Source organism: Curcuma longa, chromosome 8, assembly GCF_044706935.1.
Source record: "Curcuma longa cultivar G26 ecotype Majalengka, Jawa Barat chromosome 8, ITB_CL_G26_1.1, whole genome shotgun sequence".
Classification (NCBI taxonomy): domain Eukaryota; kingdom Viridiplantae; phylum Streptophyta; class Magnoliopsida; order Zingiberales; family Zingiberaceae; genus Curcuma; species Curcuma longa.
Genome location: NC_133868.1, coordinates 14,394,543 through 14,459,943, shown reverse-complemented (window position 1 = coordinate 14,459,943; position 65,401 = coordinate 14,394,543). Strand labels below are relative to the sequence as shown.

The window sequence follows — 65,401 nt, the reverse complement described above, 5'->3', positions numbered from 1 at the left end:
TAACATCCCCCCCTCTTTCTTATCCTAATAGGGAGACGTTATGTACTTTAACTTAAATAACATAACACAATTTAAAATATCCTTTTCTGTTTAACAAGCGGAAGCAAGGAAATAAATAATAATTCTTAGACATAAAATAAACATTTATTTAATTTCTTGATCCTTAATCTTATTCCGCGGTTCCGTCGACACCACATCAAACACTTTTCCAGCTGCCTCCTTTTTCCTAAAACTTTTTCTTTCCTTTATCTGCAGTATAAGGAAAATAAAACTATAAGCATAAAGCTTAGTAAGTACCATTCTACTCACAAAATGATGCATATTTTAAAATCATGCTTTTGAAAAAGAAAATAATTTCATGCTTGTAATTTATTGCTACTGAAACATATAAGCTAGATAAATATCATGGTATACGCATCATAACAAGCACATGGACAAAAATCATGACTGAACTAAATATGATATTAAAAAAACTACTTTCACTTCAAGTTAGTAATAAACTTTTGAAAACTTATACATATAGTAAGTGAAAATAATAATCATCCTTCTGTGGGCCCGGCATTGTGCTAACTATGCGCGCATCCCTAAATAGAATCCGAGGTAGCTAATCCCGAACCCATTAGGGTACTACTAGGCGATCTGAGCCTAGGGGCGCTAGGAGCCCACCCATGGACGATCTGAGTCCAAGCACATGCCACATAAAAGTAAAATACTTTCTTTAATCATTCTTTTCTCTTTAACCTTGCATATACTAGGCGATCTGAGCCTAGGGGCTGAACCCACCCATGGACGATCCAATAATTACTGCAAGGTAAATTATTTTCATAAACATTTTGTAATAGAAACAATCTCCACATACATACATAAATTTTCGTAAAAACTATGGATTTATGCATACGAACGGAGCTTCTGCAGGTGAGAGGTAATCACTAGGGTTTTAACGCTAAGGTTTGTGAAATCGGAGCTCTTCCTCCGAGGTGCTCTTACCTCGTGACCTAGCAACAATCATAACTATAACTTAACCATAATGATAAAATTATCCTAGCCTCATCACTTAACCGGGTAAAGAGTTAATCCTATCTCAATCTAACTAATCATTTTCAATTTATCTAATTAACTGATGAAACCTTAACCCTAATTAACTAACTACTATCCATTATCTAACTTACCATATACTTGCTATTTAAACCAATTAATTAAGAAATTCATAAAACTACTTATTTCTAATTAATTACTAATCAACCTATTAATTACTACTTAATATGTAATTAAACAGATCAATCATCATTAAACTGAGTTATCAACTATCCATTATAAAATCAAACCGTAATTTAATCAATTGATCATCTAATAATCTTAATTAATCAAACTTATCCAATTAACTCAATTAATCATCTGATTAATATCAATTAATTAATTAATTAAACTAATTAATTATCTAATTACTAATTGCTTGCTAAACTTATTAAGACAATTAGTTACTAACTATTAACTATTTAACTAATTATCAACCTAAAGAACATAGATTAATAATCTAATTAACCTAGATTAATTACCACATAACCTTCAATTAATCACTTACCTTAATTAATTAATCCAATTAATTAATTAATCAATTAATTAATCTGTTCGCGTCTTCTCCACGCGAACAACAGCGGCTGCTCCTTCTCCACGGACGGCGTTGGATTGGCGGTGGCGGCGGGTCTGGCCTTCTCCACGCGGCAGCCGGCTCACGGCGGCGCTGGGCTTCGTCGGTGATCAAAACAGAGGAAGCGGCAGGGCGTCGCTTCGGTGGTGCTGGCGTCGGCAGTCGCAGGGGAGCGGCAGCGCCTTCTCACGCGGCGGCGGCGAAGGGCGGCGGCCCAGCGGCGTCGGCGACTGTCGGCGGCGGAGGAGTTCGGCTAGGGATTTTGGTTCGGCGGCGTCCGGCGTCTCCTCCATTGGGGCTCTGGTCTGCAGGGAACGGTGACGCTGTCGCACAGCTCGAGACGGATTGGATGCCTCGCTCCCCTCCCTTGCACGGCCTTTTAAAGGCTGCTTCCCGACGTTTTCTCCGGCTTCGGTTCCGTCGAACTCGGAGGACGCGGTCGCGCGCAAAGATGTCGCGCGGCGTTTATTTGAGGAGTGCACAGTACCTTTACCCAATTAATTCTAAACTATCGGCTAAATCCCATTATAACGATTGAACCGAACCGGGTTAAATTTTGGTTCACTTGGTTTACTAACCAAACGACCTCCGATTTGATCCAAACAAGTTTTGTGAATTCGTCTTTGCGAGACGAATCTTTTCACCTATTTTATTTCATCAACTCCCCTTCTATCATTTAACTAAAGAATCTTTTATTATAATTTTAAATCTATTTAATATTCCTAAAATAGGAAGAAATAATCGGCACGGCCCTGTCTTGCCTTATCTTCAATGATGCTCCGTTTTGCCTGTTTTCGCTCCAATTTCCACCCTGAAACTTGTAAAAACACGAGCAAATCTCCGAACTAGGAAATGCAAGATATATGCCTAAATGCATGAATATGGGATGCAATGTACACAAGAATTTAGCAATAAACTCAGAAAGATGTGCAAATAAAGCATAAATACATGTATACATCCTACGCACATCAATGCCTCGGTTTAATCAATCATGATATCAAGGATAGAAGGACATTGTCATATATTGTGAAGAGTCACAATTAGTAGTCACAATGGTGATGTTGGATCTCAACATTCTTGTAACTTGGGTAGCAATGATGTGTTGCTAGATACCTCTCATTGCTTATGTCCCTAAATGGGTTTAGGGGCATTGCCAACGTTACAAAAACCTATAGGGTCACACTCAAAGGGCAATTGGGTGGAGATTAGGTTCATATGATGAACCAAGAGGATTAGATTCATGTGATGAATCAAATTGGGTTAAGTGTAATCCAAATTAGACTAGAGAAGTTGATTTGATCAACCTTGGAGATTAGAAGTCAAGTTTGACTTGACTTGAGAAGGAAGACATTATGGTCAAGTTTGACTTGACTTGAGGGTCAAGTTTGACTTGACTTTATGCCATGTCATCCTCCATGTTGACTTGACTTTATGTCATGTCATCATCCATGTTGACTTGACTTATGCCACCTCATGGTCAATGCTTGACTTAACCAATTGACCTTGAGTTGAAGTGGCATAAGTGATGGCCAATAGAGAGGCTCCACATCATCATGAATGCCACCTCATGGGAGGTTACAATTGTGGTTTGTAACTCATGGGGTGTTAAGGCTTTTTAATAGGATTAATTGGTTTTAATATGGTGTGTGGTGGCCCACCACAAGAGGATGAAAAGTGGTTTCTCATTCTCAACGTTGGGTGATTTTATTTTTTCCAACGTGAATGAAAAATTCTCCCTTCTCTCTTGAGTTCTTCTCTTTTCTCCCTCTCCTCTAGTGCTAGCCAAAGCTCTCTAAGGTGCTAGCACACTTTGAGTTTTGGTTCTCCACCTCTTGTCCGAGTGGATACGTGTAGAGGAGCGGCACTTGACGCTCTCGAGATCCGGCACCATTTCGGAAGAGCGGGATACGCGAAGGGCACGCATCGAGGGTAAATGTCTTACACTCTTAGATCTAGAGTAGATCTTGTAGTAGAAAACTTGTATGTGCATATTTTCATTTTTCGCACGGATCCGGTGGCTTGGGGCTTCGTGGTTTCCGCACGCAAAAGCGGTTTTTGCGGCACGAAAAACCCAACACTTTCTACACTCTATCCCTTTAGAAGAACCCTAACTTGAGCATCAGAGTGGCTTGTCAGGACTCCCCGACACCAATCTAACCTCTTTCTGAAGTGTCTTTCAGGTTTCCATCATCTTCCTCATCGAGCTCTTCCAAGAGATCGCACATATCGGGTCATTCGTTGACTGGTGGCTTGACCATATGTGGTATTTGACCATAAACAAATTTGCATCGTCTGTGGTAAACTCTAAGCTAAGACGTCATGATGGTTAACACAAGAAGACCGACTGACAATCACAACTCAATCGGCAAAAGGAACCATGGTGAGCTATTAACCATGACACCTGCGAATCTAGATCAGTTGATCCACAGGGCTATGCATAAGGCCCTGCGGCATCAATAGCCTACACAACCATAAGTCACAAGGATCCTGCACTCGTTGGCCAAAGCTCATCCTGTAAGTCAAGCTCTATCTCTTGTCGTCAGGCTCCCCCTGTGATGGTTTCAATCCATAGGAAAGCAACCCTACCACGGGAGGATTCCCATGAATCTCAGGCTGAGGAAGCGTTGTTGCGTGATCAGAAAGGGAAAGCTCCCACCCCTCCCGAAGAAGCGGTCGAAGAAACTCCCTTCTCCAGAAAAGTTTTGAAGCAAGAACTACCTCCGCATTTCAGACAACTACAAATAGGCGAATACACAGGGGCCACGGATCTGGAAAGACTACTTATGTCATTTTGAGAACGTCTCCTTGTTGCATCGTTACACCAATGGAGTGAAGTGGTAGGTTTTCTTGAACACCCTGTCAAGCTCCGCCCAATGATGGTTTAAATGACTCCATTTTTTCTATTCATTCTTTCAGAGACTTCAAATTCACTTTCTTATATCAATTCGTCAGCAGAAAAAATATTAAAAATGCCTCTTAATTTGTTTACCTTGAAACAAAAATTGCGAGACTTTGCGAGAATATCTTCAGCGATTCGACCAGGTCATCTGGGGCGTTCCGTCCACTCCTTCAGATATCCTCATCAGCACTTTTATCCAAGGGCTGATAGAGGAAGATTTCTTTAGATCCTTGGTGAAGAAGCCATCGGGAAGTTACCAACAGTTGCTGGAGAGAGCCGCCAAATACATCCACTTGGAAGAAATCCAACGGGTCCAGAAGGTTGATGTAGGAACCACTCCTCGGTTGGATAAAAAACTTGCCCCTTTCTCATCAAAGAATGAAGCCCCACCTAAGTTGCTCAACTATAAGGATGGGCATGTAGTCCAAGCAGTAGAATTCACTCTTCTTTTTGTTGCAGGCTCGAGTCAACCTGAGGAGAAACTGATTCGTTTTTGCACATGTCACCAATCTTATGCTCATGACACCCAGAATGCTGACAATTGGCTCAGGAAGTCAGTCACATGATAAAGGAATGACATCAGAATAAAGGAACCTCACTCATAGCTACCATACGTGTTCTTGTCCAGGATGTCCGGTGTGATGATCTCCGACACCAACACTATCAGCATACGGTCGACCCTGCCCCTTCCCCCCTGAATGGATCTGGAACACCCTCAGCATCCCTACCACGCCGTTCGGAGCAGCACTGAGACGCCCCCAAGCTGATGGTGATGAGCGAGATCAGTGTCGAAAAGAGCCTTAAGCTATGTAGCGAAATATTCACCAAGATAGACAAGATAATGCTACGTACCAGGGAGATAGCAACATGATCTCCAGAGGCGCCTCGGATGGTAACTCCAATTGTGCCAGGAAGGCTCACGGGAGGCGACTCGAAACGTATGGCATTAAAGTCGACAAAAGTTAGGATGAAGGCCCTCAATATGTTGTACAAAGATGCTTTTGATCGAATGCAAATCAAGCAACAAGAATTGCGACCCATGTCCACAGCATTGTTAGGATTCTTAGGGCACAAGGTACAACCGTTAGGGCAAATCAATTTGTTCTTGTCCTTAGGGGAGGAACCCCTTAGGTGAACTCGAAGTGTCATCTTCACAATGGTTGATGTCCCCTCCTCTTACAATGTTATATTGGGAAGATCGGCTCTTAGTTCATTCTGAGTCGTAGTCTCCACCTTCTATCAAAAGATCAAATTCTCGACCATTGATCAAGTCAGAATGGTTAGTGGAGATCAAGGCATAGTGCATTGATGTTATGTGGATATGGTTCAGACCGGCCTCAAGAAAGTGCTACCCATCCAAGGAGGAGTGAGTAGCAGATTATTTCTTCGTTGGTGCCTTCGTGCTGACCTCGACAAGAATGGCAGACTTTGCCAGCTGAGATGTTCCCTCTGTTTGCTCCCCAGGCGCCAGCAGACTCACCACCAAGGTCAGTTGCCACTTCAACTGCTTGCTTATGGAGGCGTTATACATGGCTTTTCTACAAAAAAAAATTAGGACAGTTAGTCAGTCGAAAGTTAGATGGTAAAGCAAAACAAACCATACTTATCGGAACATTCAGTTGTGCCTCGACGGAGCTCAACCCTGCTCGATATAGCAGAGTCTCATTCTCCGCCAATACTCTAGCATTGAACTTCATCCTGGAAAGGATGGCTAGTGTCTCTAAATAAGCCGACTCTAATATGTAGTCACTTAACATGGGGGGGTTTGGAAGGTTGTCAAACCACGGACTTGACCAAGTATATAGTTGTGGGGGCTTAAAGAAGAAGAAGCGACTTTTCCATCCTTTGAGGGAGGAAGGACAGTCTCCTAGGAAGGTGCTTCGGAACTTGGCCACTAAATAGAAGACACCTAGTTTAGTCTGTCAAAGGTAGAACAAATAATGAAAGATTGTGGCCTCTAAGGGTATTTGGCAAGGGTGAAACAGGATGACTGCGCTGCAAATCAGGCGGTAGGAATTCTAAACTAACTAGGACATGAAAATTTTGAAATAATGAGATAGCTCTTGAAAGAAAGGAGGGACGGGAAATCGTAGTCCTCCGGCTAACTGGCCTTCAAAAAGGTGATGTATCTGGTGGGAGGCTCGTGTGGTCAATGTTCGGGCAAAGGAACCCTAATCTCATGGTCGGATGGAATACAGAAGATCGCCCAGAGGCGCTCAACGGCGGTGGGGATAATGGTCGACCTCTAGGATTCGTGCCACCTATCTACGATCTCTATGCCCGCCATAGACAAAGATTGGGAAGGATAAAGGATGCGAGAAACTTACACTAAAGGAAAACCAAAAAAGGAAACAAAGACAAAGGAGACGGCGACGAAGGAAGAATGGCAAAGAGCTAAGAAAGTACTAAGTATCCAAGCTCTATCCCTCTTAGCAACCTAATATATACCGCAACCGCAGTCGAGCTTCAAGACTGATGGATCGTGCATTTTGCTCTCCACTGTTGGATTAGGTAGACAAAGGATCGGAAAGTCACTCAATCATCATCATTAGCAACCTGCAGGTACATAGTACGAAGAGGCACGGTGGTTCATTAGATAGGTTGAAGCACTACTATTTGATGAAGGAACTGTACTGGCGCCAGCATACCCTACCATTGGATGTGATATGATGCCTACTGCATCACTATCGCATATCTCTCCCCTCCATTAATATTGTGCCACGCGTCACGCTATAGTAACGCTCTTGGCATGCAGGTTTTGCACGTAAACCCATTCTATGAATAGGGTGGGCGAGAAAGTTAGATTGTTAAACATAGTCCAGTCAGTCAGATTGTGTCTCCTTTGACTATACTTGGAGGAGGGGCTTGTGATGTGGGGGCAATGGGTGATGTGGCTCCTTCTTAGATTAATATCAAGAGTCAAGCGAAAGTCAAGCCTAGCACTGACTTGGCAGTGCTCATCAATATAACCCAAAGGAGAGGAACCTCGCCTAAGTGAAGCCTGGGCAAAACCCCATAACCATCTCGGCCTTCACGTCGTCTCAGCCATATCGATCTCAAGTCTCATCTCGGACATCTCGGTCCCGAGTCTCGTCTCAGACATCTCAAGTCTCATTTCGGATGTCTCGGCCCCGAGTCTCGTCTCAGCCACACAGTCTTAGCCATCTAGTCTCAAACATCTCGGCCCCAAGTCTCGGCCACACCATCTCGGCACCGAGTCTCGTCTCGGCCTCGAGTCTCATCTCAGCCACACCATCTCAACCTCGAGTCTCATCTCGGTCCTGAGTCTCATCTTAGTCATCTCGGTCTAAGCCCCACTTTTACATATCCTACGAACCCCTATCTTCTACGGGTCTGCTAAGGGGGAACGCTAATATTCCTGCGGGCATACAACAGTTCAAGAATAAGCAAGTGATTATGAGGGTGTCAGACCTGGTCCTCTCAGATACCCATTCTTTCTATATATAAGGCCAAAAGAAAATGATTATCGAATCTGGTCCCCTAGTAGGTTTCCACAATGGTGTTTCGCTATCCAACGTGGAGATGCTTTCAGATGACTACAAGAACCCTAGCATGAGGTATTATTCCAGGTTCAACTTTAAAAAATTCTTCTATCATCATCTTCTTTCCTTTTTACACTCTATCTCTTTGAAAGAACCCTAATTTGAGCGTCGGAGTAGCTTATCGGGACTCCTCGATATCAGTCTAAACTCTTTCTAAAGTGTGTTTCAAGTTTCCATCATCTTCCTCATCGAGCTCTTCCAGGAGGTCGTACACGTCGGGTCGTTCATTGACTGGTGGCTTGACCATCCGTAGTATTTGGCCAGAACACCTAGATTTGTCAGTCGATTCCATCCCAAAAGTTATTGATGGATCTAGAGTTGTCTAAATGACTCCAAACAAAATCCTTTATACTCAATTCAATCTCCTGAGTACACTCATGCCATCAAACACAAGAACGACACACTCTATCAAGCCCAAGTTTTTTTTTTTTACTTGTTCCTAACACGAGTGATGAGGTCAGAAGCTCATTACAAATTGTAAGATACTTATACTCAATATCCGACAACACAAACGAGTTCATGGGACTCCCTTACATCCGCCAAAAATGTATTCTTGATTTTTACAATGCCCTAGGTTAGTCAACCGGTTTCATCCCAAAAGTGATTGATAGACCTAGAGTAGTCTAAATGATATGAAACTAGGAAGGACTTCCTCATCTTGTTCTCTAAAATATATCCATAACCTTAATTATCAATGCGATACATCATATTGAAAGGAGAGCATTTTCAACCAAGCATATAACTTTATATGTCAACACCAATATCTTTTTACAAATACAATGACGATATAATTTGATAATCAACCTAATATCATTTTACAACTGATATACTATATTTTTTAACAATACTACTATCCAATAAAAATAAGTGTCATAACTCAATTCAGCATAATTTCACAACTATCATACCATAAAATTGCAACAATAACAAGAGAACCATCTGATTTATTGAGTTATACACGCATAACAGACAAGAAGATCATAATATTTTTGATAAAGCAACTATTAGACCACAATGACAATAATGTACAACTACATCAACAACAACAATAATTTAGACCAAGATAATTTACAAAATAATACACCCTAATAACACAACAATTAATACATCATTTGATATATAAGAAGTACAAACACGCTACACATTGTCACCAACGAGATTGATGATTCAATCAGTCATTCTAATATGAATTTACTAAACTTGTCCCTAATAATTGAAACTGCAACCTCTACTCCAAATTTACTAATGTCTTCTTACATGAATTCCATATTGATCTCGTACATTAGATGTTGAATATATTACATTACGAAGAAGCCACAGTCATACCTACAGTATCACAAGTTTTAAGTTATAATGTAAATGGTATGCATAAATAAGTATTCAATCATGTATTAAATTTACTTTGAAAAATTTTGTTGGGGACAATCAACTTATGTACAGGCTCATTCATCTAAAGGTAGATAATCTTCTAATCCATCATACATTTGTTTGAATTTATCACTGAAGAAAGTTTTTAGTCTACTTACCTATGAGAATTAGATGTAAAATATTAATTAATATAGAGTAATCATGTATCATAATGCAATAACGATAATTCGCAAAATATTCATCATATGTTGTGATGCAAGACATCAAATTTAAATGGTAGAGATTTTTGTGTCGGTGCCCATAACCATTATGAAAATGTGCACGATCAATATTCAAAGATATAAAAATATACTTAACTTGCCGATTAGCCAAATTAGTTTTGATTATTTTATATAAAACTGTTTGTCATAAGTGTTCATATGATGATTGCAAAATTAAAGATATATTTGTAATTTAGTGCGCTAATATCACAAACATAATATAAGTTATTATATGAAGGAAAATTCTTACCAACAATCCGATTAAGCAATAAATTGATTGTTTATATGCCCTACAAGATGAGGATGCTTCTCTAAAGAGTATTGAAATGTATGTGTCGATTACTTTTCCGTCCATAAAACTGATGCCTAAGCCACATGTAAGGAAGGTATTTCTTGTCAATGCATAGGAGTTCCTCCCATACAAAGTCAGAAATAGGTTATCTCAAATTCTCAAGTACTGATATGAGATAGGTCACATCTTTGTCTCATTTTTTCTCTTTCATTTCTATTAATTTATCTTCAATATACTACAAGTAAACACAACTACAATTATTTAACAAACAAAATATTAAATGAAATCAATGAATTTTCAAGTAGTACTAAAATATTACTATAGATATCTCAACTTACTTTAATAGTTATCAACCAGAATGTGTTGAGTTCCTTCTCCCTTGTAGGATTTTCAGCCTCCCCTACTTCATCAATCTCGTCGATCACTAATATAGTAATATATTCTTGTATGTCATTTGTTTTGCTATATTTACCTTCTAGTTCCTACACATAAACATAATTCAATGTATTTAACAAACATAACAACAAGTAAAATTAATGAAATAACATTTATTATTTATGAATTAATACAAATATCTCAACTTACCTTAGTTGCATTCAAAAATAAAGTCTTGACTTCCTTATCCTTTGCCTCTATTTTATCTACCTCCTCTTCTTCTTCCATCTCATTAGTGTATATTATAGTCTTCTCTTCTTGCTTTCCAAAATTTTTACCTTGTTTTTCATATTTTCCCCTCGACCTCTTTTATTTCTCTCTTGGTCCTTTTCGCACCAGATTGTTCGCCAAGAGGGTTTCTACACGACCTTTTATTATGCCCTAATTGTTTACACCTGCTGCACTTTTTTTCCTACCTTTTCGGTATGCTTCGACTCGATCCTTGCTTTCTTCCTTTTGCCAGGTTGCACAATGCTATGGGTGGAAAACAATACAATCTTATGCACCTACTAGCCAAAATTCTTTACTTCTACATGGATATATACGATCCACATAAGTACTTTTTCATGTTTCAAATAAAAAATATTACTCATAATACAAATACGAGACCATTTTCTTGAACACACTGCAATAGCATGTGAGCAAGGAAGCCTTGATATCTTGAACTCATCACAATCACATCTACGACTCTCCATGTCAACTATATAGGAGGATACAGAAGTCACTACCTCCATTTCTGTTCTGCTATGTGGATGTACTACATAGTACCCAATTCTTCCTCTCCTAATTTCAATCTCCTTCATAGCAAATGGTATCAAAAGACCTATAGAATTAGATACTTCCTCCCTATGATTATAAAATCATTGTGTAACTTTCCTCCATGTGTTGTTTATCGGTCCTATTATTGGGAGTTCTCAAGTGTCTTTGAATAATGCATTCATACTTTCAAAATAATTCATGGTCAGCATTGCATACCTTTTACCAGAAAAATATGCATTTACCCATTTTGTAGGTTCAACATTTTGTAGTCATCTATAAGTGTCTACATGTTTCTCTAACATCCTCTGCATGATTTGATCATACTCGAAATTGTATTTACTCTAGTTGCAGCCCAAAACAATCCTAATGTAGGTCTATCCTGAGTGTCATTACCATATTACAAGACAGGTGATAGCAACATAATCCATGGTGCAGTAGGATAATATTCATTGTAGATAATATTTCACAATGTCTGTTAGATATTATTGTCATAGTTGATGGATCAACTATAAGAAATATCTTTAGGTGATTTAGAAATCACTCCCAAGATGACTCACACTCAACCTCAGCAATTACAAAGTCAATTGATATAAGATTTGCATTACCATCTACTGTTGTGGCCATCAATAAAACACCTAAATATTTGCTACTCAAGCGTGTTGCATCAATTCCCATTAGTTTATGAAAGTACATTTGAAAAACTCTGCCACATGCACCAAAGGCCCAAAAACAACATTGGAATTTTTTTATCAACACTATTTTCAATGCAACATATGTTTCTGGGTCTTTATATTTTAGCTTCCATAAAAGTCTAGAGAGGTCACCATAATCCTTTTCAAAATCACCTATCACCTTTGTTAGAACTTTTTGACATGCATTGTAGCTTTTTGATATGATATGTCTACTATAAATCATGCTCTCATCTCTCACTGAATCATTTTGGATTTATATTCATCTGCATGTAGAAAATGACTTTCAATCTAAGAAGCTATAAAAGAAGCTATGCATGTAGGATGATCAATCGTTCCTAAGCCAAGACCGCACTGATATTCGTCTAAATATTTTATAACAATCAACTCTATTTCTCCCCTTGCAATTATTGCCCATGTGCAGTTTTCTCCATCATAAATTACTTTAACTCTGATTTTCCTCGAGTCCTTTATTTTATAAATAAACTGCCTCTTCATAGCATACATAGCAAGTGCATCTTTAAAATATTTTTGGGTTAGGAATACTTACATAAGAATCGATAGTTTTTTAGTTACTATTACTGCCATTGAGTGGAGTAAAGAATATGAAAGTTAAAGAAAAATACATTACATCACTATTTCAATTGAGTGCAAATTACATTATGAAAGTAAAAAATTATTACACTACTATTTCAAATAATTTTTTTTAAATTTATTACAGATTAAATTTTACATTACCTTACAATAAAAAATTCATCACTCTTATCTGTTCTTGCCTTTGCAATGCAATAAATGTTAAGTTTATCATATAGACATCTTTAGCTAATGAAAACACATCTTCAAAGTCATTATACTCATTGAAGATCACTGACAGATCTATTGAATAGTTCATATCATTCGCTATAAATTCATCAGTAGACACATCCATTTCAATTTCTCCTAGCATTCTAATATCGTAATATTATGGTAGAGTCCACGTATCTTTAAATATTTGTTTCAAACTCTGGCCTATGATATCCTCAATACTAATAGCTTCTTTTTTAAATTATATTCTAATATTCATACTCTCCACAACTAGCAGAATTGGAAGATGACATCTTACTACCACTGTATTTATGTTTGATGTACCATCACCGAATCGATTTTGTTTTTGTGAATCAATCGATTTCATCTTACATGAGAGCACTTCATCAAAAAATAGATTCCTACATTGATGCAACCACAAATAACAATAACTTCTATTAAATATGTGAATATTTCTATAACATACTAGCCAAGTCAAGGAAGTCAATCCATCATCACATGCTCCTAAATTTGTAGTTGCACATTTTAAAATTTAATATTTCACAAACAGACAACTTTAAGCTCATAATCACATAATTTATTGATTGATTAAGGATATTATCAATGAAACTTTGAAGACAAAAAAGACACAATAAAGTCCAAATGCATAACATTAATAACGCAAGATAATCGACATTTTACTAAACCACGTTGGCAAGATTTCATATAATACTAATTTATACATCATATTAATTTATTTACAAATTAGTAGAAGAAAACTTATATCTTGTTCACGAGATTGATTGAAACGTAAAACTTCCTCCACACTATGATTTCAATTATCATTGCTACTGTGATTAGTTTTTCTACAATGACAAACAAATATTATGCATATTACGAAGATGTCCCATGCTACAATATCAATAAGGGTAAATTGAGATGTTATCGTCGCCTACACGATTTATAAATTATCTAGAATGCTTAGTTAACTGAATTTAACGAGTACTTGAAAATTTTCAAGCTGGCGCTACAGTTGCTTACACCTAACTATCAATACCGAGCTTGAACCTTGCTCTAATACAATAATAGAGAATTAGCAAAGTCACTGCCTGGAGTTAGGTTTCGTCAGTTTCAACTTCGTGGTCAGGAAGGAGGTGTGTGGTCAGGAGTAGCTGCCTCTTAAAGATTGTCGGAGATATAAACTGCACTATTCGTCAGACAAGAAACTACACTAGAGCTACGTTTGTTAGATTTTCTTCGATCGTCTTTTCCACATACAATAAGCTGAAAAATTCACTAAATATCAAACTCTACCAGAGCGATGATTTTAACCTATGCTTTATTCCACATTTTCTCTGACAAAAAACTACATCGTTCGGTCAAAAAATATTACACACCAACCCAACATTTGTCAACTTCTTTCCGTTCGCCTTTTCGCACAATAGAAGATCACCATTCACTGAAAAATAAACTTCTTCAGAAAATAAACTACATTGTTCACCTGTCGTCACCTTTGATTTGGATGAAGATCACTTTCTCCTTGAAGTCATAAGTGCAATTCAAACTGATCTTTTGCTTCAGATTGTCACATGACCATGCATGGGATTTTTGAGAAAGGTAAAATGGATAATGCACCCACACGGCTAGCGATTTAGATAATCCCAAAACCAACTATGCGATTTGAATAAATCGCATAACCAACTATGCGATTCAAGAAATTATCATATATTATATAAAGAAAATTTTCCCCTTCATTTTTTCACCCTCAAAGAATTGTTTAACAATATTAAGCTGGAGATTATTACGGAACAGAATGGCACTGATCCACGATGGCAAATCGAATTCATAATAACAGTTAAAATTTATATGATACAAGTTCAAAAAACTAGCAATATTTTATTGCATACGATCCAAAATCTTACAGCAGCAATACAGTCAAACACTGTTGGGGGGGGGGGGGGGGGGGGGGGGGGGGGGGGGGGGGGGGGCACTGTACAAATTGATTAATAAATCAAGTTGTCCAAACAGTACCAACAGCATCCTAGCTTAAATTAAATTACAAACTTAAAGCCATAAACTACAAGTTCACTCTTGATCGAATGCCGAATAAGTTATAATCTTAGATTTCCAGAACCCTAATCTTTGTAGCCCATGAGAGTTTCAAGTAAAGTTGTCCCGTTGATTATTTTTGTAGTCCCAATAAGGAAGTCATACCCCATTCCTTCCTGCAGTGCAGTTCGAGCAAGAAAAAATTCATTATAGAAGAACCAAGGGAGAACTCATAGTATTTGGATCTACATATATAAAGAAGATAAAGAAGATATTCATAGGATAATTCTAGATAATGCAAGATAAAGGAGACATATGACTCCATCCTCAGTCATTAATACAAAAATAAATAAATAAATAATTACAACTTTCTGGTGTATCCAACATCTTCAGCTACCTTGCTACATTATGTGGATAAGGATTAGATATGGAAAAGATAACTTGTAAGATTTATCTAATTATCCTTCTTTATTTGACATATAAGATTTATCTTATTAATGATTATTCCCTACTTTGGCCTCACAGCAAATTCTTTGTAGATTGATCTGATACGTCCTAGAAATGCAATTCATTAAGGTTCTTGTCATATCAATAAACAAGACTCGCAAACATTTAATAACTCACAAATATTTGATAACACTGCAATATTGGAGTATACCCGTGGACAATAGGTAGAAATGGTATGTTCTTTCTGCAAGTTAGCACAAACAGCAGTAAAAAGGCCCTACTTTAAACAAAATATGACCGAAATAACAAGAAAAATCTAGAGGTTAAGCTTTTGATAAGTGAACGACTAATACTTTTGATACTTTCAGTTGAAGTTCCAAGTTGCTACCAATTTTAGAGACCTGTTTAAGACCCAAGGTAATGGTTTCCCCCTACTTTAAACATAATATGACCTAAATAACATGAAAACTATAGAGGTTAAGCTTTTGATAAGTGAACCACTGATACATTACAAGTTGCAATCAATTTCGAGGCACCTTTAAGACCCAAGGTAATGACTAGTAAAAGCCTTGCATCTCATATATGAATTAGATCATTAACTTCTATAAGTTATCTTTTGAAATTAAATAAAAATGCAACACAAGGTGCAAAAATGTACCTGTGCACTAAGAAAACGAAGAGCAGCAATCTCTGCAAAAGATATTCCACCAATGAAGATTACCAAAGCTAATGACCGACGTCCATCGGTGACCCTGGTACTTTCACAGTTTAGTTTCTAAAATTTTATTATAAGTGTAATAAACAAAAAGGTTAATAAGTCCAACAGAAGATGAATGTTTAGGTCATTCTAAGGCAGCAGGCAGTCAACATTAAAATAAAGGCAACAACAAGCTTTATTTCCTAGCTAAATTTCATACAGCTACACTAGTTCCTACATTCCATAACCTCTAATGGATTTGTCCTCTAGCACTTCTATGATTTTCTAAAAACAATCAACACAGCCAATAATAAAACAAGAGATGGGAATTATTAGTTCCTTGATTGGAGTGTTTGTGGTGGATAAAATAGTCAATACTCACAACTTTTGTTGTTATTCTACAAGATATAAAATACCACAAGGACCGCCACCCTATTTAGTGCCAGTTTGCTCTCATATTTGTTATGGAAAGAAAAGCAATCAAAGACTATTTTAGCACTTCATCTGGCAGCATATTATCAACCCAGAGTTAGACATTGTCAGCTCAAGATAATCTAGTACTCGGCTTGAATATCTCACGGACAACGCATACTAAGCCAATGGAGCTCCACGTCAGCATTGAAGATATTAAGATATCATATTTAGCTTTTGCTAAGGCCCTAAGCATAAATAATAGGAACTCATTTGCAAATACTGTATGCTGCAAAGACTGAAATGTATCTATAATAGTATATAGGTAGAAGGGGCTACTAAGCAAAAAATAAAGCCTAATTTTCTCCAATTACATGGTATTACAGCCAGATTCTTGTTGATAGTGCCCCCTCTCTCTCACCACTGCAATTCTGCCCAAGCACCAGCCTCAATAATGCGCTGCTCAAGTAAACAAGCACCCACTAAGTGAACCTTCTCAAACACCAACAAGCACCTGCATGAATCATAATCTTTTTCATACACCGTGATCACATGTGACTTCATACAACACTGTCCAGTGTCAAGATCATTCATCTCCTCCCTACCTTTCTAATAGAGGTCATTCTCACTCAACAAAGTCATGCTCCATTGCCTATGTCTACTGACATTTTTAGGGTGGGTTATTATAGCAACTAATCCACAAGTCCATCTTTGATTTAAAAACAAAACAAAATATACAATGTCAGATTCCTCAACAACCTCGTTGATACCTCCTTTTGACTCTTTTGGCCCATGATGATCACCAATGAGAAATTGAATGGAAAGAATTATGCTTCATTAAGGTCATATGAAATATCTTACCACTTTAGTTATCTAGATTTCTATGTCCACTCAAGCTTCATGGGAGAGATGAGGGAGGATTGATGCACAATGAGAAATTGAATGGAAAGAATTATGCTTCATTAAGGGCAGATGAAATATCATGGTTATTGAGATTCCTGATTCCACTCAAGCTTCATGGGAGAGCAGATTGATGCACAACTACTTGCCATCCTATGGCAATCCCTTGATCCTAATCCCATGAATATATTTCACTATTTCTTCTCTTGCTATAATCAGAGATATACCTAATAATATGTCTTGAGTTTACGATGTGATAGCCTCCCTCAGCTGCAATGGCCCAACATTGAGACCACCATATATTGGCTAAATTCCATCGATATTGTACATTTTTGTGATATCTTCCCTAGCACATTAGATGTAAGGCTTATGTAGGATTGTTTCAACCAGCTTCTCACCATTAGGTTTCTTCACAATCCAGAGTAGCTTGCAACCTCCCATCCCCCACCCAATATGTTTATTTTAGGCTACTTCGGCCACTCAATAGTCAATTTAGTGGATCTCATGAAACTAGATGTCAAATAAGACAAGCCCAAATATACCCCTTTAAGAAACTTGGGCATGTTTAGACATCTGCCTCAAGGTATTAAAAAACGAGTCGCAGTTAGTTGACTACCTAGCACCTTGGTGGTAGATGAGCATCTAGAACAGGGCCTAGGCAATTAGCATCAAAATATTATTAAAAAAGATTCATACAGTTATCATCATTAATTTTTAAACATATTTCACATTGCAATAGCACATACTTAAAATCAATAAAATATATAATATATTTAACATTACAACAAATAAAATAAAAAACAAAAAATATATAAAATTCTTTATATCATAAATCCAATAAGAAAACATATAGCAAATTCATAATAAGTGTCATCATACTACAATATAAAAATATAAAAGATAACTAGTATTATACACTCAAATTTGTAATAAAGTTTATAAATCACAAGTGAAACTAGCAATCAAATCTAGACCTCTCTAGGAAGAGAAAGCTATCAAAAAATCCTTACTAAATTCATCATCATCAACCTCTTAACTTTCTTCCTCAAAATTAATTTCTTATTCTTTACTTGTAGAAGGGTCAACAAGACTAGAGCTTCTTCTTAAGAAAGCTCATTAGCTCCTGATACTTCTGCAACCATATCACATGTCAAGCCTGACACATGGACTAGTTCCTCTTCTACATCTTCACCCATCCATTATGTACACTAGTGGCATCTTTTGATTCCAAGGGATTCCTTCCCTTCTCAACTTTGGTATGCTTCAAGTTTGCATTAAATTAGACTTACTGTAGAATATTTATCTTCTTCCCACAAGCAACCTATTGTTTCTCTTTGTATGTATATATAAGAAATGTATTTTTTAATTTTTGATTAATAACTTATGTCTAATAAAAAAATTTCAACAAACAATGACCATCATTCTTATTTATCCTTTCAAATGCACTCTAATTTATTTCACGCCTAGAAGAACTACATGTTAACAATGACCGCCATGAAGGGGAGCCTTGGCGCAACGGTAAGGTTGTTGCCATGTGACCTAGAGGTCACGGGTTCAAATCCTGGAAACAGCCTCTTGCCAAAGGCAAGGTAAGGCTGCGTACAATGGATCCTTTCCCCGGACCCCGCATGGCGAGAGCTTCGTGCACCGGGCTGCCCTTTTTTTTTTTATTGCTATCAATTTAAACACATACAATATTAGTAAAATTCTAGAATTCATTCAAAATAACTGTGAAAAAGAATATAGAAAACTTGTTTTATTACAAGGGATAACCCCTTATTTATACATGAATATAATGACTTATTCTAGGAGAATTATTCTAACGGATTATTTATCCTAAATATTCTAACACTCCCCCTCAAGCTGGAGAATATAAATCATATGTACCCAGCTTGTTACATATGTAGTCAATTCGAGGACATCTCAGTGACTTGGTGAATATATCTGCTAGTTGATCCTGTGAGTTAACAAAACTAGTAGATATTTCACCAGATATGACTTTCTCTCTGACAAAGTGACAGTCGACTTCAATATGTTTTGTCCTCTCATGAAAAACCGGATTCGAAGCAATATGCATAGCGGCTTGGTTGTCACATATAAGTGACATTTGTGTAACCTCTCCAAATCTTAGCTCTTGAAGTAACTGTTTGAGCCATATAAGCTCTTGACTGGTGATGGTCATAGCTCGATATTCTGCCTCTGCACTGGATCTTGCCACAACATTCTGCTTTTTACTTTTCCAAGAAACAAGGTTATCTCCGACAAATATACAATAACCAGAAGTAGATTTCCTATCAATGGGAGATCCTGCCCAATCTGCATCAGAATACCCTACGACTCGAGTATGTCCTTTGTCTTCGTACAGAAGACCCTTTCCTGGAGTGCTTTTGATATATCGAATAATGCGAGTCACAGCATCCCAATGTTCCTTGCATGGAGAGTTGAGAAACTGACTTACTACACTTACTGCAAATGAGATATCCGGACGAGTAACAGTAAGATAGCTTAGTCTCCCAACTAATCGCCTGTATCGTTCAGGATCTGGAAGAGGCTCCCCCTGATTTGGCATGAGCTTGATATTAGGATCCATTGGAGTGTCAACTGCCTTTGAGTTTAACATGCCTGTTTCTTCTAGAATATCCAATGCATACTTCCTTTGGGATATGATAATCTCATCTTTGGACTGTGCTACTTCTATCCCCAAAAAATATTTGAGTTTGCCGAGATCTTTTGTCTGAAAATGTTTGAAAAGATGCTGCTTTACCTGTGAAATCCCGAGATGATCACTACCTGTGATAACAATATCATCAACATAAACTACCAAGTAGATGCAACCAGCAGATGAGTGGCGATAAAAGACAGAATGGTCAGCCTCACTCCGAGTCATGCCAAACTGTTGAATTACAGTACTAAATCTACCGAACCATGCTCTGGGAGACTGCTTGAGGCCATATAAAGATTTTCGCAGGCGACATACAAGACCAGAAGACTCCCCCTGAGCAACAAAACACGGAGGTTGCTCCATGTAGACTTCTTCGAGCAGGTCACCATGTAAGAAAGCATTTTTGATATCCAACTGATAAAGAGGCCAATGTCGGATAGCAGCAATGGACAGGAATAGACGTACAGAGGACAGCTTGGCAACAGGAGAAAAAGTGTCCCCATAATCCAATCCGAAGATCTGAGTATATCCTTTAGCAACGAGGCGAGCTTTAAGCCGGTCAATCTTTCCGTCTGGACCAACCTTCACCGTATATACCCATCGACAACCGACAACTGACTTCCCTGGTGGTAGAGGAACGAGGTCCCAAGTCCCACTGCTTTGTAAGGCACATATTTCATCGAGCATAGCCTGTTTCCATCCTGGATGGGCAAAGGCATCATCTGCAGTCTTCGGAAGAGAAACAGACGACAAGGAGGAAAGACAAGAAAAATAGGAAGGAGAAATACGATGATAACTCAAAGAAATATAATGAGGAGAAGGATTACGAGTGGAACGTATACCTTTTCGAAGTGCAATGGGAACATCAGACTCAGGAGATGGGACCGGAGGACAAGGCGAAAGACTTGGCTCCAAAGATGAGTTCATGGCAGCGTCAGTGGTGGGCGGCGGCAAGGCAGGACGAGGACGACGCTGATAAATCTGCAATGGAGGAGATGTCTCTGGAGGTGACAAAGACTCCTCCGGAGGATAAAAGATAGCCAATGGTGCAGGCATAGAAGGAGAAACCTCAGATGGAGATCCATTGGGCCCAAAAAATGGGACCGAATCAAAGAACGTGACATCAGCAGAGATGAAGTACCGATGGAGAGTAGGGGAATAACACTTGTACCCTTTTTTAGACCGTGGATACCCAAGGAAGACACATTTATGAGACCGGGGAGAGAGTTTATCCATGCCAGGATCGAGAGCATGAGCAAAACATATAGAACCAAAGACCTTAGGTGGTAAATGATGAAGAGACTGATGAGGATAAAGAACATGATGAGGTATTTGACCTTGTAAAGTGGAGGAAGGCATGCGATTGATGAGATAGCATGCGGTAAGGACAGCATCACCCCAAAATTGAAGAGGAACATGAGAATGGAGAAGAAGAGTTCGGGTGGTTTCAAGAAGATGGCGATTCTTGCGTTCGGCAACTCCATTCTGTTGAGGGGTATGAGGACAGGACGTCCGATGCAACACACCATGAGACGCCATGAAGGTCTGAAACGGAGTAGATAGATACTCACGTGCATTATCACTCTGCAAGGTTCGAAGAGAAATACCAAATTGATTTTTAATTTCATAGAAAAAAGATTGAAAAAGAGAAAACAACTCCGAACGATCTTTCATTAGATATAACCAGGTGCAACGGGAAAAATCGTCTATAAAGGTAACAAAATATCGTGACCCCAATGTAGAAGAGACACGACTCGGACCCCAAACATCGGAATGAACCAAAGCAAAAGGTGACGTAGCCCGACTCACAGTGCGAGGAGAAAAAGAACTACGGACATGCTTTCCTAATTGACATGACTCACAGGATAGAGATTTTAAGTGGGAAAGACTAGGATGTAATAGTTTCAACTTATCAAGACCAGGATGTCCCAACTGAGCATGAATAAGAAGGGGAGATGCTGCCGCCGAACCAACAAGAGAGGATTGTTGAAGCCGATATAGGCCATGAGACTCATATCCGAAGCCAATCATCTTCCCCGTACTCCGGTCCTGTAAGGAAACAGAAGATTTTGTAAACGAGATGACACAATCAAGAGACTGAGTAAGCTGACTAATTGATAATAAATTAAAGGGAGCACCGGGAACATAAAGAACATTATGAATAGAAAGAGATGGAGAAGGATGAACAGTACCGACACCCTGAGACTGAATTTGAGAACCATTTGCCATGGTGACAAAGGGTAAATAACCAGAAGTAGAGAGAGAAGAAAAAAGTAATCTATTACCAGTGATATGATCGGTAGCCCCGGAATCAAGAACCCAAGAACTCGAAGAGCGAGATAAGCCAGCAAAGGAATTACCAGTGAGTGCAACGGCAACAGGGGAATCAGAAGTTTTTCGATCCTCATACCATTTCAGAAAGTCGTCATAGGAAGGCGGTGGGGTCAGATATGGTGGTTCTTTGCCACCCTTACGAGGTGACATAATCAATCTTCTTTCCATCAGCACCTGCTTTCGGAAAGGTACTGCTGCTGCTGCTGTTGTTGAGCACTCTTACGGCTTGTAACGGAATGCCTGGCAGCTGTAACTGATGTTGCTGCTGTTGGTGTGAAGATCTGAGGGGGTGCTGAAACTGGAGGACGCTTCGATCTGCTTCAGAGAAGGCCCCGAATGGCAGCGAGAAGAGAGAAGAGGGCGTGCTCAACTCTTCGGTGTGGAGTAGCGAAGCGAGCGCGCGCGCGTTCCGACGAGCGCGTGGCGGCGGCGAACAGAGCAGCGAAGAAGGCAGCGAGACAGAAGCGCGTGTAGGGAACGCGATTGGGAGGGCCGCCGATTGATTGGTTCGGCGGCGAGACAGAAGAGAAGACGCCGCGATTCTGAGGAAGGAGAGGAAAACTCCTTTGCACGCGGCGGCGCGGAGAGAGAAAAAGAGGGAAGGGGATCGTGGCTTGGTTTGACGGATAAACCTAAACCTAAGCCAACCCTCGCTCTGATACCATGTGAAAAAGAATATAGAAAACTTGTTTTATTACAAGGGATAACCCCCTTATTTATACATGAATATAACGACTTATTCTAGGAGAATTACTAAAAGAATAAACGGATTATTTATCCTAAATATTCTAACAATAACTAACAAAAGAGCATCAGGTGTTCTTTGTGATTGAAAAGTACCTCTAAAACTTAAAGGGAAGTTTTACAAAATGATGGTTAGACCTACTGCAGGCGTACGAGGACAGAAATAATAAAAAAAAAAAATATTAAAGACAAAGTCAGAGTTGCACCTATTAAGGAAAAACTCTGAGAAGCGCATTTAAGATGGTTCGGATATATAATTAAACGACCAATAAATGCCCTAGTTAAGTGATGTGAGACCATGATAAATATACACATTAATCGAGAAAAAGAGATACCAAAGAAGACTTGGTGAGCAATGATAAAATAGGATAAAATTCATTTAAATATAGATGAGGATATTGTAGGAGATCAAACCCAATGGCAGAAGAGGATCCATATAACCGACCTCATATATGAGGATATAGTAGGGGATCAAACCCAATAGTGTAGGAGGATCCATATAACCCCACTTAGTAGAATAAAAGCTTGATTGTTCATGTTGTTTGATCTTTGCCTCATAACTGTAATAAGTAACAACATGTAGAGTACAATCCAATTTCCTATTCACATATTTCACAAAATCTCATTGTTGATCTTTTATCAATATCAACAATCCTTAACTTCACCAAGATTTGCTCTCTTGCCTTTAACATGTCTAGGTCATTTGCATTGCAACCATTCATCCAAAGAAAATATATCTTTAACTTTTCCCTCGCATTGAAAATAAGTTGTAAACCTTGTGGTTCCAACTTGTATATGACCTTCTTTTGAGTGAAATGGAACATTATGAGTGAAAAGAAAACATAATGTTCTTTTTCCTACCAAACCAAACTCCTTAATCATCAAATCAATAGTGTGGGTTGAACAAGAAGATCAAAACATGTGTTGTTGTTCCTCTTTCATCAACCTCCTATAATTAATAGCATTGTTATCACTATTTCCAGCACTCTCTTTCCCAACCTCCTTTTATGCATTCATCATCAATCTTAAAATTTGTGACTAATTCACAATTTAGCTATATTGGCTAAGATACATTAATAACTTACGACTAATTCACAATTTATGTAAAACTTCATGATGCTCCTATTCTTATGTATCCATAAATTGGTCATAAAATTGCAACTAGTTTTCTTCCCAGCATCCTTATAAGTTTGTAAATCTTCTTTGACATTTGTCAGTTCTTTCTTAAGTAAAAGATAATCAAGCTCATAAGGAGTTAGACCTTTAGCCCAAACTATATTACCGATGCCATTGTGTGAAAAGGTGTCAAAGAGGCTATATGAAATAGAATACCTACTTCATAAAACTATCTAGCAACATATTAACTAACTTTATCCCTTTCTTCCTTGGCAAATTTATCTTTAATGCTACTTTACCTTAGTGAACCTTGTGTTGCCACGACCATTCCTAAATCACTAGACATGAATCAATTCATTGGTTCTTCAATTCTTGTCTTTTATTGTACATTTTTTATTTTATCATCTCTTTCCTCATAAATATATTTCTTCTTTAAGCAATTTTATCTTTTCATTCTTCTTCTTTTTCAGTGACTCTATTTATTCATTGATTACTTTCTTAGCTCCAAATGTTACCTTTTGACAGCTGACAATATTACCTTAAACTAGAGTATTAAGATCATCTTTGTTATGAAGACATCCATAATTTTAAGTCTGATTGATTGACTTGCCTGAACTATAGTAACAAGAACTATAAGGTTGTTTCCATACTTCAATTCACTAAACAATAAACAAGACACATAAAACATGATCAAATACTTTTAAATGGATCCCAAACACATGGCATATAGAAAAAAACACCTACGAATACTTCTAAATTATGCTTGCTGTGGCAAATACAATGTAACACCATACTTAAGACTTTGACAGCAATAAAAACAAGTAATTGTTAATATAAATCTAGAATATGATACGCCTAAAGTAATGAAAGAGGAGAGATAACATATGATTAAATCCAAATTCTAACCGGACCTGAACCGATCCGGTCGATCAGACAGCCGGTCCAATCAATTGGAAAACCGGTCTTGTCAACCGACTAGGTTCAATTAACCGGGTGTGGGTCCGAATCCGGTTCAGTGATGTGGTTTGGTTCAGTCGACTAGAAAACGTGATAACAACGAGATCGCATAGCTCGGTCCAAATCGCAAAGGGCTTGATCATGGGGATCAAGTTTGATCAGGTTCGATCGAGCGAATGAGGTTTATAAGTCGACCGAAAGAGACCTATAAAAGAACCTCGAGATCAGAGCTCAAGAAATCAATCTACATTCTACTCTTCAACTCCGTGCTCATGAAAACTCTTGAAGTTTGGCTCATACGATAGGAGAAGTACCAAGAGGAGTGTGAGACACTCGGGGCTTCCAGACCTACTGTCAACAAGTTTGTTTGTACTTATTTACATGCTTTATTTCTTCATGCTTGTGCTTCTGCTATCAAACTTGAGGTTTCTCAGCCTCCGGAAAGGAGATAAGCTAGTGGGCAGGCATCTATACATAATTCTTGGAGTACCAACCTTCGGAGGTTGGGAACCAAGGAAACCCTTATGTCGTTCTTTGTTCTTTCCTTTGTATATTCCACTGCTAACAATCTATGCACAAAAAAGACAAAAGCGAGACAATCGATATTCCCCCCCCCCCCCCCCCCCCCCCCCCCCCCCCTCTATCAATCCCCCACGATCCTACAATAAATTAGTGAAAATCATAAGTGCCAATATTAAATTGAGAATAACTCAGAAATAGAGTGAAAATTGCATAGGAAACTAGGAAAACACACCTACAGAGAAGGGAAATAACACCATCATATGCTTCTGTGGTTGAACCCTATTAACTTTCTCTACAAATTCACAATCAGCTTCGTTATCTAAGTATTTTTAATAATCATGAGATTGTTTCAAATCTGTCTCATATTAGGATCTTGAGTGTGAGTCCTAGCAATGGGGAAAGCATTTATCTATGTTTCCAAAAAGTTTTCTGAGTTTGTCTCATATTATGCGTTTCTAGCATCAAAAGATCATTCAAGTCTTTTTAATGTTCAGAAGATTGTTCAAAATTTATCTAAATATTTAAGTTCGTTGTGTGTGAGTCCTAGCAATAAGAAAAACATATTGATCTATTTTTCCCAAAAGCATGCTTCAACACCATTCTCTTTAGTCCATCATATAAACAACATAAGGAATGTATGTTAATATGATAAATGCTTCAACGCCATTCTCTTTAGTCCATTGTATAAACAACATAAGGAATGTATGTTAATATGATAATAGTTTCCAGAAACCCAAACGCTGCAATGACACAGGTTACATGGGCATCAACAGTTGCTCACCTCCAGAGGTCAATAAAAGGGAAATCCTCTCATCATTGAAAACACAGATTTTCAAAAGATTCATAGCCTCTGCAGAACCCCATGGGAGCTTTTCCACAATTTTTCCACAAAGGAGTCTCACATTCCTATTCTCATTTTAAACCAAGTTAAGCCCAGTGACTCAATATTACTTGTACCAGACTACATCCAGCTCAAGTGAAATAGAATCCATTATTTAACCACTTCTATCTCAACCAAGTTGCTCCTAACTCGGGCAAACTAAACCATAACCCTAATCAATTCTGCCCGAATTACAACTAACCTAGGTGAAGCAAACCGTACTCTGGAATACCTTCGAACAAAACTATATTCAATTTGAGCTAGCTCAATTGGCTCATAAACAATCTCAACCAAACTTAACCTTTTTGAACTCATTTGGCTACAATCCCAAAATGAGATCAAAGCTAAATCAACACAATTGGCAAGCTTCTAGAATTTTTTATAAAAAGTGTATTAGATTTTGCACCATCTATAGGAAGTTGAGTCGAGCATGGAATCAATAAAGGGGATCCAATAGTGTCTAACTCACAAGCCGCAACCACTGAGGTAACAGGGAATTAATAGTGATTAGTAAGGAGATCTAGGAAATAATGAATGTGCCAAATGAAGTTTACGATCTCACACAAAAGGCAAGCGATCAAGGACCTCTTTAGGGTTAATGGGCTCATAAAGGATAGTGCTCTAGTGAATGAGTTTATGTTAAATGAGAAATAGCAAGGGAATGGTGGATGGAAATACAAATAGAATAGGAAATGAAAATTCGACTCCAATACCAATTGACGTAGCACAAACTCAAGGTGAGAGAAAACTCATAAAGTACTGAAAAGAAAACAAAAATTATTAATCAAAAATAGTTTATAATTTTGTTTGTGTTGATAGGTACAAGAGAAGCATATTATTCCACCCACTGGCCCACATATGGAATTGACTAAGACACCAAAACAAAACCACTACATGATGACAACTTACCTCCTCCGCCTTGTTCCTGCAAGGTGAAAGTGTTATGATGACATGAGACAATGAGGCTCCTCTAATGCTTTCGTAGGTATGCGACAATGGCTTGCTTCCTCTTCTTCCTAGTTCCCACAAGTGAAAGTGCCATAATGATGCAAAGCACAGAAGGCTTCAGATATATGATGACGACAAGCTTCTTCCTCTTAATTTCAATGAGGCGAAAGTGTCACTACAATGCGAGGTGCAATGAGGCTTCTGATCATTCCACAACACTTCTAAGAGGTATACGACCCTCCTCTATTGCCTAATTCTCCTCTCCCTAGGGCTTGTTCTCAGTATAGCCACTAGCACTAGCACTCATGTTACTCGGCACATATCGTTCGTGTTGGGAACCGAGCTCTAAACTAGGACTCCGAATGAGTTTTCAATCCTTGGTTGAAGGATGATTAATACATATTGAAATAACACAACTTTTATAAAATTAACCCTAACTAAACTAGGAAATGAATATTCTAAATTGAGAAATGCAATTATCTAGTTAAACTTCTAAATTAATAAATATACTAAACTTCTCAACACCTTAAACTGAAGAATTACTAAAATCAATTACAATTTGAGATTCACATTGATTCCTCCTTTTCTGCTTCACCAGCAGTGTCAAACAAGGTGGGTACTCTTATATCAACTTTACAAGGAAGACAAATAGTATTATTATTCAATTCCTACAATTTCCATATAATCCACACAGTATCAAAAGGCAATTTTTCTAGTTAATTAAGTCTATTTTGTTTAAGTGGTTAAACTTTAACCAAAAGGCATTTCTTCAGTCAAAATTTGAAGTGCATGGTTTTTAAGTTGAAAGTATGCAATCTCATCATCACATTGGTAGTAGAACGTTTACAATTTTGCCACAGTGACATGGTTCAGTTTACCTCTTTGCATATTAACTGTAATTTAGCACCTTATGGTTTATTTTTATCTTAAATTTTAAAATATGAAAAAGATTGCAACCTTAACGTAAAAGAGGCATTCCCTTTTCATTTTGGCATAGCCATGATTCAATAATAAAAGTAACATTTTAACAAGTTTATAACATAAATGAAAGGAGAGGAAAGTTACTTTAAAAGTGAAAGTAAAAAATCTTGACAATAGGAAAAAAAAGTGCAAGTAATTACATCAACTTAGATATGTGTTACTGGTACCTATCAAAATTAGATTGGAAAGCTGGATTTGCATCAAGTAAAGAGTTGCTATTAGGAACACCCTGTTGCAGACAAACATATGAGCACAATCAATTATATAGGATACATGTACAAATACATGCCCATAAGCTATATAAATTGGAAAATACAAGGGCACACCCTCTTTAGATCCACATGAGGTCCTGGTAACAGCTTCAGTATTTCTTCCATAGACCGCCTGAAAGGTCACTTGGTCAAGTACAAAGGACCAGGAACAATCAAACATAGACGTGTTCATAAGTACAAATTAAAGAATATTTAAATTTTTTTGATGCAAAACTAGTCAATCAGAAGATTCAGTAAATACATTCTAGAAATATCTCTCTTTTTTCAGGAAATATATTGAAAATAGAAGATTCCAAAATTCAAAGTGCATGTTAAAGGTATTGGATTTTAAGTATTAGATGAGGTTCGTTCAGTCCCACATTAGTTTGGTTCAACGTTTGAAATTTCGTACCGTATCGCCCGATACGCACGAAAAATCTCGTTCCGACGCGGCACCGGCACCGGCACAGCGCCGGCACATGAATTCCGGCCGGGCGGCATCTCCGGCGGCGTCGCCGGCCCCGGGCGGAACCTCCGGCTGCGTCGCGCAGCCTCGGTGACGCTCCTGCGGCGTCGCGAGGCCTCGGCGACGCCGCCGGAGGCGCCGCCCGAGGCCGGCGACGCCGCCGGAGGCGCCGTCCGGGGCCGGCGAAGCCGCCGGAGGCGTCGCCCGGAGCCGGCGATGCCGCCAGGGCCCCGCGACAGTCCGCGCAGCGGCGTCAGCGTGCCGCGATCGCGCGAGTGTTTTTTTTTTTAAACTTAGGTTTTAATTAGATTTTAATAATCAACTCCTAGCTATAGTATAATTCGGGATAATTTAAATAGACCCTATTAAAACCTATAAAATTATCAAAAAATTTTATTAGGCCCTATTAATACCTATAAAATTATCAAAAAATTTTATTTTTTATTTTTAAATATTTAGATTAAATTTTTTTATTTTAATTAATATATTTTATATTTTAAAAATACCGAAACTATACCGGCACGGTACGGTACGGTACCGAAACTGTATCGTTCCGGTCCAGGACCGAAACTACGGCTCGATATTTTAAACCTTGGTTTGGTTCAAACTTTTATTATCAATCTGTATACACCAATGTAATAGTTACTATATGATGAATGGAATATAATATTTTATTTTCTCAAATTCTGTATGCTATCAGAGCCACTGTATTAGGTTTTAGAGTTTTCCAAAGTGAAATATTCCCAAGGTCAGCATCCACTTGTTCTCTTCAATCTCTGCTTCCCTCTCTCACTGCCATCTCTTTCAAGCCTTTAAAGCCCTCGAGATGGTTGGAGTTTCTTCTACAATTCCAATTCTTCCTGGCTGCAAATCGAACCCATCATGTTCCACGAGTTTTATTGGTAGGGTGTGTATCCACCCAGATATCACATGGCACCGACTCCGTGTGAGACAACTCCTCTTCTCCACACATGCCTCCATTGATATGTTCTCTGGCCCGCACGCTGCATCATCTTCCCTAGTGCTTCCTGACCATTGCATTATTAGCCCAATTTTTAGGTATCTTCTTGCCCATAGTTTCATACAGCCAACCAGCACCACCAGGCCATGCTTAAACTAGGATGATCATCACTCTGGTCATAATCAGTTCTGTTTAAATCTTGTAGCAAGCATCTCATTTTTCCTAGTCCTCAATCTGCAAATCTTCTCAGCCACTACTTCATCCCAATGTTTTTTTTTCATATAATTTATGTCCTGACATCTCATATATGTTTTCTGTCATGTCATTGACTGAATTATATTTGTGTACTCTAATGTGCCACCCAAAAGTCAAAGAAGGCATCAATAGCGAAAATATCCCATTTTTTGTTTTGCTATATCTAGCAAAGGTTGGATTTTGTTATCCATATATCTAGTGTATGCTTGCATGAGCAAAATGTCCTATTCTCATTTTGTCAAGTCTAGCAAAAGATTGAACTATGTTATCCATTTTTCTTTCGGAACTTTCAAGTGCTTTCCTTTTCCCTCAATCTATTGTCCTGTTCTCATTTCTTTTTCTCCAACATTTGTTTCATCTTTTCTTGCTTTGTTCTCTCTTTTATTGATGTGCTAGCTCGTATGAGGTCAAAGATACCTTTACTTGCATGCTCGATCAACTATTTCCCACAACCAATAACATTATTATTCTAATACCTCAACTAGAAATCCTAACAGGTCAAGATTGGACCTAGGCAAAGGGAAAATTTAGTCAGGTTAAGGTTGACGGGATGACTAGGAAAGGAAAATTTCAAACAGGTCAAGGATGACCGGATAGTTGGCAAGGGTAAAATTCGGGCAGATGATTAACCAAATGTTTGGAAAAAAAAAATCCAGACAAATCAAGGATGACCGGATGTCTAACAAGTGGCGAGTTCAAGCTAGGTCAAGGTGACCGGATACTTGGCAAAGGAAAATCCTAAGAGAATGAACTCTAGGTAGTGAGAAGACTCATAGCAGTGAACTCCTAGTGAAGGAAATCTTAGAGGAGTAAACCCTAGGTAGTACGAGAAGTCTTAGAGAAGTGAACTCCAAGCAAAAATCAAGTAAACCTAGTAGATCGGATAGACTAAAGGATTATGCTTATTTGCATGGTTGTCTTATGTTTTACAAGAAGATGGAGCTAGACAAAGACCGGAGCAAAGCAAATGGACGCAATCGAACACAACCGAACCGAATTGATCCGGGTCGAATCGGACCGGAATCAATCCGATCGACAGGAAGAGTGGTCCAATTGACTAGAAGGGTCGGTCCTGTCAACCAAAAATAGGTGGTTCGATTAGCCGAACTTTGGTTTCGGTGACTGAGCTCGATTCAGTCAACAGGAAAAGTTTCAGTCGACCAAAAAACCTGATAATGACAATATTGTGGGGCTTGGTCTAGTTCACGAGGGGCTCGGTCCTTGGATCAGGTTTGACCAAGGTTCGATCGACCGAACATGATTTTTAGGTCGACCAAACATGATTTTTAGGTCAACCGAGAAACCAAATCCAACTCTATAAAAGAGAGATGAAGGCTCAAGACTGAGCATCAATTAAATCTTTTCTCAATCTTCATCTTGTGCTCCAAAAGGCTGTCAAAATTCAACTCGTGTGATCGGGGAAGCACCAGGAGTGCAAGGCATTTAGGACTTCCGAACCACATCTACATGATTGTTTGTATTATTTAATATTTGTCTATTTTAGTTATCTTGTGATTGTCTTTGAAAAAGTGTAAGACGTTTCTCTGCCTTCGGAAGGTTGCAGAAAGGAAAAAGAATAGTGGACTCATGCCAAGTATACGGGCCTTGGAGTAGCACCCTGAGGGGTGTGAACCAAGTAAACCTCCTTGTATCTTCTTGTCTTCTTTATTTTTATATTTCGCTGCTAGACTTACTTTGTAGATAAGAACGAACAAGAGAAAGAAACGAAAGCGACAAGTGTTATTCACCCTCCCCCCTCTAGCGCAACATCCATATGGTCCTACACAATGTACCTCTAGAAATAGTTGATAGAGAATGCAGGCAGCAATTCCTTCGACTTGAGACCAACCTTGTCTCTAAAGTGGCAATTAGATTCACATGATAACTAAGGGGAACAGGTAGAACTTGAAGGTTCTAGAGGATAGATAGCTACATAGGTAAGATAGATGGAAGGATAAGTAGATAGCACAGTTAGGCCTTTCATTTGGCCTTTACCAGACTTTACAATATAAGAACAATACATTTTCTCTTTTAGGTCATCATTGTAGATAGAAAATATGATTTAACCCTTTTCTAGACTTAGCAACATGGGAACATAATATTTTCTAAATTCAGATTTTTAAGGTGAGGCATATGCAAGCAAATAGGGTAGATAGGACAAAATAGGACATGCTGAAAGATCAAGAACAAAACAAAGTTTCACTAGGATTTTATGAAGAAAAATATGCAATGGCACCCCATCACACTAAATCCTAAAGAATACTAGAGTGAAGAAGACTGCACTGCTACAAACAAATAGGAAACCAAGTTCAACATCGAGAGTCTTCAACACATAGGAATCACGGGCAAATAGAGGGAGAAGAAACAAATTAAAGAAGAGAAGAGCATGAATGAAAGATTAGCAAAGGAAATGGGGAAGACATATTTTTCTCTCAGAATGAATTGAAGAAACTATCATATCTGTTTAAAATTTCGTACTATGTCGGGCAAAACGGACGGAATTTCGTTCCGCACAGAAACTATCATATCCATGGTTTAAAATTGTGTATATGAATTTAAAAGGCATACATCTTTTCAAAAAAAATACATAACAAATGAATGAAGATGTTTTCAAGAATAACAAAGGATTGAATTTTCAAGTCTTACAGTATTATCATTCTTATGAAATAGAAATAATATATATTGGTTATACAATGATCAAGAGTTAAATGAGAGGATATATCCTAACTAGATGCTCCTTCATGTTAAGAAAATACTAAATAACCTCTGTAGGGTACCTTATGTCAAGTATTTAATCCAAGAAAAAAATAATAAAAAACATTATTAATAAGAGTTTTGAACTAACACTGACGAAATAAAACTGGAAATGGACATTACCGAGAAGAGCCTTACCATCCAGAACGAATTGCATGTTGTACAAGACGAATGCTAAGCGGTGCATATCCAGAAAATATGTATGAAATATCTTTAGGGCTGAAATTCAATCAAGAGGTTTGAACATTCAAAAACAAATGGTTTGCAACTATCAAAAGGACTAATAAGATCAAACACTAGAACCACATAATTAATATAATATAATATAATATTGGCTTAAATCATACCAAAAATGGGAACACAACAAGTAAGCAAATCAGAATCTTTCCTTTTTAAGTAGAGGCTAATCATCTAAGTCTAATGATTTCCCCTGATGTTACAATCAGCTAGAGTTATGTGAGCGCTCACTAAAATGAAATTAACTTAAAGTACTATAAGCTATTTAGAGAAAAGTGACATGAGATGCAAGTAATGACTTAACACTGAAAAAAGATAGATGTAAAATATGCAAAGTTTTAGATGTGATATTTAATTGATGTATAACATGTTCTAAACTGGAAATATAAAAGAAAACTATCCAAATACATCAAAAAAAAATTAAAATTCCAAATGATAGTAAAACACAACACAGAGGATAGAGGCACAACACAATTGGACTTGTGTCCTTGACAGGCATCCATTTAAGAGAACCAACATATATGGCCTGATGTTGTAAATGTGACACTAATGTCAAAAACAAATGATACTTCTCATATTCTAGTCTAATATCATAAGAAATTAAAACAGGGAATAGATTGTATTGAAGGGGTATTCTAATAACTTCATTTGAGTAATAAGAGATTTGTATCATAATTTATACTGCATCAATTATTCTGTCTATGGCATCCAGAGAAGTTTGCATAGTCCAACAAATCAAAACTCAAAGGCAACTTTTACTATCATAGATCCATCAGTTCATGCAAAAAGTGTGAACAAGTACAATTACACTACATGAACTCCAAACAAATTATAGTGGTTGCAAAGGAAAGAAAAAATAATATGATATTGCTTTACAGAGTTCAATGGAGGGTAAAATTCATGTAACTAAGTTAAATAATTAGAATAAACACAGCTTGATAATGATCATGGCACAACATATATCTGTTTAATTTTCTAGACATACTTGCAAAGCATTTGAAATAATGAAAAAAATAAATAAATGCCAAAAATTAAGCCTACAGGGATAGGAAAGTAGAAAGTGTTCAAGGTAGATAAACACACGGGCTAGAATTCAGTATCTTACTAATGCAGAGGAGTGGCGAGTATGAGAAAAATCATATAATGACAATGATGTACAATCATAAATTAGACGAGAAAAATAAAAACAATTAAATAGGTTACTAAGTTTAACCTCAAAATTGGTGCCACCTCATGCAAAATCAAGAAACACAACAATTAATGGTGCCACATGCCAACCAATTATACTTAATAAAATGTACTAAAACACCTAGAATACATTCACTTTTAATATCACATACATTATTGGAAATGTTTCAACCAGAAAAAGTAAGTTCATAATTCAATTATGTCCATGCAACAGTTACAAAGATATGAGAAACTCAGGCCAAACAGTATAGTCACCCTGATAACAAATTGCATCATAAAAATTTGCATTAGTTTGATCAAAGTAAAGAAATCACAAAAACATTAAAAATATATGCAATGTTAAGAATACTTGGCCGTGTCAGTGTCCTCAACAATAAGTTGGAAGGCTCGTGCGATAGTCGGCCAGTTGCTTTTGGATTCCTGCAAAGAAGGTCAAATGTGGAGAGAAAAAAAGCTTAGATATAGGAAAAATATAAGAAAACACCAAAATAAAAGAAGTTTCATATGGTCAAGAATAGAGATGAGTAAATCAAATATAACCAATTTTTCCAATTATTATTTGTCATAGTACTTACCTGTTTCTTAAACAGGCCTGCTTTTTCCAGATTATATAGTGTAGGCATGTGCTCAAATCCATAGCTATGGAGTATCTCTCTCCTAAGTGAGAAAGAGGAAACATCTTATTCTTCAATTATCGGAATTAGCTTTCACTATATAGAAGAAATTATATAGAAGCAATGATATGGAATATGATCATAGTTGTTTGAATCATGTGATTCACGATTTATATAATACAATATGATTCACATATAAAATGATACAATTCTTATGTATGAATCAAAAGTGAAAAGAGCCATCCAGTTCGATTCAATTTGATTAAATATGAAGCTTATTTTGTATAATTCTAAAATAAGAAAGAAAATTATTAAAGGTATGATAATGAATTACATTAATTAAACCAAAAATACTAGAAATTAAATTGAATTTATTATAAAATAAGAAAAGATAGTGAATTTTATATTATTTGATAGAAATATAATGGTCAAACAAAGTGAAATCTCAAAGTTAATGATGTGAAGAAAATATATTTTTAGAGGAGACATGGTTAACGATAACCAATGTGAACTCAACACCTAACAATAATGGAAAAGAATATGATTCTTGTTACATTAATATTGTAATGATACTAAGGGCAACATTTGATAGTGACCTAGAAATATAATGATAATAATGGAAAATTTTAACACTGACTTAGAATTAATGTCATGTTCCAATTGTTTTCCATTTGGCAACAATGACTTTTCTATATCAAAAACATTTGACGAAAAAAATTCAGCTTATTTCATTTTAATTATTAATGGATTGAACTGAATGACTTGTACATTGCCATAAATCAAGGATATAAACTTATATACTTTTGTTATGAATCAACATTAAGTTATTGTATCTATTCTATTATGTTATTAAATGTAATTTATGATATTTAACATACTTTTAGATGTCAAAACTATTATGCATAAAGTATAATTAGTTTTTAAAATAATGATTTAACGAGTATTCGATATGATTCATTATTCAATAGCTCATCAAAACGAATCACAATACCTACCATGATTTCTTCACAAAAGTGAAAATATTAATACAGTAGTGACGATCATGTTGTACAAACAAATTCAGCAAGAATTAGTGAAGATAGTAGTATTGTGGAGTGAAAATTTTATAAAGCTCAAAAAGACTTCATACCACTCAAGAATATGATGTACTTAGTAAAAATAGAAACAGAATTACTTAATAGTTCACTAAAATCGAGAAAAACAACAATTTAATAAAACATACGAAAAATACTCAGTGTGGAACGAGAAAGGATATTGGAAATTTAGTGTCCAAGTGTAGAGCCAATTCAAGAAACAAATATGCTTTTCCCACCTAAAAAATAAATAAATAAAATAAAAATAATCTCATTTAATTAGGGCAGTTTAACAGGTGAAGCAGAAACATAAGCCAATGTCAGCTACAAAAAGTTTGGCCTAGGTGTACATCTGTTCCTTCTTGTAATGTTGACAAAGGTAATTAAAGCATGTGCCAATGGCCTCAAATAAACGAAGATACATGATGATATAGTATGATACTCTGACTGAAGCTACTTCCTAGTAATTATAATCAATTTAAGCATCTTTTGCTCTTCTTTTATCATCACTGTCATAAGCAAATATTTAAATAGGAATGATTTTTCAGGTAAAAAAATAAAAGAAAACCCCCCAGCTTTGTTGCCTCCATCAAGAAGACAGAATCACTAGTAGAAAATAGAAATAAGAAGCATCAGAAATAAATTGGTTGATCATAGCAAAAGAAACAAAAAGGAAAAGTTATCCTATAGCCAAAAGATCAAGAAAAAAATGTGAATATAGTTGCAGTAGTTGGAATAGCATTTCACTATGTTCTTAAAGCTCATGCCTGGAAAACTTGAATAGATCTATCCATAAATAAGATCAGTGCATAAAACAAACAAATATAAATTGGTAGATTGATTGCTATTACCTTAAGTAATCAAAGTTCTTCTTTGGAAGGCCAGAATTAGTAATCGAAAATAACACCAGCAACCGCAGTACGTTGACAAGTGATTCCTGCTTATGAATCATCTCCTCAATGTACTCAAAGCATCTGCTCATTCAAAAATACATATATGTAGAAGCAGGTAAAAAATGAAAAGGACAAGAGAAAGACTGAGAATCATTCAATTTCCATATCAATTCCTAAATCAATTTCTAAAACATCTAACTAGGCTCCTACTTGCAATTAGGAAAAGAAATCCCTAAGAGAAAGGATGTCAATTACAGTTAATTAATTTTTCTTCTTTCTATTTATTTCATTTATTCTATATGATTGTCTCCATAGCTCTGTGATATCAATTTATGTTTCTTAGTTGAGTTCTTTCTAGATTTGGCAGAGTCAAGTTGGTGTTTCTTTTGGATTATAAAATGCTTTCTCATGACAATTGTATTAGCTAAGTAAATCTGATGAAGATTCAGTTCCTAATATCCATATATAAATTTAGAAATTAGAAGATAGAAACATTCCATTGACTCACACTAGCTTCTGTAAAACTTCCATAAGAAAATTTGCAATTCAGCAAATTTTTAAGACTGATACAACAAACTTCTAAAGTAACTATCACTGTGTAGTCTATAATTTGTAAAATTAGGTTACATGAAGATTGTACTCAGAACTGAGTATTGTAGATAAAGCATCTCAAGTAGAAAAAGGACAGAAAACTGTGCGAGAATGACAATTCCTACTTCGGCTAATAAATAATTCAATGAAAAATGCATTAGCTTACATGTCATAATTCTGGAGCTCAAGAAGTGTCTGTTCTATGTCTAGCCGAGCATGGAAAGATGGTTTAGAAGTAAAAGATTGCAAATGTTGAGCAAGGTTTACATGCCTCTGGAGAAAAAGATAAACTGTAAGTTCATGTAAATGGCATTGATCAAAATTTAATAAAAGACCACTTACAGCAATTTCAGGCAGTGAGTTTAACTTCTTAACAAAATCCTTCAGCTCTGATACTGATTGAGACTGTCATATAAATGGGTGATGATAAGTTAAATAATATTCATAAAAGTATGGTCATTCAAACTAACTACCAGCGATGAATATAGTTCCAGGTATGTCAAACTTTAATACAGGATAACAGGAAGAGCATTCTTCATCAGTTAGAAAAGAAAATGAAAAGTAACATGCCGCTGACTAATTCCAAATTCACTAGCATGGCAAAAGTAGATTAAAAGGTACAGTCCTTCAAACTCAAACTATTTGGCGCAGAATACAGTTCCTGGTATATCAAAATTTAGTACAGGATAGAGGCAGCAGCATGCTTCATCAATTAGAAAAGAAATATACTGCTAACTATTTTCCAAACTCACAACAATACCAAAAGTAGATTAACACACACACACACACACACAAAGTTTATGAGAAAGGAAGACTGGATATGTTCTTGCAAATGAGGATTTGGTTTTAGTTGGAACTTTGAACTGATGGGCTCACCACTGCTTCACATAATTTCCTCTTAATCAACTATGGAATGAATTAGTTGCTGAATGCAAACATAACTCTCGGCAGACGCATTCAATTGTTTGTGTGATCTTAATTTTATGAGCATCCATGCTCAATTCAAAAAAGTAGATGTTAAATATACAATTTTGATTAATCAAAGGCTTAGATAGTTCAATAGTATAATATAATGTTTAACTATATTGTATACACTTCAGCAACTATATTGTATACACACATATGCATAACATTGTAATCAATAAATCCATGAAATTTCATCAAACCCATGATTGAAGTTTATCATACTCAGTCTTCCTATTGCTACGGTTTTGTTCCACTTATGCTAGTTGAACTCTTAGTTGCCAACCAAGTCTCAGTGATAGATATGCAGATTAACCGATTCAAATACCAAATGTTCCACAAGTAGTATTTAATTTGGGTGATGAAATATTATGGTGTTAATATGACTCTGAATGCTGCAATATCCTCATATCCAATACAAGAGCCTCATTCGACTATTAGTAGAGACTCCTACTGATAAGAGAATAGTAAAGAACAAGATAAAAGTTTAGATGTTTGTCATACCTTTAGAATTGGTTCTGTGAATTTTCACTTTGACAGACTATATTATTGTTTTCTAAAAGTAAATAAACTAAATAGGAAAGGATTAAAAGGGTGGCCCACATCAGCAAAGTTGGGTCTGTGCCAAATATCAGCACTGAGGTGATACCATTTTGAACTCATACCAAAATTGGTGCTAACAAAAAATTTTAACCGTGATCTATCTTAAGGCATTGGTAACAATCACTAAATAAGTATCTAATAGCAAAACCATGTCATTTAACATGTGTGTTTTCCCAATAAATTTGAAATTAATTTAGAAGCAATATCAGACTTTTAACAAGACATTGTATCAAATTCTGCCATATAATTCATTTATTAACTATTAAGTCCAGCCACTAGCTTAAAATCTTTAAATTAGTTCACTCATTTAAGACCATAAACCCCATCATTATCCCACAACTCTTCATGCTCATACATCACAATGTCCCCAAATTATAGTTTGACTCCCCTATGAAGATTCAAAGTCCAACTCATGTAAACACACATAACCAGCAACATATAAGGCCTAACGGTGACTTTGTAATCAAAAAGGAAACCATTTGAAAATGTCATACTATTCTAGCATAAGTTCATCTCTATATCATAAGTTATCTAAATAAGAGAACTAACACCACCTAAATTTGTAAATTGAATCTAGTATTAGTTTGCTCATCTAAGTCTATAAATTTGCTTCATTGCTTAATTTAGCTAAGGCCCAATGCTCTTGTCAAGACCTAACATCTAACCCTCACCCCAGATTAAACAATCACTCCTTGGAGTAAAGAGAGGTAAAATGATGGTTCCCATGGTTTGAAATCTCATACCGTGTTAAGTGAAACGGTCGACATGTATCATTCTGGTAAATCACCGAAACTCGATACCACTCGGCACCAATGTTTAAAATCTCGAATCATACCGTAGTTCAGTGTTTGACTAACAAAATGTTGTTCCAGTATCATAATAACACTCTATTGCATGGTGTCGGTGACAAATTGGAGGTTGAAGGAGGAAGGAGATGTGTTGAGTGGCATTGAGTTTCAATAATTTACCAGAATAATATATTCCGACTGTTTCACCCAGTATGATACAAGATTTTAAAAAATATTTCCTTCCTATGTTTCATCTCCTTCCTTCTTCAACTTCAATCCATTATCAACACCATGCATTGAAACATCAATGTGATATTAAAATAGTACCGTTCCAGTCAAAGACTGAATCTTCGACATAGCTCGAGATTTTGAACAGTGGTTCCGTCACTACACATGCATCCTTTTCCAAGTACATCAGCTTACTTAGGATCCAAATGGCTCCAATACCACAGTGAAAAAACATGTATCTCACCAAATGAGATACTAACCATACATTTGTTAGGCTCGACCACTAACCAAAAATGTTTAAAGCTAACTTAATAATATATTTCCTGAGCCTATAAACTCCTTTAATAGCCCAAAACACATCATGTGGGACTAAATTAGGACATTGTACCTTTATTTGTGCAGATAGTGTGCCTTGTAACATGAGAAACTAAGAAATGAAGAAACTAGCATTTCAATGGTATAGAGCTTTATGATGGTACTTACTTGAGATTTAACTTCTGCATAATCTTGTTGAATTGAAGTTGCCTTCTGGCGCAAAACCTGCACTTGTTATCATGATTCAGAGAATAACAAACAGTTTATGATTAATGATTAATGATAAAAGTGCAAAGCTAGTTAAATGTGGAAATCAAAGCAAAAAGGTGAAACAAGAAACCTGAACCACAACTTCAAAGTTCATATCTCGAATTTCCTTGAACAATTTGTCGCTGGGGAAACAAAGGTAAAAATGAATAGACAACTATACTCCATTATAAACTTAAAAGTGGAACTCCAATTTAATTTTCTAGCAAGATGAATGGAGAAAAATGCAATACCCAAAATTCCATATGCATAGATTAATACAATACGCAAAATTCCTTTCCAGCCAGCTAAGTGTTTCTAATAAAAACAGCATACCCATGTAGTGGTAAACAACAAAAGAATTATCCACTTTTATTAGCAATAAAATCCATCATAAATATATCGATCTGTTTTTGTAAAATGTTTATGTAGTGTATTAAGTTTTAAAGAAACTCAACAAGGCATCTTAAAAGCACAAGTTCAATGTTTGATCATATGCATCCAAACCACCGTCATTTTTGCTTTCTTCTAATGTTTATTTAGATTATTAAATGGAATTTTCTTTTTTCTTTTTTTTACAACTATTCAATGTGTATCCTTTTAAGAAGCAACAAATAAAATTTACTGATCATTTTTTGAGGTACAAAAAGCAAGAAAATTTTTCTAAATAATTTGCTCCAGCAACAGGAAGTAATCTCTAATTTAATTATATCTGATGCCTTATGGAGTGGAAAGCTCCCAGCAAGGAAAGAAAGAACAAGCCCATGGAGGCCCAAAGACAACTTTTATGCACCGGGAGTGTGACAGTGTATATGATTATTAGTAAAACAATAATTCATTGTGTAATGTTAGGATATTTGAGGAAGACCTTTTCTAGCTAAGAATTTACCCTTCTATTTCCCCATATGCTCAAGGGATCCTTAATTCATACCCAAAGATTTAATCCATTTAATGCTAGGCAAACACACCATGGTTCAATATTGAGAAATTAATTATAAAAAAAAAGATAAACATAAATCGTATTTATTTATTTAAATCGCATAAAAAAATTATCATGAACATATTATAAATACTTCAGGCATACTTAATCTCACATGAATACACTAAATATATACCTAGAATTCAGAGGAACCTTGACCTTTTTCCCATCTTGCTGGCTGCCCATAACAGTGGTATCAACCTCCACTGAACCATTATTGATTTGCAAAATCTACATATTAGCAAGTTTCACTATGGTTGCACTGAGGTGTAATAGAATTACAGGAAAGTCAAATGACTGAGTAAAGTTTTAATAAAATAGCGCCAGACAAATTGTTCATTACATTCTATTAATAAACCAAAGAAATGTTTCATCCAAATTATCCCCTAAACACTGCAGACAAACAGAACCAATCATTTGCCAGATTTTATTCATGAATTAGTTCAAAAATAATAGGAATCTATCATCCAAATATGTAAGAGGATAGAAATATTCAATTACTCATTTTTGAGGTGATGTAGCAGCAACAATGTTTCAGGACATCACCAAGTTAATAGGCATATTAATAAGTATACACATCAAGAGAGTGCGGCCAAATTTTGAATGGACGCGGTTGCCCACATAAATGGTGGTGAACAGATTAGCAATTTCAATTCACAAGAAACTAAATGAACCCAAAATGAGTTTTACATACAAATTTACTGATGCCAAAGGAAATAATTTTTTCAGTTCTTTTTAAAAAAGTAAACTGTTCTAGCAAACCAAATTGGTTCATAGTTTAAACTTTAAACTCATAAAAAATTTGGTTCATAGTTTAAACTTTTAACTCATAAAAAAAATGTTATTGTTTTAGTTTTATTATTGCAGAAAAATATTTTATACATCAAATCTTACGAGACTAAGCTATTGTAGGCCTTTAAATGAGGACCTCTACTATTGTTTCATTCATTCAATATTAATAGTCTTTGATTATACACTACTCTTTCTCTCTTTTTGGAAGATCACCATCCAAGGCATCCAAATCCTTAAGTCATTATGCCGAACAGTGTCATCTACACAACAAAGTTTAGGGAAACAATCTTAATCCAAGGTGATGCAGTTAGTAGGAATCTAGGATTATGTCACTTTTATGCAATATTTGATATCTTTTTTACTTCAACTGTATTTGATTTTCCACCTGTTTATCCTCAACAATAATTTGCAACCATATCATACTGATGGTTTGCCATTTTCTATGCCACCATATATTGAAATCATGATGCGAAGGATTGTAAATTCTAAGAACAAATAATATAAAATGTTTGGAGAAGCAAAAAAATTCATGAAAGACAGTTAATCCTACCAATGAGTGAAAGCAACCAAATAAAAATAAAAAAAGAGCAAAATTGTTCAGAATTACAAATAGTTGCAGACATGAGTTTGCCAAAAAAAAAAGTAATATTTGAAATGAATTTTGAATTCAAGCATGAAGTGAATTTAAAGACAAGCTATGAACAAAAAAAAAAGGTCAATACAAGTGGGACAATATTAATTTTAGTGCCATACATCTAAAGGTGACAATATGAAATGCAAGTTTGTATCAACCTGGTAGCATGCAGAGGTAAAAATGGCAGCTTAATCACTTCCATTGCTATTTGAAATTTAATATATTAGAAAAATGCTGGAAAAGGCTGGAGTTATAGTTTATAACTGGAACAATATAGTTTCGATACCATATTGTATCATGTCGATAAGTGTCATGCCGATAAGGTTTCAGAACTTTTTAAAATATTAAATATATTAATTAAAAATATTTTTACTACTATTTGATTGTTATAGATGCTTACTATTAAGTTATATTTGAGATGTTAAATGTTGAATTCAAGTTTTAATATTCTCTGAGATTTTCAATAATTGTTGAATCTTTTAGAGCAACTATTAGTGATATATAAATTTAAAATCTATATTTTTACTAATGCATTACAAGGTCCGACTGTAATGTCGCAATAAGGACCACCACATCTCCATGAGAACTTCGGTGTATTATTAAATATACAAGAGTTCTCGCACCCCAGGTTGAATAAGAACAAACATTATAAGAATACTAATTATCTTAAATTTAAAATATGAATCGTAGGAATGTTCACTGGTAAAGAAATGAAAGTAGTAGATATGATGATTAGGATGATTAGGAGAAACATTAATATTTTGTGTTTACAAAAAACAAAATAGATAAGGAAGAAAACAAAAATGATAGGGAACTCATGTTTTAAGTTATGATACACAAAAAAAAAGAAAACTAGAAATTGAATATGTATTGTTATAGATAGTTCATTAAAGGATGAAGTAGCAAGAGTAGTTAAGAAGAAAGATAAAACTATAGCTTTCAATATAGTAGTAATAAAAGAAATTATTAATATAATTGGCATATATACACTTCAAGTAGGATTAGATGAAGCCACGAGACATACATTTTAGGAAGATTTATATGAGGTAGTACAAAAAAAATTTCAACAAATGAAATTATTTTAATAGGAAGAGATCTAATATAAGATTAAGAAATGAAGAATATAATAAGATGCATGAGGGTTGTACTTTTAGAACAAAAAAAAGGAAAAGCTATATTGGATTTGATGATAGCATATGAACTTATAATAGCTAATACATTTTTCAAAAAAATAGAATATGTGGTTACGTTCAAAAGCGAGAATAATAAGTCACAAATTAATTTTCTTATGGTTACGAAAAAAATGGAAAGGAATAAAAAAATTTATCAAGATTATAAGCTCATCCCTGGAGAAAATTTAATTCCCAACATAGGATAATAGATTTAGATACATGCCTCAAATATAGTATCTGTAGGAAAACGTGCATGACTCCTATGAGTAAGTGGTGGAAGTTAAAGGATGAAAAGTAAATTACTTGTAAGGAAAGAGTAGAAGCATAAGTATTAGAAGAATATATGCCGACTCAAATACAACATGGGATAAGATGACATCGAATTTGAAAACAGTGGCCAAGAACTTTCTCAGTGAGTCGAGAGGGTGGGCACCACCAAATATAAAATCTTGGTGGTGGAATGAGGAAGTATAGGAGAAAGTGATGGAAAGACAACCTATAAGTTACTATAAACTTATAAGAACAAAGAAAACATAAAAAATTATGCAGTAGTCGAAAAAGAGACCAAGAAAGTAGTGAGTGAAGCCAAGAACGAAGCTTCCAGATGCTTGTATTGATAGCTTGATACAAAAGAAGGGGAAGGGGCATCTATAAAATAGCTAAAGCAAGAGAGAGCAAGAGAGAAGAAAATAGCTGGTATTTTGAGAATACCAAAATAAAGATTTGCTGAATGAAATTGAGTGAGAATGAAAGATTTGAGAGATGAAATTCCCGTAGTATCACTACCAGTAATCACAATATCATCCACATACACAACTAACAGAATAATACCAGCTCCTGACTGCTTGTAGAACACAGAATGATCAGACTCGCTTTTCTTCATACCAAACTTTTCAATAACCTGACTAAATTTTCCAAACCAAGCACGAGGACTTTGTTTCAAACCATACAAAGTCTTTCGAAGACGACAGACTCGCCCTATCTCCCCCTGAGCAACGAAACCAGGAGGTTGCTCCATATACACCTCCTCTTGAAGATTACCATGAAGAAAAGCATTCTTGATATCAAGTTGATGTAAAGGCCAATGATGAGTAGCAGCAAGAGAAATAAATAACCGAACAGATGTCAATTTTGCAACAGGAGAAAAAGTATCAGAATAATCCACACCATATGTTTGAGCATAACCCTTAGCAACAAGACGAGCTTTTAGTCTGGCAACTGATCCATCTGGATTGACTTTAACATTAAATATCCATTTGCATCCAATAGCTTGTTTTCCTGGAGGTAAATCAACCAGGTCCCATGTATCATTCTCATCCAAGGCTTTCATTTCCTCTATCATTGCATCTCTCCAACCATGATGAGATAAGGCCTCACGGATAGTTTTAGGAATAGAAATAGAGTCAAGTGAAGCAATAAAAGAACAGGAGGAGGATGACAAGCCATTATTAGACACAAACGAAGAGATAGGATAAGTACACTGGCGTTTACCTTTTCGTAATGCAATAGGAAGATCATCATTCGGAATTGGATCTGATGACGAAGTAGTAGGTGCAGGACATGAATCAGGAGGTCGACGCATAGAGTATATTTCAATAATAGGAGGCTTGACAAGAGCTGGTTCTGAGACAGGTGTAGAGGATGTAACAGAATATACCAATAAATCATCATCTTCCTTTTGAGAAGTCGGGATATGTGAGGATGAAAAATAAGGTTTGTCTTCCATGAAAGTAACATCGATTGAAACAAGATATTTATTAATACTAGGACAATAACACCTATAACCCTTTTGAAGACGAGGATAACCAAGGAAAATACATTTCAAAGATTTGGGGTCTAATTTAGTAACTTGTGGACGAACATCCCGAACAAAACAAGTGCTACCAAATATCCTAGGATTAATAGGAAACAATGACTTGTTAGGAAACAAAATTTTGTAAGGAATCTCACCATGAAGAACAGAGGATGGCATACGGTTAATAAGAAAACATGCAGTAGAAACCGCGTCTGCCCAAAAAGACTTAGGAACATTCATTTGAAATAAAAGAGCTCGTGCTGTTTCAAGAAGATGTCTATTCTTCCGTTCAGCCACACCATTCTGGGATGGAGTATCAACACAAGAGGTTTCATGAAGTATACCATTCTGACTCATATAAGATTGAAATATACTGGATGTATATTCTTTGGCATTGTCACTTCGTAAAGTACGGATGGACATATTGAACTGAGTTTTGATTTCAGCACAAAAAGCAGAAAATAGAGAAAATAACTCAGAACGATTTTTCATTAAGTATAACCAAGTTACACGAGAATAATCATCCACAAAAGTGACAAAATACCTAAAACCAGGTTTAGATATAATAGGACAAGGACCCCAAATATCAGAATGAACTAACTCAAAAGGACTAATAGCACGCTTATTTATCCTTGGACTTGAACTAAGACGGTGATGCTTTGCAAACTGACATGACTCACAATTTAATGAAGATATGCTACTATATTGTGGACAGAGTTTCTTGAGTGATAGAAGAGATGGATGTCCTAACCTACAATGAGCCTCAAAAGGAGAATTTTCACCTGAACAAACGAGAGATCTTGGGGAAGGTGAATCAAGAATATAGAGACCTCCATTTTCATGTCCTTTACCAATAATCTTCTTTGTCAAAAGATCCTGAACTAAACAATGATCGGGAAAAAATGTGATGCAACAGTTAAGATTGCGAGTTAATTGACTAACAGAGAGCAAATTAAAGGATAAATTAGGTAAATGTAGGACAGAGGATAAGGAAAGCAAAGGAGTGGGATTGACAGTGCCAGACCCACGAACGCAAGATGAAGACCCATCAGCTAAGGTAACAATCGGAGTGTTGGATTTGTGTGTGAAAGTAGAAAAGAGATTAGAATTACCTGTCATATGATCCGTGGCACCAGAATCAATGACCCATTTAGAGGATGAGGAAAGAAGACATGTATTGTGGTTACCTGAATCAGCAATAGCAATGATAGAGGAAGATGAAGACTTAAGTGATTCTTGATATTGAGAGAACTTGGCAAATTCTTCTGCAGAGACAAGCACCATATCCATCACGATAGAATGAAGTCCAAAGATATGTAACTCTCAAACACCGAACTTGGTGCTGTTGTGAGACGAAGAACTAGAATGTTCCAAATTCAAGAAAATGTCTGTATCTAAGTTCTGTATAGGTTTCTGGACTCCTGAATATTGTGGATCCCCAAATTTGAAGAAAAATTCCAAAGAATAAGCCAAATTGCTGTAATCTGTGGATGAACTGTCCACTGGGTAGAGCACAAATTCAAGCAGAAGAAACCAATCGGTGCTGACAGAAACCTATGTCCTGTGATTAGCTGCTCCAAATTCAGGATAACGGCCAAAATTGCGATCCAGACAATGCAGCCAAGAGCCTTTCTTTGGCGGCGGCGCTTGTAAGGACTAACAGACGGCAGTTGCACACGATCGCGAGCAGGTCGTCAGAATGACGAACACCCAGCGAACCTGTGCGTTCCCTCGAAGACGCTGTGGTGAAGGTGACCACGAGCGCGTTCGCAGCGAAGCAGGGCGCGGCGCGGAGGGGAAAAGTCGATGAACTGAACCAAGAAAACCTAGCACTGGAGGCGAAGAAGGTTAATTAGGGGAGGAAAACCTGGAATTGTCGATCGGCGTCTTCTCCACGCAGCTAGCTAGGGCAGAGGACGGCGGCGGCGCTGTGCAGGGAGAGCGGCGGCGCTGAGCAGGGAGGGCGGCAGGGCGACGACTGCTGGTCCTCTTCACGCGACGGGCGGTGAAGACGCGACGGAGGATTGCTGGTCTTCACGCAGCATGACGATGGCAGGGCGGCGGCAAGCAGAGGAAGAAGGCGACGGAGAAGACGTCGCAGCGATGACGGTGCCCACAGTTTGACGAGAGGGAGCCGCTTGATTTGATGCTTTCCGCCGGTGATAGGCGAGCGCAGCGAGCGGCGAGAAAAGTCGGAGCGAAAGCGAACTCGGAGCGGCGCTTGAAGCCGGGAAGAAAGTCGCGAAAGAGGAAATCGCGAGTTAGGGAGAAAAGTCGGCGCGAAGGCGCAAAAGAAAAAAAACCTAATTTTCTAAGGCTCTGATACCATGTTACCAAAATAACTTAAGAAATCTTATTCCAATTGCAACATATAAGGCCCTATTTATAGTTAGAGTATAGGGCCTATTCTAGAAAATATCTATAAAAAAATAACAGATATTTAACAGATAATTAACAGATATTTATAACCAACAATCATTGTGTCAAACCTTAGTTGCTTATTGACATTCGAATTAAAGAAAAGAGAACACATAGAGAGGAAGAGAAGCTCGACATAATCTCATCGAACTGTAATTTTGTCATCGCATGTAATACTATTTCTCTCAATCTCTATTGACATCACAAAAGTTAGAACACACAAAAAAATCTTTTAGATGCCAAATTTTATCTTATTTAAAAAATTTACATTTTAAATTATTTTAAATATATATATATAAATAATTAAGTTAAATTAAATTAATATTTTAAAAATTAAAGTTGAATTAGAATTAAGTGGAGTCCACTGAGTAGATATAGCAATTAGGATCAAGTAGGTTTAAATTGAATTTAATTTGGATTTATTTTGGTCAATTTAAAATGAACCAAATTTATATATAGAATAATTTGGTTCAATCATATTTAATTAGAATAATAGTATATTTTATATGGTTAGGAATTATATTATATTTAATTATCTTTTATGTGTCTCTCCCAACAATCTATCTCCACTATGCTCTTCCCTTTGGTATTTTTTCTCCCTTTTGCTCTGAGTTTACCCTCGTGGATAGTTAAAGGAAGAAAAGGAATCAACTGTAGAAAAAAAAATCTCAGTGGAAAAGAAAGATAAAAACAAGGGGAAAAAAGATGAAAGAAAAGAAATAAAAAGAGGGGGGGAAATGCAATGAACAATCAGTTACAGTGACTTGTTGTCATGGCCTGGCTACAATAAGGCGGCCACGAGAGGCCTCATGACTAGGTGAGGTTGTTGCGAGAGGTCCCGTGGCCAAGCCTAGATGTTGCGATCTCGCAGAGACCTCGCAATCAAGTGAGGTAGTCCAACCTTGTGAAAAGCTTGCAAATGGGTTGTCTGGGATCGTAGAGTTTAGCGAGAGGAAGGTTCTGCGCATAATGCTGGTGCCGAAGAGATTCGGTAACAGTCAACGGGCAAAATGATAAATTCTGCTCGTGCCAACCGGCATGGCTCAGCACCTTAATCCCTACTTCAAATGTAAGTCCAAGGTGTTGTTGATATCTTTGAACTTGTTAAACTTGATTGGGTAGTCACTTATCCTAAAAACTCAAGTAGTTAAGAAAGGCACTAATCAATAAATTTATATTCTTAATCTTCCCCTTTCATTGTGAGTGAACATACTCAAATATAGCATATGAATAGATAAGATTAAATTACTGACGGGTAAGATTTAAACTTAGGGTGTTATGCTATGATACAATGTTAAAATTGATTAGCAAAGAGTTAACCCAAAGGTTTGAGCTGTTATGAGAGGGGCCAATCATTAAATTTTTTATAATAAAACATGTCAAGCACCACTAGTAAGGACATTTGAAAATGCTAGCGCAAGCCCACAGAATAATAATTGGTGACCTTGCAATAAACCCATGCCAATTTTGTAGAGTGCATGCAAAAACTAAATCGTCAACACACTCCATACCATCATGCCTCATTCCATGGATGACACTACCCAGATTTACTCCTTGCAATTCCTCTAGTTAATATGCCAAAAATTTTGAGGAATCATACTTAAATGAAAATGCTAGATTCCATTATACTGGTTTGAAGGCAAGCAAGAAATATATATAAACTAATAATCAATTGACAAATAGAGTAATTGATTTGTACCCTCCAACTCCTTGGAGTATCAAGTGTCCAATACTGACCTCATCTAGAAGTCCTTCATATGTTAGCTGAAAGCACATAGGTGTCACCAAATCAACCTGCGATAAATGTGAAAATAAAGAAATTACAAAAAAAATCTTTGTAGTAGGAAAGCTTTTATACAAGCAATTCATAATCAGAAAATGCATGTTAAACTTTTGGGTTTTAAACATTAATAATGTTCACAAAAGGAGAAAAAAATAAAGATGATATGGAACAATATAAAAGTAAAAAAGCCATGTAGAATGTGTTTTCAGTAACAAAAGTTAGTAAAGGTTGTTTGATATTAACTATATGCAAGGTTCAAAAACTCAAGGCAAATTGTTATGGTGTCGATGGCAAATTGTAGGTGGTAGGAGGAAGGAGATAAATAAGAAATAAATAAGTAATATGATACTCTTCGATATGATTGACATGTAACCTTGAACGCATTAATTGTACCAAGTAACTAGTATCAAATTTCGATAATTTACCATAACAACATGCTTCGATCATGCCACCCGGCACAGTACAAGATTTCAAACTGTGACTAGATGTAACAAGGCTTCTATACACCAAAATTCAAGTTTAGTACATAAGTAAATGAATGCACCATAAAGCAAAAGAACAAATATTAGCATACATTATCTAATTAAAATTCTTTGTACATTAACTAAATGGAGCAGGTCAAGCACTTAAAAAGATAATTTATCACGTCTTCTTTGTTTGATTATTTTTAATTAAACTACAACTCATGAAGACAAAATTTGTCATTCCGCCTACCACCCGACATCGACACCTCGGGCTGCTACGAGATTGCGCACCATGATCCCGTATCCCGATTTTTTTTTTCTTTTTTCTTTTAAAACAAATTATTTTTTTGTATTTTTTAAAATTTAAGTTAAATTTTTTTATTTTAATTAATATATTTTATATTTTAAAAGTACTAAAACCATACCGGCACGATACGATACCAAAACCGTATCATTCCGATCATAAATCAAAACTCTGATCGAAATTTAAACCATGCGATAACTATCTAGCAGCTGAAAATTATTACCAAGCAAGGAAACTGCCAGCATTGAGTACGACACCAAATAATTTTATCATCCTAACAAGTTTGCCCAATCAGTCAAATTTCTCAATGATGCAATCATATAAAAGATTTTATCAACATTTTATTGCCTGCAAATAAACTGCACCAGACATGCTATCATCATTCAGATTTGTGAACAATGTATATACATCAATAGAGAATCAGAAAATGTAGTATGAGAAAGGAAGTACCTCTCTATCCAGTAAAATGAGTGTATTTATCTCAGGAATTCCCAGCTGGAGCCCCAGAAGAAAGTGATTAAAGTTATAGAACAATTAAAGAGTTTACTTTGAAAAAGAGCTATTAAATACATTACATCAGTTGAGCTAACTGGCTCTTCAACTTGTAAGCTATTCAAAATTTCAGCAACCTTTGTTGATGCCTTTCCTTTGGCCCTCACATTCGGAATAAATCCAAAGGAAAACTGAAAGATTTGCACAAGTTTGATACAATACGATGGAGAAAAACAAATTTAATATCAGCTGGTATAAATACATAACAAATGATGAGACATAGACACACAATTCAGGAGTCATAGTACTAACTAATTAGAGAATGTCATAATCACAAAAACAAAAACTAGTGCTACAGATAGTGCAGCTAGTTAATGTGTAACAACTCAAAAAACAATATAGTGTAGAAAAATCAAAAGAAATTGGTAGTTTCTTCATATACAGCCATTATATAGAGAGCTATAGCTATATATATAAACACAGTGGAACAGAATTCTCTTGCAAAAATGTTTGAAAAAATAAAAACAAGAATAGGAATATCAATTCTTTAATTATCTAGATAAATACTAGATCAATTAAGTACAAACCAACAATGTCTCATGAAACGAATTTGCAGCAGGGTCTAAGGTTGTGCACATTTATCTCGACAATCTTTATTGAGGAAATGCAACACAAAGAGGACAAGATGTGTTCAGATATTTATACCCTTGACAATTTGCGAGTATAGTACCACGAATAATTTAAATTGCCTTTTTGCATTACCATCACATATCAATTACCAAAAGTATAACATAGACTTTCAAGAAGTAGAATGTCATTGATGAAGTACCAGGAAATTTCCAGAAATTCAATCTAATCCAGCATGATAATCCATTTTACACTGATTTATAGGAGAAACAAGGATAAAGTGAATTTGAATTGATAAATTAGTAAATATAGAAGCTAAGAAATAATTGGCAAAATCAAATTTATGTAAATAAAACTTTAAGATATAATAAATGAAAATTTCCAAATGAACAAAGGGAGCACATTCTTCCTCATGAATTTCCCTTGTAAGATCCCATAAAATATCCGTCACAAAGTAAATATTGATTAAATTTGGTTAAGTTTAATATCATTGCACCTACTTTTTCATATAATTAAGCTGCAAAGTTTTTGTACTGATCATCAGCACCTCATAAATCACAAGTAGCATACCTCCAATTTATGAATAGCTTTAGCAATATGCCAAAGTGAACTTGTGTCACCATCGACGCAGCATTCCTATAATATCCATCAAATATGTGAAATGATCTTAAAATGTTGAGCATGATTCATTCTACTATGTATTTGGCTATATACCTTGTATGAAAGGTCAAGCTCAAAAGATATAACATCCTCATCTATCGGCAACAGGTACAAAGGGTATTCTCCAATAGTCAATAGATGGTGAATCTTTTCGTCTTCAAAGATCTGCAAAAGCATAAAGTAGAACATTTAACGTAAAGTATTCTCAATAAAAAAACATGTGCAATTATATTCTTTTATCAAAGTATTAAAATATAAAAGGCAACTACCAGGGAAATAGAAGCATGAAACATGGTGCTGGAAAACAGAAATATGAGATTAAACAATATATAGAAAAAATGATAAAGCAGTTAGGCAAGAGAATTTCTGTGAAAAACATGGTAAAAATAAGTGAGTAAGAAATTAAAAAATAAATGTGACTAATGCAATTTGACAAAGGTTAACATGTTAAACGAATTTGAAAACAAATGCAAATGATCACAAATGGTAATTACAAGAAAGTCACGCTCCCCAAAATTTAGTTACATTGTTTATTATACAAGCAATTGAAAAACAAATGTGACTTATGTTATTTGACAAAGGCTAGCATGTTAAATGAAAGTAAAAAAAATGCAAATGACCAAAAAAGAATAATTACAAGAAAATCTTGCTCCCCAAAATTTAGTTACATTGTTTATTATACACAAAATAAAAAAATAAATGTTACTAATGTTGTTTGACAACGGTTAACATGTTAAATGAGTTTGAAAACAAATGCAAATGATCAAAATTAGTAATTACAAGAAAGTCATGCTCCCCAAAACGTAGTTACATTGTTTATCAAACAGGCAATTTACAAATAAATGTGACTAATGTTATTTGACAAAGGTTAACATGTTAAATGAATTTTTAAAAGAAGATGCAAATGGTCAAAAAATAGAAATTAAAATAAAGTCATGCTCCTCGAAATTTAGTTACATCGTTTATTATACAAGAATTAAAAAAAATAAACATAATTAAAGTTATTTGACAAAGGTTAACATGTTAAATGAATTTCAAAAAAAAAAGATGTAAATGATCAAAAAATTAGTAATTATAAGAAAGTCAAGCTCCTTAAATTTTAATTACATTGTTTATTATACAATTGGCAATTGCACCATGGCTAGGAAATCCACCAGTTGAGCAAACAATAGAACTATCATTGAAAACTGATTAGTTTTGAGTATATGCATACTTGAGAAATTAACATATGAAAGGGAACTAAATTAGGAACATTTTTGGATGTTCAGATAAGGGGCATAACAATTGAAAAAGAAAACCACAACCTGCATCTAGATTGCAGCTAGATCTGATGAAGACCATTTTGAAAGCCTAATCTGACAAATTGCCTGTTAGGTTTATGTGGATGGAATCTATCACAATTCTTGCACCAAGTTATCCTAATCATGCTACCAGTTCTGTTGACAAAAAAAAGGTTGATGGATGTTGTCCATCAAAAAATAGGTAAAGAATAACACTCTAAGACATGTTCTATTATTGGGAAGCACCATGAAGCTTATTTTGGAATTTCATGGCTAAAGAGAGGAAGCATCAATATAGAGGATAGATGTTTCTCATCTCTGAACAACGAGCATTATAGTGAAAAATGAAGGCTGGAATTTCCATCCAGCACCTTTAAGAGGGAAAAAAATGAAAGTATCTTTGCATATATTTCAACTCTTCAAGTTTATATGAAACTTTCATAGCAAAAATGTTCAGAAATTATCATCAGGCTTCCTGCAAGTATGCTTTGACCTTTGGACAGATGCTTATGTGTAGATGTGTATATACAATCTCATGCGTACTGCAATCATGAAAATAGGGGTAGTTACAAAATTTACCAAACAGTTCGATAATATCGGCCCGTAGTAGGTCCACGACCGTGAGAAACCTACAGTTCGTCAACAATGTATGAAAACTCACCTTTTCACAGACAACTGTGCGACGCGGAACAAAATAAAGAAAGTATTCTCTCTGAACTCCTTTGGATAGATCATTGTGAATGTTTGACGAAATCAGCTTCATCAAGTTGGTATGGGATCGCACAAGATACAATATCTTGGTACATTCAGTTTGAACAGGCTCTGAAGAGAGATGCCGCAGCTCAACACCATTTTCCTACTCGTCCAAGAGAATGCTCCCACAACGTCAACAACAGTACCCTAAAAAGAAAAAGCGAGTTGCAGTGAAACAAATTTGCATGAACACAAAGATACCTTGAGGAGCGACGTCTGGATCAAGAGAGAAAGCGATCCGCTGAGCTTTGGGTCGATGACGAGGCATTTATTACCTCGAATCTGAGAAAATCGAGTCCTAAACGTCAAAACACAAGGGTTGGAAAAAATATAATAGTTGGGAATTGATACAATTGGAATATGGAATCGCACATTCTTAAGGATGTTAAGCAGCTCCTTCTGAGATTGTTCCCTGCCATAAACATCAGGTCGATCGATCAACAATAAACAAGAACATGAGAAATCCACAAAAACCATAAGCATCTACCTAAGGGAAGTGAGATTAAGAGGGGCGGTGTCGAGGTTGGGAATCTGCGCCATGCCCTTGACCTGTCTATTCGCGGGCGAAGGGAAGATGAGGGATCCTCTCGGCGCCTGGAGATCTAAATCTGTTACCTGGAGAGGCGGTGCCGAGGCGCGGAGGAAGATGACTCGTCTCCGCCGGCGCCGTGGTTGTCGAAGCCGCAGGGGAAGGGCGTCGGGCAGTAGCGATGAGGAGCCGGCGGCAGAGAGCGTTTATCGATTTAGGGATTTAAGTTCGGTTGGCAATGAGGAGCCGGCGGGGCAAGTGAAGGGCGTCGGGCTGGCGTCGAGAGTTGATCGTCGAAGCCGCGGAGGACGAGGGCATCCGTGCAGAAGCTTGGAGTATACGGATTTAGATATTTAAATTCTATTCGATTTAACCAAAATTATAAATCGAAATCCGACAGAATTATTAAAAATAATTAATTTTAAATTTTAAATATTAAAATATTAAAAATTTTGTTACATCATTTCATCATGAAATCCGTCATTATAATTCGTTTATTAAAATTCAATCTTTATCTATTTTAATAAATCTATTTCATTATAACCCACTCAGCAAGCCCCGTCAATAACTCCTCCATTTATCAGCAAGCCTTTCATAGCCATACTAGCCCTTAAGGCTATCCTTCCGTAGGTACCTTCTGGCAGTTGTATACAGATACCTGTTCTGATGATTGCTTGAGTGCTGGGGAATATCTCCTGCTCTTCAATAGAATATAAATCATATCCGGCTGCCCCTGAAGTCTTTCTACATGGTAACCTTGCGTTCTCATGTATCCTTTTGACATATAGCCGGTGATGGACTTCTTCATCCTGGAGCATCATGACGTCTACATCTTCACCTGGGCAGTTGTATTCTCCTTCTGAAATTGAATAAATATCGGATAGATCAGATTCGTTAACACCAATAGATATTATATCATAATCTTTTTCCAGATTCAAGGATTCCAGAACTGAAACTCTGTGCATCAACTTCTTTGGGTTTTTGCATTCTGATGCATAATGTCCTTCCTCTCCACAAGCATAGCACCGGCAGTTTTTCTTTCTGAGGTTAAGGTGCTTTCGCTAGAAACCCAAATAGAAGGTTCTTCAAGTGTGCCACTGACACTTGCCATTGCTGGTTTTAGGCGGATCTAATCGAAGATTATGTTCAGCAACTTCACCATTACTCCTCAATAATGGCGATGTATGAAGACGCACCCAACAACAATGCAACACATGGCCCCAGCAACGGCTTTGTGACTCTGCAAGAGCATCATTCTGACTCAGATTCGCTTGGCGCACTCACCGAACTCGAATTAATAGCAGCCAGCTTTTCTAATTTGGAGATAGATGACTCAGATGACACATCAACTTTATTTCCAAGGCATTATGATTAAAGGAACGTGGTGGACCCATACAAGGAATCAAATCGTCCTTGAAGATTTACTTTAAAGCTCCACTACAGAAAAGCATCCTTCAGTGCGCATCCTTACTTTCCAGCGCACCCCCCCCCCTTATCTTTAGATTGTCGTTTTAGTGCGATCATTCACGTAAAGGAATCCCTACCTTTACTTAGCCTTGAAGTATCCAAGGCTTATATATAGTGTGGAATGTAAGTGTAACGGAAAGTCGAAGTTTCACCAAGACTAGCCATTACACAGAGTTTGAGTTTGTAAGATTAAAGCTTGTAAGTTCTCATTTGTCTTCGAAAGCAACCCAGTCAGGGTATTGTGAGTAGTTGACAAGATCCTAGTTTGTAAGATATTTTTGAAATATCAGTGTGAATTGGTGTGAATTTTGATGGTATCAGAGCAAGGTTTTGAGGAAATGAAGGGGTAAAACCCTCCAGATCTTGGCGACCAAGGTAAGGGCTCTGTTTTAATAAATGAAGTCCTGTTTTCCTAATTTAGGATAAGTCGAATAACCTTTCATTTACTTTCAATGGTTGAAATAATTTGCCAAAAATTTTTTTGAGAGTATGATCTTTTGGGGAAAAATGAGCCTTGGATTGAACGGAGTTGGGAAGCCGGAGTGGGTGATTGCTGAAGGCCGTTAAAGGGCGAAGTGCGCCGAGTGAGGCCGTGTCAGCCCAGGAGTGCTACTAGTATCCTCCTAGATCCATGGCGCTGAGGCGTGAAGTACCCAGAAGATCATGCTTTTGAGATAATTTAGGCAAAGGAAATAGATCAAAGAAGTAAGGGTGGTTAGTAAGACGTAACTAAACTTAGGACATGAATTCATGAAATTAAGACATCCCGAACCAAAGGAAGCCTGGATCTACTTTCTAACTGCTATTTCTTCGGAACTTGCTTTTGTTTATGAACTCTGACCTTGCAGAATTTGAAAAACAATTCGCTACTTGGCGAAACTATTGGAACGACAAGAGAGGACTAGATTATTTAAATCTTGAGTCTTCATCAAAGGCAAACTTGGCGTATAACCTCCAAGTTACATCCTATCGGGTGGACTTGGGGAACAAGGCGTTGTTTGCCCTAACAAAGCAAAATTGCTTGCATACTTTGAATCTACGTGATCAATTGCAGGAACAAGCAAAGCAGCTTCAACAGCTTCAAACAGTCTCAAAGATTGTCAAAGAACAAAAACGAACTTTGGACCTGGTACTGCAAAACCAGGAATCACTGCAGAAGGAGATTCAGTCACTGAAGGCTGAATATCTTAAAAGAAGGCCTTTGTCTAAGGCTGATGTTGAAGAACTTATCCTACAAATCAGTGAACAACCTGTTCTCATAAGAAACCAGACTGAAGCACTTACTGAAGAGCTTACCAAGAAGGTAGAAAAGTTGGAAGACTTAATCTGCCACTTGAAGAAGTCCCTCTACGGATGAACTTTGAAAAAGAGGCAATTGAATCAACAAAGTTTGACTGGCCAACGACTGGTGTTTTGTACACTGAAAAATCAGAACCTCTGGTAGCCCTACCAACTATTACCAGACAGCTAAATTCAGTTCTTTATTCTGTAATACAGATACGACAGGAGATAGCATCCTTGAGAAAGGAGCTAGCAGACATAAAGAAGGTTCCTGAACAGGACCTAGCGTCATTAACAAATCAACTTCAGAAGTTACATCTGAGTAACAAGGGGGCGTCATTCCAAAAGAGAGGCACTATAAAGGTACATCAAAACCCCTTTGATTTACTGAAAAAGATTACAAATGGCACACAGGCCCCTAGTCAGCCAAGCAAGTGAGATTATGGCGGCAAGAGAATCAGGTGCCCCTCTTGTGGAGGATCAAATTCGAGATTACAGACGAATGGCCCATGCAAGATATGAAGCCTAGAGGATAGGAAGGAATCTTGCTAATATTGGCAGGATGATTACTGGCGCACAACCAAAAGAACATACATTAGCCCTTCTCCTAAACCCTGAAACAGAGCTGCAAAGGTCTATGCAGCAACGGGCGCGAACTGTTCCAGCAGAAGTGCTTTACATGACACGAAGGGATACCATCCATCATCGTGTGTACATGTTCCGTGCAGAGGAACGAATGCTTGTAACTGGAACAGCACATCAGGATAGGAGCTTCATTACAGAAGACTCCTATAATAGACTTGGCCAAGCAGGGCTAAAATTCATACACCTGGGAATCCTCCAGGTACGATTCCAGATATTACACAGACGTTTTACTGGTAATATGGCTTTATGTGTATTCAGGGACACTCGCTGGGGAAGTGATGACCGAGGGATTATAGCAGCCCTTGAAGTGGATTTATCTGAAGGCAATCAGTTAGTCTATATAATGCCTGATATTATGCTGACTATTAAAGATTTCTTTAGACATATACAGCTATCCATCAAGACGAAAGGATATGATTCATGGGAAGGAGCAAAGGCAAACCTACTGATCACAAGGAGTATCACTGCCCGGTTATCTAATACTCCAAATGTCGGTTTTGCTTTCAAAGTTGCAAAAGTTGTGGAGTACCTCCAGTCTAAAGGAGTCAGGGCAATCAATGCAACTAAGCATTCTACCTCCGAGTTCCAAGCTCAGCTATGGAATCTTCGGCCCTCCTCAGTCATTACCCCTGTCCTTCCATCATCCTTCCTGACTACCACTAATTATGATGGTAGCATTTCTCTCCGGTTCGGCGATTATATGGCTGCATCAACTAGTCGACCGTCTGTCTACGGCAAAGATGATGATGAGACTGATGAAGAAGTTCACATGGTGAATGTTCTCACAATCAATGATTTTACTGATGATGATTACCCTGTCCTTGCAGCTGTAGAAAATGGATTTCTTGAAGACGTGGTGGGATTTGATGGATTTAATGCTGATAATGATGATTCTGAGTCTGACAATTATGATTTAGACGCTGAAGGCATTATTGCTGAATTTATGACAACACTCCAGATACGTGAGTATGAGGAATCTGAGGAAGCAAGTCACTATGAAGTCAACAATTTTGATGACGATTACCCTGAATTAGTAAGGACAGAAGCAGTTATAGCAGCAGCAACAAGGACTGAAAATGTACTTTCAACCAATGAATCTGCTGTAAGTAACTATCAACCCCCAGTTGATACGGAGATGAATATTCTTGCATACACTCCTGCAGCATCCACAAGTGGATGGATGGGAGCTGACACCATGGTTCCCCCCACTAGATCCAGCCGGTGGAACAATAGCTCCGAGTATTATCAGTTACCCTCAGCAAACATTAACAGAGGATCCATCTTTGTGATGCCAGAAGACTTCAATTCTAAAGTATTTGACCGATGGAAAAGTTTTGTTCTGCTTCACTTAGCAGACAAGCCTTTTGAAAACCCTGAAGACAAGATGTTATACATTGAAAACTTATTAGGAGAAACTGAAAAGAAGATCTTCGTAACTTGGCGCATGAGCTACCAGATTGAATATGAGCAGATGAAGGCACAAGCCCTGGGCTCAAATGGTACGCAGAACATTATTAATCAGATTAGAGTAATATTCTTTCTTGAAAGTCCACAGATAGGGACGACCAATGAACAGGATGCGGCATATAAAACTCTCAAGTCCCTGGTATGTACTGAAATGTCTTACACAGCTGTTCATAGATACACTGTAGATTACTTCCATCTTGCATCAAAATGTGGTAGAATGTGGGCAACAGAAGAATTATCCACTGAATTCTTCACTAAGTTACCTAGGCCCCTAGGGGACAGGATTGAGAAACATTTAAAGCCAAATACCCCACAAACACCATCGGAGTGCCTGGACGCATAATATTTACCAGGAGATTTATCCAGAGAAATGTGTCAGGAGGCCCATTTTCAAAGCCGAATGAAAAGAATGAACATGTGTGGAAAAACACCTGTTCATGGGGCATATGGAGGACATGGAAAGAAGTTTGGAGCAAGGAAGAGCACATCCTACAAGGGGAAGCCTCACTTCTCACATGTCAGAATTGCAAAACGAAAGCACCTTAACCTCAGAAAGAAAAACTGCCGGTGCTATGCTTGTGGGGAGGAAGGACATTACGCATCAGAATGCAAAAACCCAAAGAAATTGATGCACAGGGTTTCAGTTCTGGAGTCCTTAAATCTGGAAAAAGATTATGATATAGTATCTATTGGTGTTAATGAATCTGATCTGTCCGATATTTATTCAATTTCAGAAGGAGAATACAACTGCCCAGCAGAAGAAGACGTGGAAATCATGATGCTCCAAGAAGAAGAAGTCCATCACCGGCTATATGTCAAGAGGATACATGAGCACGCAAGGTTACCATGTAGAAAGACTTCAGGAGCAGCCGGATATGATTTATATTCTATTGAAGAGCAGGAGATATTCCCCAGCACTCAAGCAATCATCAGAACAGGTATCTGTATACAACTGCCAGAAGGTACCTACGGAAGAATAGCCTTAAGGGCTAGTATGGCTATGAAAGGCTTGCTGATAAATGGAGGAGTTATTGACGGGGATTTCCGAGGAGAAGTTAAGATAATACTTGCTAACATTTCTGATGACTCCTTTGTTATTAATTATCATGACAGGATAGCACAGCTAGTGATAGAGAAGATTGCTACCCCTGAGATATACGAGGTTGGTGAGCTTGAAGACTCAGAGAGAGGCAACCAAGGCTTTGGTTCCACCTCACAAGAGAGGGAGTCAGTAGGGGAAAACCAGATAGAACCATCAGTACTGCCATTGGAGGAGTTTATTGAAAGATATCTGTCGAAAACAGGAGGTTCTGCACCAAGCAGAGTGCCAGCGGCTCTTGAAGGATTTATGCCACAACTTGGCGAACTCAGAATGCGAGAAGAGCAAAGGTTAACATAAATGATGACGAAAAATCACAACCTAGATTATTGAGATCTTCAAGAGAATACAGGCAGCAGCTAAGGGAAAAGGAACCTTTGACAACCTACCTCCCACAGTTGGAGAAGATTCGAAGGAAGGAAGAGGTGAAGGTACATCAAGGTGCGATGGCAGAAGCATCTAGATTAAGAAGGCAAGCATCAGATGAAGATGATGATGGCTCAGCCCCGATGTCTCCACAATTTGGAGGAGCATACCACCTATACAGTACCTTTGATGAAGCCTCATACAGAGATGCAGTTTTTACAATCCCAAAGCTCAGAAAGAAGAAGCAATATGACGTTCTAATGATGACTGAAGAAGAACCTGAAGATTATTTAATAGGGACTTCTGGATGGAGGCCACAGTTAAGGGTAACCAGGAAGGAGTACCTCTGTCAGCATGAATGGCAATATGAGCTGATGGACTTTGCAATTTGCAAGGACTGCAAAATCACAGTAAAGCCCGGTAACCGGATGGACTGCGAGAAATGTAAGTTCACCTTATGTGGATTATGTTCAATGCATTGTTTTGGCATATAGATTCCAATGGAAAGGAAAGCCAGTCAGCCTATCCACAGGGAAGAATGGAGGAGCCTAGCTCACAGACAGTTCATGCTATTACAAAGGCTGAGTCTCCGGGAGGCTGATCTGGAAGAGGAGAACAAGAAATTAAAAGAAAAGATTCGAGATCTAGAAGAACAACAAGTGATAGTTGTTCAGGAAACACCATCAGATGAGGAAAAGGAGATGGAGTAGTGAGTTTTAACCAAAACTCACTGATAATCTTAGAAACTATAAAATTGTTTCAAATCAAAACTATTATACTTCTAAGAGCTTTCTAAATGTAATCATACCCTCAAACTTAGATTCCATAGCTTAAATTGAGAGATGTAAAATTTTAAAATCTTTACAACTTTTAAGATAATTTAACACAAACTCATTAAAGGACATAGGACTATAATACTTACTCTTACCAACACCGCCAAAGTTTTCTAAGACTCCATTGGTTCAAACCATGTCAAGTTTTGAAATCCTAAACATTATAGGGTCATTAGCGAGTTTTGGTCAAAACTCATTCATAGGCTTAGGAACCTTAGATTCACTTTAAACCAAGACTATTATATTCATATGAGCCTTCTAAGTATAACTATGTCATCAAATCTAGATTCTACAACTTAAATTGAGAGATACAGATTTTTGAAAATATTCATAACCTTAAGACAATTTAGCTCAATCTAAGCTCTCAATCTAAGTTGTGGAATCCAACTAAGAGCATGGTTACACTCATGAGGCTTCTAAGAGTATAGTTTGGAGTGATTTGAAGGTTCCTAAAGTCATTAGTGAGTTTTGGTCAAAACTCATTAATAGCTCGATAGTGTTCATAATTTCAAAATCTCAACATGGTATGAACTAGTAGAGTCCTAGGAACTCTTTGATGGCATTGATGAATAAGTATGATAAACTTAAGTCCTTTAACGAGCTTATGTCAATTTATCTTAACATTGTGAAGATTTTAAAAACATACATCTCTCGATCTAAGCTATGGAATCTAGGTCTAAGGGCATGGTTACACTCAAAGAACTCTCAGGAGTGTAATGGTCTTGATTTAAAGCGATTTTGAGATTCTTAAAGCTATCAACGACTTTTGATCAAAACACATTCAAGGCACACAATACAAGAAACAAGTGTAAACACTTCATAGAATAGAAAAAATGATATAAATTAGTTCTTACATCACCATCATTACATTAATGTTCATCCTACATCCTAAACTCAAAGATTTACTCTATTACAAGAAGATTACAACAAGTATGCGAGAAAAATATCATTCACAAAAGAGGGGAAGACTTATCTTGAAGCATGGGCATCCGTTGAAAATCTTCTAGCTCTGGTGTAGGATGGATCGGTGGAGATGAAGTGTTTAGGACCTCCCTGATAACATGCATTTTTATAGTTCATTTTGGCTCTAATACTTGAAGTTTTGCTCCTCTCGTTGTGTAACTATTGAGTATATTAACACATTTCACGAGTAGGAACTCATTTTGGATCATATTGCTTATTCCTACAAATTTTGGATTGAATCTAATATTTTTCATGTGTTTTTGTAGGATACTCAAAGAGTCATGAAGTTAGATCAAGTTGGAGCACATTTGGAGGTGTCTAGAGGCAATTTAGAGTGTTTTAGAGGTTACCAGGGTCATGCCCCACCTCTCCAGGCCGTGCCTCATAAGGCATGGTCGTGCCTTACCTTGCCAAGGTCGTGCCTCATCTTCTCAGGGGTCAAAACACGGTCATGCCTCAGCTAGACTGCTTTGTAGACTAAAAGTAAAACGACCATAACCTTTTGCTCCAATGAAACCATAGGACGTGCCACCTACCAAAGTGTAGCTAACTTCAGGATCTACAACTTTCCTTTAGGGCATACCAAAGGATTCCTTCTCTATGTCATGCTAAAAGGCACAGAAATGTCTCCAACACAGAATACTTCCTACTCTGGGTCGTGTCTATTCTACAGAAGGGTACCCTCTCGAAGTCGTGCCTAATAGGCACGGCCATGCCTATTTTACAGAAAAATAACTTCTCCAGACTGTGCCTCATATTGCCAAGGCCGTGCCTCACTTTTTCAAGGCTCAAACACGGTTGTGCCTCAGTTGGACTACTCTGCAGACCAAAACTAAAATAGGCATAACTTTTATCTCTAATGGAATCACCGGCCGTGCTACCTACTAAAATGAAGATAACTTCAAAATCTACAACTTTGCTTCATAGAGTTTAGAAGAATTCAGCCTCTATGCCATGCTAAAAGGCATGGTTGTGCCTCACTTATAGAAAACCTGCTATTCTGGGTCGTGCCTATAAGGCACGGTCGTGCCTCTTTTGCAGAGGGGTGTTTGCTCTTGGCTGTGCCTAAGAGGCATGGTCGTGCCTCTTTTCCAGAGGCATGTTCACTCTAGGCCATGCCTATGAGGCACAGTCGTGCTTATTTTCTAGGGGGTGTCTTCCCCAAGTCGTGCCTTGAGACATGGTCGTATCGCGGAGCAATTTTTGGGAGTATAAAAGTTGATTTTTGTGAAGGAAAAGCATTCTTCCCTTTGGACCTGACCTATAAGCTAGCCGCCACTTTCTTTTCACCGTTATCATCATCCTCACCCATCACCACCGTCGGAAAGAAGTCAACGGGGGTTCCATCTTCAAATCCGACCATCTTCCTTCCACCAAGGAGTCAAGGGGTTCCTTGTTCCTTCATACTATTTCACCTACCGCTTCAATCACATGGAGTTTGCATCGGAGTTGGGGGTTTCATCGTCGTCGCATCCTTCCGTGGAGTTTTTTCGCTTCGCATCCACCTCCGGCCAGGGACATTGGGAGAGTCATTTTATTGTCCATTTATTAGCTTAGATTAAATTATGCACATTAGATGTTTGTTTAAATTCCCCTTATAATTTTGGATGTTGATTATTCTTAGTTTTCCTTTGTTTACTTGTTGATGCATTTATTTAATTTGTTGACACACTTCCTTACTTCGTTAATGCATTTTATTTTCAACACTTTCGTATTTTCAACACTATTTACAATGCTTCATGTTCTTTTTATTCTTTAGATTTAGAACTCAAAACAACAACCCCTGTCCAATACAAAAGAAAATTCAAATCCCTAATTTTAATAATAT

At 36.9% G+C, this 65,401-nt stretch overlaps 1 protein-coding gene across 2 annotated transcripts; it reads right to left on the bottom strand.

The window, feature by feature from the left end:
* Positions 1–14,689: 14,689 nt before the first annotated feature.
* On the bottom strand, positions 14,690–55,767 carry LOC141833564 (vacuolar protein-sorting-associated protein 33 homolog). Of its 2 annotated transcripts, XM_074721039.1 has the most exons (23): positions 55,539–55,767; positions 55,411–55,476; positions 55,296–55,335; positions 55,125–55,205; positions 54,832–55,026; positions 52,945–53,055; positions 52,801–52,866; positions 51,687–51,794; positions 51,562–51,606; positions 50,298–50,354; positions 41,886–41,980; positions 40,865–40,916; positions 40,693–40,749; positions 37,970–38,032; positions 37,794–37,900; positions 36,995–37,117; positions 35,032–35,113; positions 34,806–34,876; positions 33,170–33,250; positions 28,671–28,728; positions 28,512–28,573; positions 15,851–15,944; positions 14,690–14,921 (listed from the first exon to the last, which is right to left on the bottom strand). In XM_074721039.1, exons 2-23 carry the CDS (start codon positions 55,461–55,463, stop codon positions 14,832–14,834), a joined length of 1,791 nt encoding a protein of 596 aa, XP_074577140.1. In that variant the 5' UTR covers positions 55,464–55,476; positions 55,539–55,767; the 3' UTR covers positions 14,690–14,831. The 2 variants fall into 2 exon arrangements, with proteins under 2 accessions (XP_074577140.1, XP_074577139.1); XM_074721038.1 differs by having other exon boundaries at positions 55,411–55,767.
* Positions 55,768–65,401: the final 9,634 nt, after the last annotated feature.

Excerpts from the sequence above, each read along its gene's own strand:
- LOC141833564 (XM_074721038.1), bottom strand. The coding sequence starts at position 55,463 with ATGGCGCAGATTCCCAACCTCGACACCGCCCCTCTTAATCTCACTTCC. Across the intron at positions 51,607-51,686 it reads AGCCAGTTAGCTCAACTGAT|CTGGGAATTCCTGAGATAAA; the intron begins GTAATGTATTTA and ends CTGGGGCTCCAG. Across the intron at positions 37,118-37,793 it reads GAGCTCCAGAATTATGACAT|ATGCTTTGAGTACATTGAGG; the intron begins GTAAGCTAATGC and ends TTGAATGAGCAG.